Source organism: Glycine max, chromosome 20 (assembly GCF_000004515.6).
Source record: "Glycine max cultivar Williams 82 chromosome 20, Glycine_max_v4.0, whole genome shotgun sequence".
NCBI lineage: Eukaryota > Viridiplantae > Streptophyta > Magnoliopsida > Fabales > Fabaceae > Glycine > Glycine max.
The window spans coordinates 10,490,621-10,557,581 of record NC_038256.2 but is presented as its reverse complement, the minus strand read 5'-3'; the positions used below and the strand labels follow the sequence as shown (position 1 = coordinate 10,557,581).

The 66,961-nt window shown below is 39.6% G+C and overlaps 2 protein-coding genes across 2 annotated transcripts; one reads left to right on the top strand and one right to left on the bottom strand.

Moving 5' to 3' along the window:
• Window positions 1-16,838: 16,838 nt before the first annotated feature.
• LOC102664096 (agamous-like MADS-box protein AGL80) lies at window positions 16,839-17,567 on the bottom strand. The gene is made up of 2 exons (XM_041013522.1): window positions 17,489-17,567; window positions 16,839-17,341 (listed from the first exon to the last, which is right to left on the bottom strand). The coding sequence occupies exons 1-2, from the start codon at window positions 17,565-17,567 to the stop codon at window positions 16,839-16,841; spliced, it is 582 nt and encodes a 193-aa protein (XP_040869456.1).
• Window positions 17,568-29,679: 12,112 nt separating this feature from the next.
• On the top strand, window positions 29,680-31,265 carry LOC100808793 (prostaglandin reductase-3-like; the record flags this gene model as incomplete). Its single annotated transcript, XM_003556787.2, has 4 exons — window positions 29,680-29,755; window positions 30,744-30,772; window positions 30,876-30,977; window positions 31,161-31,265. Coding segments are annotated over 4 exons (312 nt in total), but the record flags the coding sequence as incomplete, so codon positions are not given.
• Window positions 31,266-66,961: the final 35,696 nt, after the last annotated feature.

Sequence of the window (66,961 nt, the reverse complement as noted above, 5' to 3'; positions counted from 1 at the left end):
GTGGCAGGGGGATATACCCAAGCGATTATCCATACAAAGACTACATCTGCTAATCCTGATCCATGCGTCAGGTGGCAGACGAATATACCCAAGTGATTATCCATACAAAGACAACATTTGTTAACCCTTACCCATGCGTCAGGTGGCAGGCGAAAATACCCCAAGTGGTTATCCGTACAAACACAACATTTGTTAATCCTGACCCATGCATCAGGTGGTAGGTTAAAATACCCCAAGTGGTTATCCGTACAAACACAACATCTATTGATCCTAACCCATGAGTCAGGTGGCAGGCGGATATACCCAGCAGTTATCCGTTCATACACAGTTCTGCTACCCCGACCTGTGAGAAGTCAGGTAGCATGCGGAGATACCCAGTGGTTATCCTTTGCTACCCCGACCTGTGAGAATCGGGTGACATGCGGAGACACCCAAGGGTTATCCGTACACACATTTATGCTACCCTGATCTGTGAGAAGTCAGGTAGCATGCGAAGACGCCCTATACGGTAATCCGCACACATTTCGAAGATAAAAATGTCTTCAGTCATTGCATGCCTTTAAAGGCGACAATGACACTCATTTACATTTCGAAGACGAGAATGTCGTTAGTCATTGCATGCCTTCAAAGGCGACAATATCCTCATCTACATTTTGAAGACAATAATGTCTTTAGTCATTGCATGCCTTCAAAAGGCGACAATGTCTTTATTTGCTTTTTGAAGACGACAATGTCTTCACCTAAAAAACTTCAATATCTTTTTCCCCTGTGCTTCGTAGGACTCAACGTCCTTTGTTTGTACGCTTTTTTTAAAAAAAAAGAGTGAAAATGAAAATGAAAATGAATTAAACGAGAAAAGAAGGAATTTCAATGTCTTCATGCCTTCATGGGTTTTACTGCTTGGATTTGAACTAGTGGTCGGTCGGGTAAAGATTCAGCTCGAATGAAATTAGTGTCTTATCTTTACTTCCCTTTTATCTCCAACAAAAGATAAGTAAATAGGGGAAACTATCATACCCTAATTTTGTCCAGGGACCATTGTTTTTCGGCATGCGACCTTCTTTTGACTACTTCAAAATGTTTAACACCCATCACCATGGAATCCATAAATTTCCAGGATGTTTCGGAGAGAAACTAGCCAAAAACACAAAAACGAGAGTGTATTTCGCAAAGTGGGGGGGTGTAAATAGACTGTTACACCCTGTCATACCCTAATTTCGTCCGGGGATTATTATTTGATGATATGCAACCTTTGATTGGCCGCTTCGAGATACTTGGCACGCTTTGTTGTACAATATGTGAAGTCTCGAGACGTGCCGGAAATCAAAAGGAAGCAGGCTTACGCGATCCGTGAAATTCCGTAATGTGACGGAAATCGAAAGGAGGTGTTTTTGTGCAATCCGTGAGTTTCCGTAACTTCTTCGAAAGCTAAAAAAGAGTATATACATAATCTGTAAGGATTCATAACCTTGTGGAAGGAAAATAAGTATCGTTACGAAATTCGTAAAGTTTCGTAACGTTACGGAAAAAGAATTACCAAAAAAAGTAAAAGGGGATGCATTTAGTAAAAAGGGGGGTACAAATAGCAATCAGGCCCACTTGGGCCTTCCAGTTTCTTCCTCCAGAAGGCGGTTGCTTCTGGAGGAAGCAACCTTGCTCGCTTGGGCAAGCTGAGCTCGCCTGGGCGAGCTGGGTGGCAAGCTCCTCCTCTATTTTGCTATAAATAGGGGGAGGAATGAAGGGGGAAGGGGTTCAGCCTTCTTGACACTTCTTATTCTCTCGAAATTGCTGAGGAAAATTGTTTCCGTGAAGAAAATCCAAGCCGAGGCGCTTCCGTAACGTTTCCGTGAGTAATTACGCGAAGATTTTCAACCATTCTTCGACATTCATCGTTCGTTCTTCATTTTCTTCAGTCTTCAACTGGTAAGTACCTCAAACCAAGCTTTTCAATTCATTTTATGTACCCGTGGTGGTCCCCATTTGTTTCATGTACTTTTATTCTCGTTTTCATTCGCTTTCTATACCCCCTTTTGACGTGCTTCAGTCATTTATTTAAGTCGTTCCTCGCCTAATCTAAAAATAAAATAAATTTCCACCGATCATTTGAATTGTATCATCCGTTAATTTTTGTTAAAATGAATTCCGACCGTTCTGTCGTGCCGTAACTACGTTGGAAATAAAAAAAGAGGTAAAATAATAATATAATAATCAAAAAATATCTTTTAGTAAAATGAAGCGAAAATCAATCGGACGTTTTCTCTTTGGGATTTCTCATTCTTAATTGAATTGACTAATAACCAAAGCGAAACTAAGGCTAAAATTAATTCGCCAAGTCAAGCTCGTCCACAAAAAAATCACTAAAAAGGGGATTTGGAAGTTTATTACCTCAGTTTTTCCTTACCAAGTAAATGGATCATTCTTAAGGTCCAACGCCTTAAAATGACCACCTTTCAAGTAAAAAGAATCGCTTGATTCACCCTTAAGAAAGAACTACGTAGGTCTGATTTCCTCTTCGATGGAGGGTATGTAGGAGCAAAAGCCCCACTTTTGTCGACCTCAAAAAAATAATAAAAAGAAATAAAAGGTAAAATAACACAATTTCACAATTCTAAAAATAGGCTGTTGTCCTTTGAGACACACGTGAGAGGTGCTAATAACTTCCTCAAACGTAAATACAACTCCCGAACTTAGGATTTTCATTTTGATCGGTTTCCTTCGATTTTTCCGACGTTTTCCACAAATAAACGTTGGTGGCGACTCCGCGCGTCTTTCCTACTTTGGAAAGCGCTCCCGTGAGCCTCGCCTTCGCTCGCCCGCAAAAGGGCATGTTGCGACACACCCTAATTTCATCCAGGGATCATTGTTGATCGCTTCGGAAGGCTTAACACCCATCGTCGTGGAATCCATACAGTTCCATGAGGTTTCGGAAGGAAAACATCCAAAAAACACAAAAACAAGGGCTGAACTTATCAAGATAGGGGTGTAAATAGCAATTTTCGAATCTATGCACTTCTAGAACATTTTGGAAGCTGGGTTGCTTTAGGAGGAAGCAACCTAGCTCGCCTTGGCGAGCTGGGTGGCAACCTCCTCCTTGATTTTGTTGAAAAATGGCTTCCAAGGCTTCTGTAATGCTTCCATTAAATTCCTGTAACCCTAAATAAGCATATTTCACTTAATATGAGTGAGAAGGAAGAGAAAAAGGAAGAAAATCAAGTCTGATATCCTCTCGTAAGGCTTCCGTAACTTTTCCATAAATTACAAAAAAAGGGGTGAACTTAGTAAAAAAGGGGGATGCCTCAAGAAGCTTCCTGAGGAAGACACCTACTTGCTTGGGCGAGCAGAGCTCACCTGGACGAGCTCGGCGGCAAGCACCACTTCTTTTTTTCAATAAATAGGCCGAGGGGGGTTGTTCCAAAGGGCCCCTGACCCCTATGCTATGCATTTCAACTATTTTGGGTGAAAAAACATGTTTCCGTCAAGAAAATCCAAGTAGAGGTGCTTCCATAATGCTTCTAAGACATTTCCGTAAGCAATTCTGTGAAGATTTTACGTCGTTCTTCATCCGTTCTTCGTGTGTTCTTCGGTCTTCAACCGGTAAGTTTTCGAATCTAAGACTTTCAATTCATTTCTTGTTTTGTTGGCTTTCATCTTCATTTCATTCACTTTCAGTTTTCTTTTCTTCCATTTTTGACGAGCTTTAACCGATAGTTTAAGCCGTTATCTCGCCTAATAAATGATAAAATGAATTTCAACCGATCATTTGTGTTGTAATGTCGTTTAATCACTGTTAAAGCAAAATCTAACCGATTGTTCACACTGTAACCTCGGTTAAATCAAAAAAAGGAAAAACAATAATAAAATAATCAAAATATCTTGAAAAATATAATAATAAAATAATCAAAATATCTTTGAATAAAATAATAAAAAAATCGGACGTTTTTCTTTGAAAGTTTTCTTTAATGAATTGACTAATAACCAAAGTGAAACTAAGGCTAAAATCAACTCACAAATCAAGTTTTGTCCTCAAAAGTCACTTAAAACCGTTTTAAGGTCCAACGCCTTAAACGGTCCTCTTTGCTTTTATCGGTTAGCATGGACCGTTCAAAAGCATAAAATCAACACACAACTTTACCGCTTTGCAAGAACTACGTAGGTCTGAGTTCCTCACCACAAATCGAGGATATGTAAGCGCAAAAGCCCCGCTTTTGTCGACCACCCTAAGAGATCGTTAATGGTCCAATGCCTTAACGTTTCTCTTCTTTCAAAACCAAGAGATCGTTTATGGTCCAACGCCTTAACGTTTCTCTCCTTTCAAAACTAAGAGATCGTTAATGGTCCAATGCCTTAACTTTTCTCTCCTTTCAAAATCAAAAGATCATTTAATGGTCCAACTCCTTAAATGACCTTTGTTCAATTAAAATCTATCTTGCAAAAAAAGATAAAAACAACTTAACCAATGTTTAGTTCTAAAAGAACTACGTAGGTATGATTTCCGCATCACAATTGAGGAATACGTAGGAGCGAGCGAAACACCCTTGTTGACCACAAAAAGATAAAAAATACAAAAAGGATTACAAAAAAGTAAAAAACATAAAAAGGCAAGAAAAAAACATAAACATAAAAGGGAAAATACATAAACTTTGAAGTCATGATTTGCACACTTGATTAGAGGCTGTCGTCCCTTGTGACAGACGCATGGAGTGCTAATACCTTCCTCGTGCGTAAAAACAACTCCCGAACCTTTCACACTTAAAGTTCGTAGACCACACGTTTTGGTTTTTCCGACGTTTTCCTCCAATAAAAGTTGGTGGCAACTGATGTGTCATTATTTTCTCCTATTTCTTACCCCTTTCTATCACCATTTTAATTACTGATTAGCCATAATTGTCAAATTAATTATGCAGTTTTATCATTTGGGCCTACTTGACTAATTCTGTGTTTTAATTTAATTTCAGGAGAATTATAAGCAATTGGGCTTGGATCTGGAATTGGGCTGATCCGGCTTGGACTTGAAGAGAGCAGACAATTTTATTTGTCGTCCAATTTTATTTTATTTCATTTTTGAGTTGTATTTTTGTAATTGGGTCACCAGACCTTATTGGGCCCAAAAATCATATTTGTAAGCTTTGGGGCCTAGTGACCTTTAGTGAGCCCAGCTGCTAGGGTTTTAAGGGTGGTCCAGTTACTGTTCACGTAGAGAGATATTGTAGGGTTTCATTTTCAGTTTTTTCATTTTACTGTTCACGCGCATGGTACTGTTCACGTAGCAACTCCATTTATGTTTTCTGCTTCAAATTCCAGTTTCGTTTTCTACTTTTAATTCTAGTTTCGTTTTCTGCCTTTGATTTCCTATTCGTTTCTGCTGTTAATGGAAGGCTGAATCTCTAGTGTTGTTTTCTCTTGAGGATTAAGCATAGCTCTCTTTGAGGTTTTGTTATTAATATTAAATTCTAATCAGTTTTTCCCATTCACCAATTATTTTGTATTTGTTGCTAATATCAATCCATGCATGCTTCATGTTGGATTAATTGTCTCTGTGCTTAATTAACGTTCATGCTTAATGGATAAGTGAGAGGGATTGATTGGTGTATGAGTTGCTTAATCACATAATGATAGCCTTGTGTTAATTTTCGCTTAGTAAATTAATTTCGGGTTGGATTAAGTGGTTGAACTGATTAGGGATAAATTCTCGTAACCTAGGATAAGAGACTTGCTTTTGAATCAAGGGGAAACAAGATTTTTAATTATGTTGTTTTCTTTTAATTCAAGTTTTCTTTCTATTTAAATTACAAAAACAAACAACCCCCCCATTTCATTACTGTTTTATTATTATATGTTATGAACGTTTGTTTGATCATTGCTCACTCGGAGACGACCTAGGATCACTTCCTAGATACTGCATTTTAATGTTTATTTGATTCGGGTACGGCTCCGATCAAATTTGGTGTCGTTGCCGGGGAGTAGTGGTCCAAAGGTTCATAATTATGTTTTTGTGTCTTTGTGTTTGTTTCTGTTTGTTTTTATAAAATCTGTGTTATGTGATTAATTTGCAGTATTTAGTTGTTTTATGTGTAGTTCTGTTGTTTAGTGTTCTGATTTTTTTTTCAGTCTTGTCCCCTGTTCAAAGGTGTCTCCTGGTGAAATTTCGTGGTTCTCCGTTGTTTAGAGGTGAAGAGTGTTGTGAATAGTGCTATGAACAGTGTCGAATTTTGCTAATTAATTGGCAATTTTTGTTTTGATAGCTAGAGTTGTTATTTTGGCTGATTTTTTGTGTGGTAGTTTCTTTTGATCCATATTTTGTGTGAAAAATACCAGAAGCACTTGGTGTGGCTGAATTTGAGAGATAAAAAAAAAAATTGGGAACTTGTTTTTAGCAAAACTCAAAATGACCATAACTTTTACTCTGGTTATCAGAATGACTATTATTATATATGAATTTGGGGTAGAAAAAAATTTCCCATGCAGCCCCAACCCACTAGTGCCAGTTGCAGTTCTCAGCGCTTAAGAAATCAGTTGTTTACTAAGTTTTTTTTTAAGTATTATTGTCCTATTTTTCTAAACTTTTCTTTGGCAGTTTTCATAGTTATACTTTGAATTTTTATCTGAAAATTTTTGTGCTATCTTTTCATGATTTTAGGGTTTTGCTCACAAATTTTCAGCTCATTTTGATATTGTTTGAGTATAGTTGTAGTTTTACCCCCTTTTTACCCCTGGTGCTTGTTTGAGAATTACATGATTTGCTGCATATAGTGCATGACTAGGGGCAATCCAGGTGATTTACAAACCTTTGATCCTGAAATAGATAGAACCTTTCATAGATTAGTTAGGCATAGTGTGCATCCTGATCATTCTGTGCATTTTGAGCATTCTGAGCATTTCGTGCATTCAGTGCATTCTGAGCATTCTGTTGCTGGTGATTCTGAACATTCTGATTTTGAGCATTCTGCTGCTAATTTTCATACTGAGAACATGACTCAATCTCCACCTCGTGAGAGGACTCTTAGGGAGATGGCTGCACCTGACTTCACTTATGAAAGCTTGTGCATTCAATATCCTGATGAGGATGTTCCATATGTTCTCAAGACTGGACTAATACATTTGCTGCCCAAGTTTCATGGTCTTGCAGGTGAAGATCCTCATAAGCATCTTAAGGAGTTCCATATTGTCTGTTCCACCATGAAGCCCCCTGATGTCCAGGAAGATCATATCTTTCTAAAGGCTTTTCTTCATTCTTTGGAGGGAGTGGCGAAAGATTGGCTGTCAAGCTTCATTCTACACCTGAAAAAGAAGATGAGCTAGCTGCACAAAAGAGAAAGTTTCTTGATCATGAGGGAGCTAACAAAAATTTTCATGCAGGTGGACCTTCTTCTAGTAGTTCTGACTTGCAGCAGCCTCCTATCCCTCTTCCATTTCCACCTAGAGCAATTCCAAACAAAAAGATGGAAGAAGTGGATAAGGAGATCTTGGAGATCTTCAGGAAAGTAGAGGTGAACATACCTCTGCTAGATGCCATCAAGAAAATTCCAAGATATGCCAAGTTTCTAAAGGAGCTGTGCACCCACAAAAGGAGGCTCAAGGGCAATGAAAGGGTTAGCATGGGCAGAAATGTGTCAGCATTGATAGGTAAATTTGTTCCTCACATTCCTGAGAAATGTAAGGACCTAGGTACTTTCTATATACCTTGCATTATTGGGAACATCAAATTTGAGAATGCCATGCTAGATCTAGGAGCATCAGTTAGTGTCATGCCTCTGTCCATTTTCAATTCTTTATCTCTTGGACCTTTGCAACCTACGGGTGTGGTGATTCAATTGGCAAATAGAAGTGTTGCTCACCCCACAGGTTTCATAGAGGATGTGTTGGTTCGGGTTGGTGAACTTATTTTTCCAGCTGATTTTTATATTCTTGATATGGAAGAGGGATTTTCCCGTGGTTCAGTTCCAATTATTTTAGGCAGACCATTTATGGAAACAGGCCGAACCAAGATAGATGCTTATGCTAGCACATTGTCTATGGAATTTGGTGATATTGTTGTTTATTTTAACATTCTTGATGCCATGAAACATCCATCTGAGGATCATTCTATTTTTCATGCTGAGATACTTGATCATATTGTTGATGATTATATGTTTGATTTTGATTCTCTTCATGGTAGGAAACATCCATTTTTATCTGATCAGCATACTTGTCATTCCTCATGCATTGAATCTGAATCTGAGTTTGAATTTGATCTTGTATCTGATTTTTATGCTGAGAGTAAATTTGAATTTGAGTCTGGTTCTGATTTTCTAGGTGTTGTACCTCTTGATGTTGATTTTTTAAAGTCAGAATGCACTAACCATGTTGCAGGAAGTACATATACTTCTGACTTGCTTGATGAGGTACAGGCTGAGGAACCCTCCTCTTCTTCTCCTACCTTGGTTCCTCCCACTGTTCAGCCACCACCCACACCAGAGTTGAAGCCCTTACTAGCAAACCTCAAGTATGCTTACTTGGAGGACAAGGAAAAATTTCCAGTGATCATCTCTGCCTCCCTTGCTGCTGAGCAAGAGGAGAAGTTGTAACAAGTGCTCAAGAAGCACAAGAAAGCCATTGGATGGACTTTAGCAGACATTCCTGGTATTAGCCCATCTACTTGCATGCATAGGATACTTTTAGAGGATGGAGCTAAGCCAGTGAGGCAGCCACAGTGGCGACTCAACCCCATCATTCTAGATGTGGTGAAAAAGGAGGTGACCAAGCTCTTGCAAGTTGGAATCATCTACCCCATTTCTGACAACCAGTGGGTGAGTCCAGTCCAAGTGGTTCCTAAGAAGGCAGGCCTCACAGTGATCAAGAATGAGAGGGATGAGCTTATCCCCACAAGAGTGCAGAACAGCTGGTGAGTTTGCATGATTATAGGAGGCTGAACCAGGCAACCAGAAAAGATCATTTTCCCCTGCCATTCATTGATCAAATGCTTGAGCGCTTGGCAGGTAAGTCTCATTACTGTTTTCTTGATGGTTTTTTTGGTTATTTACAAATTCATATTACTCCTGAGGATCAAGAAAAGACCACATTCACCTGTCCCTTTGGCACTTTTGCCTATAGGAGGATGCCCTTTGGCCTATGCAACGCCCCTGGTACCTTCCAGTGGTGTATGCTTAGAATTTTCAGTGACTTTTTAGAGAGTTGCATAAAGGTGTTTATGGATGATTTTACTATTTATGGATCCTCTTTTGATGCATGTTTAGATAGTCTGGATAGAGTTCTTAATAGATGCATTGAAACTAACCTTGTGCTGAATTTTGAAAAATGTCACTTCATGGTGGAACAAGGTATAGTTTTAGGGCATATCATTTCCAGAAGGGGCATAGAGGTAGACCCTGCAAAGATAGTTGTTATTTCACAATTTCCTTACCCCTCTTGCGTGCGAAAGGTTCGTTTTTTTCTTGGTCATGCAGGGTTTTATAGGCGCTTTATTAAGGACTTTAGCAAAGTGGCCTTTCCACTATCCAATCTGCTGCAAAAGGAGGTGCAGTTTGATTTTGATGACCGGTGCAAAGAGGCTTTTGATTGCCTCAAGCGTGCGTTGACTACCACCCCTATCATTCAGGCACCTGATTGGACCGCCCCATTTGAGCTGATGTGCGATGCATCCAATTATACATTGGCGGTTGTCCTTGCTCAAAAGATTGACAAGCTGGCTTGGGTGATCTACTACGCTTCCAGAACTTTGGATCCTGCCCATGCAAATTACACTACCACAGAGAAGGAGCTATTAGCGATAGTTTTTGCTCTTGAGAAATTTCGTTCATATTTGCTTAGTACTTGTGTTATTGTTTATACTGACCATGCAGCTCTGAAGTACCTGTTGAAGAAGGCTGAATCAAAGCCTAGATTGATCAGGTGGATGCTTGGGCTCCAAGAGTTTGATTTGGAGATCCGTGATCGAAGCGGTGCACAGAACCTCGTGGCTGACCACCTGAGTAGGATTAAGCATGCGTCTGAGGACTCACCCATTCGGGATGATTTTTCGGATGACCATTTGTACATTCTGTATAAGATTTATGATTCCTTCCCCACTCCTTGGTTTGCTAATATTATGAATTATTTGGTTGCTTCTGTTTTTCCTCCCTTATCATCTAAAGCTTAAAATGATAAAATTAAGAGCGATGCTAAGAATTATATTTGGGATTACCCCTATTTGTGGAAGTCGTGCAGTGACCAGGTTATTAGGAGAAGCATTCCAGACCATGAGATTGACTCGGTCCTGCAATTCTGTCATTCTTTTACACTAGGTGGCCATCTTGGCATACAGAGGACAGTTCGCAAGGTGCTTGATTGTGGTTTCTATTGGCCCACCATCTTCAAGGATGCGTGGAGAATCTGTAGCACTTATGAGCCTTGTCAGAGAGCAGGCGGCTCACCTTTATGGAGACAACAAATGCCTCAACAACCCATGTTATTTTGTGAGGTGTTTGATGTCTGGGGTATAGATTTTATGGGGTGTTTCCCTGTCTCTTTTGGTTTTGTTTATATTCTCCTTGTTGATTATGTTTCAAAATGGGTGGAAGCCAAACCCACCAAAACTAACGATGCTAAGGTTGTTGTGGATTTTGTTAGATCTAATCTGTTTTGCAGGTTTGAAGTCCCTAGAGCCATCATAAGTGATCAAGGCACCCATTTTGGTAACAGATCCATGTATGCCTTGCTCAAAAAGTATGGGGTCATGCATAGAATTTCCACACCTTACCACCCCCAAACTAATGGGCAGGCTGAGATTTCAAACAGGGAGATAAAAAGGATCTTAGAAAAGATTGTGCAGCCGAACAGAAAGGATTGGAGCATCGGGCTGGATGATGCTCTTTGGGCGCATAGGACTGCCTACAAAGCACCCATAGGAATGTCTCCTTATCGGGTTGTCTTTGGCAAGGCATGCCATCTTCCTGTAGAGATAGAGCACAAAGCCTACTGGGCTGTAAAGACTTGTAACTTCTCTATGGACTAGGCTGGATAGGAAAGGAAGTTGCAACTAAGTGAGCTAGATGAGATCCTTTTAGAAGCCTATGAGAATTCCAAATTCTACAAGGAGAACACCAAGAAGTTCCATGACAGCTTGATAGCTAGGAAGGACTTTGTGGTTGGACAAAAAGTTTTATTGTATAACTCTAGGCTCGGACTCATGAGTGGTAAGTTGAGGTCAAAGTGGATTGGTCCTTTTGTGGTGACTAATGTTTTTCCTTATGGTACAGTTGAGATCAAAAGTGAATCCACAGATACAAGCTTCAAAGTCAATGGACACCGGCTGAAACCATTCCTCACAAATCCCTCCTTAGTGGATGTAGTGGAGGAGGAGACCTCCTTACTTCACCCTACTTCTTTTCCGCCATGAATTAGGGAGTTTTCTTTCTTCTGTCTCTTTCTTTACTTTTATTGCACTTGTCCAAATTTTATTGATTGCTTTGATTGTTCTTGATCTCATGATTGTGCTACATTGAGGACAATGTGTTGTTTAAGTGTGAGGGGGGAGAAGATTGTTCTTTAATTTTGTTGCGTATTCTAGTTTAATTTTATTAGGTTTTCTAGTTTAAGTTTGTTAGGTTCTAGGTTAATTTTGTTATTTTGGTTTTATGTTTGTGTACAACATTGCATGTTCCTCTTTGAATTTTGGGTTATGTACAAGTAATGGGTAATTGTTTTTGAAATAGGAGTTTCTTGGCATTTTGTGAATTGAAACCCTTGTTTTTCTCTACATGTCAAGTTAGTTTTTAAGGTTCAAATTGAAAGTGATAGATTTACACATTGGTGAGAATTTGAGCCATCATCATTTATTTTATTCAGTGTGTTTTGCCCCATTGATTGCTTGCATAGTAGCCTTGGCTTGACTCTTGTTGATACTTCTTGCTTCACATGCATGTTGGGAGATGATTTAGGCATTTTATTCTTATAAGCCTCTAGCCAAATGAGCCTACCCTGAATTAATTCCTTTGATAGCCCCTTTGAGCCTATGTTCCCCTTTTTTGTTTTGAGCTCATTACAAGCCTTAAGTGAAAAACCATGATTTCACCCTACCCTTAAGGAGTTTTGGAGCTATGGAATTGTGTTTGGGAATAAGTGTGGGGGGGGCGGGGGCGGTATGTTTCATTGGATGATATGTTTTTGTTGGCCATGCTTGATGATGTATTTTGGCCATGCTTGTTGTATATACATATATTGCCTAATCGTTGCTTTATTTTTCAAATGCTTTCAAATGCTACTATTCACGTTAAAAAAAAATCAAAAAAAAAGAAGAAGAAAAAATAGAAAAAGAATGAAGTTGAATAAATGAGGTCTTGGCTTGAAGACTTGGATTGGTTGAAGGACTTGGTTGATTTTGTTTTGGGTTTACTTTTTAATTTTGGTTTCGGGGTTTACTACTTTTTCTTACTTCCCACTTATTCCTCATTGCTCCTCTATTCCTTTGGGTTTTAGCTACTATCCCATACTTTCATCTACCTTGTCCTTGCCTCATTACAACCTTAAAAGACCTTTTGATCCTCATGTGCATGTGTTTGTGATGTGGTTGTCAATTTTAAAGTCTTGCCAAGTCTATGTGGTGTTTATTTTCATGGGTGCTTTAAGAGTAAACAGTAGCCTAGACACTTGAGAGATAGAGTGCATATCTTGTGAGGCTTTATTACTTTTCATTCTTGAGCTGATTGACTATCTTTCCATGTTTGAGATGCTTGGATGATTTTCATGACAACCTTGATTCTGTAACTCTTTACGTGTTGGATGTTACCCACTCTTTTCATTCCTTGAGATTCATTGAGAAATATGTAAATGTTTTTGTGTTTGTTTGTCTCTCTTTAATTTCTCTTGATTTATGCTTTGTTTTTTTTTTTATTTTGCCCAGGAGTGCAAAAAGCTAAGTGTGAGGGAATTTGATGTGTCATCATTTTCTCCTATTTCTTAACCCTTTCTGTCACCATTTTAATTACTGATTAGCCTTAATTGTCAAATTAATTATGCAGTTTTATCATTTGGGCCTACTTGACTAATTCTGTGTTTTAATTTAATTTCAGGAGAATTATAAGCAATTGGGCTTGGATTCGAAATTGGGCTGAACCGACTTGGACTTGAAGAGAGCAGACAATTTTATTTGTCGTCCAGTTTTATTTTATTTCATTTTTGGGCTGTATTTTTATAATTGGGCCACCAGACCTTATTGGGCCCAAAAATCAGATTTGTAAGCTTTGGGGCCTAGTGACCTTTAGTGAGCCCAGCTGCTAGGGTTTTAAGGGTAGTCCGGTTACTGTTCACGTAGAGAGATATTGTAGGGTTTCGTTTTCAGTTTTTTCGTGTTACTGTTCACGCGCATGGTACTGTTTACGTAGCAACTCCATTTTCATTTTCTGCTTCAAGTTCCAATTTCGTTTGCTGCTTTTCATTCCAGTTTCATTTTCTGCCTTTGATTTCCTATTCGTTTCTGTTGTTAATGGAAGGTTGAATCTCTAGTGTTGTTTTCTCTTGAGGATTAAGCATAACTCTCTTTGAGGTTTTGTTATTAATATGAAATTCTGATCAGTTTTTCCCCTTCACCAATTATTCTGTATTTGTTGCTGATATTAATCCATGCATGCTTAATGCTTGATTAATTGTCTCCATGCTTAATTAACATTCATGCTTAATGGACAAGTGAGAGGGATTAATTGGTGTATGTGTTGCTTAATCACATAATGACTGCCTTGTGTTAATTTTGGCTTAGTAAATTAATTTCGGGTTGGATTAAGTGGTTGAACTGATTAGGGATAAATTCTCATAACCTAGGATAAGAGACTTGCTTTTGAATCAAGGGGAAACAACATGTTTTAGTTCTATTATTTTCTTTTAATTCAAGTTTGCTTGCTGTTTAAATTACAAAAACAAACAACCCCCCCCATTTCATTACTGTTTTATTATTATATGTTATGAATGTTTGTTTGATCATTGATCACTGGGAGATGACCTAGGATCACTTCTTAGATACTGCATTTTAATTTTTATTTGATTCGGGTATGTCTCCGATCAGCGACTCCGCGCGCCTTCCTCCGTTGGAAGATGCACCCGTGAGCCCCGCGTCGCCCTCCCGTCGAAGGGTAGGTTGCGACAATCACACTTATCTTGAGTTCTTTTAAATCCTAGCTTTTACCTTTTGCAAACTCCCAACAAGAAAGAACCACAACTTTGGAACCAACATGAGTCATCATTCATCTAGTGTTAATGGTGAAGGTACTAGTCATAAGAACCCTCTATCTACAATCTTAGATGAGTTGAGTTCCCTCAAGTTATGGAAAGAAAAGCTAGAAAGAAAAGAAAAAGGAAACGAGAGGGTAGAAATAAATCAAGATGAGAAGGAACAAATAAGGGAAGAAGAAAGAAAGAAAATACTAAAAGAGTTAAGAAAAAAAAATGCCTCCTATAGTAGTCATGACTCTTGCAAGAGCCCAAGTGAAGAACTTGGTGACTATTATGAAGGAAGGCATAGGTCACATTTTAGACCTCACTCCCATAGGAGAGAAAAGGAAAGAAAGCCTCAAGAGGCTAACATTAACCTCCCATAGTTCCATAGGAAGGACAATGTAGAGGCTTACTTAGATTGGGAAATAAGGGTAGAGCAATAACTTAAAAGGAAGTCTACTTCAAAATCTCATGGCTCTGACTCATATCCAAAGAAAGGCCAAGGTCAAGGCATCTTAAGGGCGGCACCTTCTATGCCCAAAGATGATAAGGGGAAGACAATAAAAAATTAACCCAACACCACTAATATATATGTTTTTATTCTTTTTATAGGTGTCGAGGGAAGGAGCCCAGAGTATCAAGAACCTCAGGATTTGAGGTCAAATCCTTTCCAAGGGGGAGGGGATGATGCAATCCTACCCCGCAAGGGTATTCGATAGAAGACTCCAAGAGGATTAGGCTAGAGCTGCTAAAGAAGGCCCTAGGGTTCTCATGAACCTCAGGGTAGATTTATGAGCCCATGGGCCAAGGTTGGGTCCACTCTTCTTTGTAAATATTAGAATAGGTCTTTCCTACTTTTGGGCCTTGTATTTTGGCCATTCTAGTAGTATAGGGTTTTACCTTTGTATTTCAGGGCATTTTGAGTAGTCTTTGTAGTAGGGACTTTTTTGTATTTTCATATATTTTGGCATGGGGTGAGCTTAGCTGTTAGAGGGGTGTGTGCAGCCAAGTTCTTGCTTCTCTAGGAATCTTCTCAAGAAAACTTCTCAAGAAAGTTTCTCAAGGGAGCTTCTCAAGGAGGTGAGCTTAGTTATTAGAGGGGTGTGTGTAGCTAAGCTCTAGCTTCTCAAGGAAGCTTCTCAAAGACGCTTCTCAAGGAAGTTTCTCAAGGAAGCTTCTCAAGAAAGTTTCTCAAGGAAGCTACCTAGGCTATAAATAGAAGCATGTGTAACACTTGTTGTAACTTTGATGAATGAGAGTCTTCTGAGACACCCTTCAAAGTTCAACTTCTCTCCCTCTTTTCCTCCTTCAATTTCATGCTCCCCCCCCCCTCTCTCTCTTTCTTTTCCTCCATTGAAGCTTCCTCTCTAAGCTTCTTATCCAAGGCACTCTCTTGGTGGAGAAGCTCCTTCTTCCATGACTTATTCCCTAGTGGATGGCGCCTCCTCTCACCTCTTCTCTTTTATCTTCCGCTGCATCTCCATGGTGGAAAATCACCATTGAAGGACCTCATTAAAGCTCAAAGATGCAGCCTCCATAGAAGCTTCCCAAGCAAGCTTCCATCAAAATGACTCTTTTTTTTTACAACTTTCTTAGAGGAACACCTTCCCTCTTTTTCCTTCTCTTTGACTTTTGGAGCTAAGGCCTTACTATCCTTTTTTTTCTTTTGTTTTTCTAACTTTAACTTAGAGCTTCGTTTGACTTCTTATTTTCTCTACCAAGAAACTCAACTATAAGTTTATTCAACTAAATAATATTGACTACGAGTAGATAAACCATTAGTAACTTTTTAGGATCAAACAAATTGAGCCTTTGGTTCAGGCTACTGAAAATTCAAATTTTTGTTTCCAATAATTCTGATAATTATTATGCCAAATAAGTGGATCCAAATTGTATCTTATAATCAGGATGCAAATTTGAATTTTACAAAGTAAATGAGCTCTCAAAACCTAACTCACCCAAACATTTGATAATCCAAAATTGACCAAATACATGTTTAGTCTTTTAAGTTTTCGAGTATATTTAGTTTGGTCCATTATCCTTTAAAAGGTTCAATTTAGTCCTTTGTCTTTTCAAAGTGAATTAAAATGGTCCTTCCAAAGCAATGATCATTTTCAAATTTGGGATGAGTTTTTGAATCTTTTTTTGTTTGATTTAAGACATGAAACTTGTTCCTTTAGATTTACATACTTGAAAACTATAGAATCCAATTTATGTTTGAACCAAAAAGGATCACAAACACAAAGAAAATCATGTGCAAGTTAATCCAGCGAGTAACTGCACAAATGAAAAATATAATACCAGATTATTTTCTAACTTATAAACATGAATGTAAATTATTTCCAATCATGGTACTGTATACTAATGAATTTTTGCATAATTGATAGTTAGTTGGATCATTTAAATATAATGGCCAAGATTCAAAAACAAAACTGGTATTATTACTATGTCTAAGCATAGACTCATTAAAAGACAAGCTATGAAAGCAAAAACATTGCATGGTTCAAACAAAAGAGACTCTTCAAACCTTGCTAAGAACAACATATTTTTTTCAAATGACATATGAGTTAAGCCAACACATTTGGAACATTATCATCTCCCAATGGTAACATCTCATCTCACGGACCATTGATGACATCCGTTGACAAATTCTCTTTCTACATGGCATCCACATTAGTCTCTGTCCCTTGGACATGATTCACAAGTGATTTCCCTCCTTGACTCATGGTTTCTCCTTCGTTGTCAACAATTGGTTTCACCTCTTGGGCTTGGCTCATATTGATTTTCCTTTTTACTTCCTCCAAGTTATGATTAATCAAGTTTGAGACATCATTCAAATCAATCATATTTGAATTTTCAAAATTGTTCTTAGCATTAAGGTTTTGAAACATGAGAAGGGTCACCTCTTTCTTCCTATTTTCATTCCTTAGTTTCCCAAGTTGTACTTGGGCTTTGTTAATCCTCTGCCTCAAAAAACTCTCTTGACTCAACTTTTTTTTGCTTTGTTCTAGTTCAGACACTTTCCTAAACCTAGAAAGCACACTTTGGGCTCCCGAATCAGATGGCCAAACCTCTGGCTGGGGATTATTGGGAGTATAAAATATAGCACATGCTTCAATCCCACAAAGAGTGCTGATTTCATCCATCTTCTTGATCAAACCTGTTGAGAAAAAAATCAAGATGCATAAAGAGAATTGAGAAGAATTGGGAAATGATTAGAAATTAAAATTTTATCAAATGGAAAATAAACATGCTACAATGCTAATAAAAATAGTTTATAAGGACTTAAGAGAAATCATTCTCAAACCATTCTTCCTTTTGCTTAATGTAGCCTTCCTCTTCCGGGCGTTGGTTATGTATGAAAGGTCCACCTTCTTCCTAGCCATGATAGTGATTAGAAAGAGAAAGAAAGAAGTAAGAAAGAACTTCTCAAAATGTTAACGCAATGTGTCTTTCTCATTCTCATTGTTGGGTATATATTAACAATTTTGAGATTGTGTCTTGATTGAATATAAGGAATGTCCTGCTAGTTAGACGCTCATTACCAAATCAGATCCTTTGCGTGTTGACTTGGCACATAAATTAGTAATTAAATCCATTTATAATAAATAATTAGAAGATTTTAAAATGAATAATTAAAAAATAATTAATGCCCTTATTTATGTTAAAATTATCATTAATTTCCTCCTACTAATTTCACTATTATTTTGAATTTTATACTTACATGAGTTCTCGAAACCTAATTCACTAAACTTTTGATAATAAGAAATTGACCAAAATAGACTTTTAGTCTTTTATGTTTTTTATTATATTCAGCTTGGTCCATTTTATTTTATAAAGTTTAATTTAGTCCTTTATGTTTTTAAAGTCAATTAAAATGTTCAATTTGAAACAATGATATTAGTTTTTGGGACACAATTTTGAACTCTTTTTTTTACTTTTTGAGATGTGAGTTGAATTAGATTTACATATATAACTAAATATTTTGAACCCGACTAATTTTGAAACCAAAAAAGATCACAAAGACAATGAAAACTGTATGAAAAATTAATCAATGAGCAATAAGAGAAAATAAAAAATTTAACATTAGATTCTTTTTCCTTGCTCGTGATACTTATTTTTATGGAATTTTCACTAGTTTGTGGCTCTTTTTGGGTTCAAACATCAGTTGAATTTCATTGTTTATGTAAATAAATCTAGTAAGCCAAACTTCACATCTCGAGTCAATAAATAAAAGGGATCAAAATTGTGTTCCAAGATCAACAACGATCATTGTTATGGAAGGTCCATATTTTGACTCACTTTAAAAATATAGAAGACTAAATTAAACTTTTTAAAAGATAAGGGATCAAATTGAGTGTATAATTGAAAACATAAAATACTAAAAATGTGTTTTAGTTATGTGTTATATTTTGCAGACTAGTTTTAATTCAATTTGTTGTAATATTACTTACATTTTAGGGCATGCATTAAAAGATTTTCTTATTTAGTTTATATAATTGTATCCAAAAATTAATAAAATGAATAATTAATATGTTATTATTTTAATTCTAATTTGACTGTGTTTCAATTCAAAAATTTAATTAATTATTTGATATAAAATAATCATTATTTAATATTTCAATCACATTTAACATCAATTTTAAAAGGCATATTACATTGGTTTCAGAATTAATGTTGTTTAGCACAAAGTTAAATAAAGGTATATTCATCATTGATTCTAAACCAATGTAGAATCCACAAATTCAACATGGGTTCCTCTAGTACCCAATGTTGGAAGTGGGGCATTCTACATGAGTCAAGCCACTCTTTACATCGATTTTGGTAATAACTTATGTAAACCGTGATTTTTTACATTATTTGTCATTGGAATTGATGTAAAGTGTAGTTTTTATTTTGGAAATTAACATTTTGTTTTACACTCATAGTCCTAATGTAACAACCCAATTTTTCCCACTTAGGAATATAAATTGTTTGATATATTTTAAGAAATTTAATTATTTCTTAAAATATATTTTGATTGATTTAAATGAATTTAACGCATGGTAAATTGTGTTTAATTTCTTAAGTAAAATAGTATTGAGATTTTAATAATTCATTTTTCGTGAAAATATTTCTTGACGTGAGATTAAATATTTCAAGCTTCAATTGGATTTTTATTTGAGTGAATTACTTATCTTGGTATTTTTTAGTGTGATGTTTGAAATTAATTAAATTAGCATGTTGATGTAATTTATTTAAAATTATTAGTTTAATTATTTAAGTTAGTATAATAATTAGACATGATTTGATATGTATAATTATGTGCCTAGAGAAATAGGACAAGTAGTTGGGTCCAGGAAGTCAACAAACAAAAATCTGCCACAGAGACTATAGTTATTAAAATAGAGGTGTATCCAATAAAAGTGACCTATTGCAAATAGACTCAAATAGCAGAATAGGAAGTGAGAGTAGAAAATGATTGAGCCTTGGTTTGTTTTGGGTTCAGTTCTTAAAGCTAGAGGGAGCAAAATCAATAACATGAAGACTAAAGCTTGAAGCTTGGGGAAAAATTTGAAGATATTTTGTCTTTTAAATGCCTAACTCCCTTGAGTGACATTTGTATTGGTTGTTATCTTGTGTGTTGCGTCTTAGTACATATCGTATCTATTATGCATCCTTCATCATCATAGGAAGTGTGAATAAAAGTTTCTATGTTAGAAAGGTTTCTTCAAGAGGCAAAACTTTTGTTTTCATCGATTACAGGGTTGTCATAATCGATTACAACAAGTTGTTTGAAGCTTGGAGAGTTGATCTTATATCGGTTTAATCGATTACAGTAGTCTCATAATCGATTACCCTGCTGTTTGAGACAATGACTGATTGATTTAGGAGTCCCTACTTTAATTGATTACCAAGTGGTTTAATTGATTACTTCTCTTTCATTTAGTAGTCCAGAAGTTAACAAGAACACTTTAATCTATTACATTGAGGATCTAATTGATTACATTGTTCTTGAGTTATTTCCAGATGTTAGGAAGAACACTTTAATCAGTTAAAGAGATGATCTAATTGATTACTTAATTGAATTAATCAATTACCTTGTAGATTTAATCGATTACAAGCGGTTATAATTGTTTTCTCTATAAATAAATAGCTTGTGTTCCCTTCAACATACATCAAGAGAATACTCAATATATTGAAAATAACAAACAAGCCTCTGAATGAGCTAAAGATCTTGAGTTGTTATTAGTGAAAAGAGAAGAGAAGAAAACTACTTTGTATAGTAACTCACAACTTCAAAATTGTTTGACTGTGAAGACTTTTTCTTAGAAGTGAGTTAGGTCACTTTCTTGAGTTCAAGAAGAACACCTCTTCAATCAAGCAAGGTTTTGCTTAAATAATTGATCAGGTTGTATCTATCTTTACTCTTGGTTTTCGTGTATGGTTTTACACATCTTTTTGTTTGTGTATGAATCACTTAAAGCATGCTAGAATAGGTGTTTCTAGTTTGGGCTAAGAGTAAGGTTCTCTTAGGCTCTTATTCACAAAGGGCCCTAGTCTTGGGTGCCTAAGTCTCTTTTTCCGGGGTGGGAATTGTAGATTGGTTGTGATTGCTTGTAAGGATTCTTGATGCATAGCGAAAATCTAATTTTGGTTTTGGATTAGATAACTAGAATAGCTTCTCTAGTAATAGAGAGTGAACTAGTATAAAAAGATTTTGTATTTATTCTCTTGATTTGATCTTTTTCTCATTCAATTATTAATCAGTTGTTTTAAAAAGGTTCAAGTTTTATCTTTATGAAAGAAAGGATGTTAATGAAGGATCGTATGTAAGGGCAGATTGATTAAGTATTAATTGAATTCAGTTTATAAAGTTTTGTGCTATGATCTATACAAAAGATGTTTTTTTTGTAACTCTTGTTTTAAAAGTACGTTTTGTTTTGAAAACCAATTCGCCCCCCTCTTAGTTTATTGAGTTCCATTATCTTTTTTTTCAATTGGTATCAGAGCTAAGTCTTGAAAGTTACTCAAGATCACAGTTTTTCTAAAAGATGGACTCAAAACAAATCACTTTCAAAGAGGATGCATCTTTGAATCGACCTCATATGTTTGAGGGTAACATTTTTCTTTTTGGCAAAAGAGAATGAAAATCATTATTAAACAATGGATCCTGGTGCATGGAATGCCATCATTAAAGGTCCTTTCATTCCTACTAAAGAACTAAATGGTGAATTAATACCTAAAGAATGGGATGAGATGAGAGATGATGAGAAAAGAAAAGTGCAAGATGATAAAAAAGCCAAACATATTTTAACTTCTGGTTTGTCTTCTAATGAATTCTTTCATACCGAAGGTGCAAAAGTGCAAAGGAAGTTTGTAATATGCTTGTAGTCACTCATGAAGGCACAACGAATGTGAGAAGAGCAAGAAAACACACCCTTGTATCCAAATATGAAGCGTTCCGAATAAAGAATGAGGAAACCATTTCAGAACTTCAAACAAGATTCACTCATATTGTGAACCACCTCCTTGGTTTAGGAAAAATGTTTGAAGATGAAGAGCTGAATATCAAGATTCTAAATTGTCTTACAAGAACTTGGGAACCAAAGATTACAACAATCAAGGAATCCAAGAATTTAGCTACAATGACGATGGAAGCTTGTTAGAACTTTTGGCAAGTGTACCAATTATCGTTGTAGGTTTCACATTTATAAAAAAGTTCGCCTCTACAGGGACTCCAGTTTACTTAATTCATTCGGATAAAGGTTATCATTTTAATATTTATGTACAAATTTAATCGAATGTCATTGGTTTTGGTTCAATTAACTTAAGATAACTTAAAGTAAAAGAATCGTAAAAATAACGAATTTACAAAAATAACGGAAATTATGGGAATATCGAAAATAACAGAATTCAGTGCGTCGGAAATACGTAAATTATGGAAACAATAATCATAACTTTAATTAATTAAAAAAAATAGGATTGGATTTCATTGTTTATACCCTTAGTATGCTAATAAGATTGACATATATAAATCATTTTCTAACATTACTGATGCACACATAGTTATCCCAAGTTGATGCCTCACACTTGGAACCTAAGAATATTTACTAAATATCGATCCCTCGCATAAGCAGTAAATACTCCAACATTAAAATTATATTCTCGTGCTTTTTGCAATCAAAATGTTATGCTCTATTCCTAGCAACGTAAAGTAAATAGTAAAATCATTTATTTCAAATTCTAAGATTACTTTGCAGTCTCACTTAAAATCCAATTTCATAAAACTAGTGATCAACTAGAATCAAGCATTATGAGTAGAATGAAATTACCAATAATGAGTAGAAAATACTCATACATATATAATATCAAAAGGGATACATAAGGGTACAAAGATTACATCCAATCCTTAAGAAAAACTAACCGATCAATGCGCAAAGCATAAGACTAACAAGAGAAATGATGAAGGAAGTGATCCACGATCATAACTCTGCAGCGCCTCAGCTCCACTTTTCATTTTCTCCTTCTTCTTCCTCTTTCTCTGTGTTTTACTCTGATTTTTGCTTCTATTGGATGATCTCCTTCTCTTTCAACATGCATGGCTATTTACAGAAAAAAGCCTAGGAGAGCAGACAAATTCACCTAAACGAGTTGCTTGCTTAAGCCTGAAGTAAGATCTTTAGCCCAGGCGAGCTGGTTGCTAGCCTAGGCGAATTTGGGGTCAAAAATCTTTGTGAAAAGACCATTTTGTCCTTCCTTATGGCTTTTTTTTATCTAACAAACAACTATCAAAACTTACAAAATCATGGATGAATCTTTCATATTTAAACAACAACATTAGTAAATGTACAATATATATAAAACAACTAGATTTAAGGGTAGTTTATAAGAAAAGTATTATAATAGAAATATAAGTGCTAACAATTTAATCCCAAAAATAACTAAAATTTGGCACTTATCAAAGCTTTCTTCGATAAATTGCTTGCTTATTAACATGAGTTGACTCAACAATTTTATGTAGAAGAAACAGAAAATAAATGGAAAAGAATTGCACTGAAAGTTGACTCCTCAAAGGAAGAATACAAGGATAGTTCTAGCAATGAGGAAGATGTAGAGGATTTCAATTTGATGGTAAGAAAATTTGGAAAATTTCTTAAGAAGTCTAAAGACAGAAAATTCTCCAAATTCTCCAAGAAGATTGAGAATAACAACAACAACAACTTCACATGCTTCGAATGTAGTAAGCAAGGTCATATCAAATCTGAATGTCCTATCTACCTTAGAAAACATGATGGTGAAAACAAAGGAAAAAAAGGAAAGAAAACAAAAGAAAGCCTACATAGCTTGGGAAGACATTACATCAACAACCTCCAACTCTTCCAGTGATGATGAAATTGCAAACGTATGCTTAATGGCAAAGTTAATGGATGACTCATCAACCATTGAAGAAAATGAGGTAAATCCTGAATTTGAAGAAGTCTTGGAAGCATTTAATGAAATGCATGAAGAATCTCAAAGGCTTGATGTTTAGAAAAAAAAGCTGAAAAGCGATCTAAAATTGCATATCACTAAATTGGCTTCAACACAAGGTGAGCTGGATAAATTGAAGGAAGAAAATGAAAAACTTATTTCAAGATATAAAGCCACTGGTTGTGATTGTACCTCTACTTCTTTTAACATGGATGATTACAAGTCTTTACAAACCAAGTTTGAAAATTTCAAAAAGGATCGCTATGTTAAACGTATGAAGTTACAAACTGAGCTTTCCTATCTTAAAGATCTATTTGGGAAATTAAACAAAGGAAAGAGTGACCTTAATCACATTCTCAGCATGCAAAAGCATACTACAGATAAGACCGACTTGGGGTATAACAAGCAAACCTCATTTTCAAAGAAAACTAAGTTTGTATCCTCAAAAGGGGTGAACCCAAGCAAGGTCTCCAAAAAGAGGAACATAGTGTATTCTAAGAGAAATGTAAAGACATGTCATTATTGCATGAAAAAAGGTCATACATCATATAAATGCTATGCAAGGGATTCACTATGGTACTTTGACAATGGCTGCTCTAGGCACATGATGGGTGACAAGTCCAAAGTCATTGACTTTGTGTCAAAAGATGGAAGATACGAAGACAACAATAAAGGAAAATAATGGAAGAAGGAAATATTGGAAATCAGTACAAAACTCAAATAAAGAATGTTTTATATGTGGATGGACTAAAGCATAACCTCCTGAGCATTATTCAGCTATGCAACAAAGGCTTCAAAATTGAATTCAACAAGAATTTTTGTCTTATAAGTGAAGGTATGTCTGGTGAGGTTGTCCACATTGTCAAGAGAATAGGTAATATCTATATGTTAAACATTGAACATGCATCATTTCATGAGCTGAGTTGTTAGGTAAGTAAAATAGATAGTTCTTGGTTGTGGCATCATAGGGTTGCACACATAAACATGCATCAGCTTAATCATCTAGTTAGGAAAAACTTAGAAGTTGGACTTCCAAAACTCAAGTTTGAGAAAAATAATCTGTGTGAAGCTTGTCAAAAAGGGAAGCAAGTTAAAAACTCTTTTCAAAGCAAGAACTTTGTTTCTACCTCGAAACCCCTTGAGCTACTTCACATTGATTTATTTGGTCCCTCTACAACTTTTAGTTTTGGTGGTAATTACTATGGCTTAGTAATAGTGGATGATTACTCAAGGTTCACATGGAATTTTTTTTTGAAAACCAAAAATCAAGCTTTTGATTCTTTTCGCAAACTTGCCAAGGTGATTCAAAATGAAAAGGTCTCAACATCGTTTCACTTAGAAGTGAACATGGAGGTGAATTTAAAAATGAGTCTTTTGAAAATTTTTGTGAAGAAAATGGAATTCACCACAAGAACACCTCAACGGAATGGCGTTGTGGAGAGGAAAAATAGATCCCTTGAAGAAGGTGAAAGAACCTTTTTAAATGAAACAAGGTTACCTAAGTACTTTTAGGTTGATGTTGTACATACTATTTGCTATACCTTACATAGAGTAATTATTAGACCTATTTTGAAGAAAACTCCTTATGAAATATACAAAGGAAAAAAAACCAAACATTTCTCACCTAAAAGTTTTTGGTTGCAAATGTTTTATTTTAAACCACGATAAAGACTCTCTTGGCAAATTTGATGCAAAAGCTGATGATGCAGCTCCATATAGAGCTTGTAGGCCTTGGATCTTCTTTATCAATGGATTCCTTTGCTTCTTGAAGTTTAATGGAAGCGGAATGAAGAAGGAAGAAAGATGATTGGAGATGCCACTTCAAGGAGAAGATGAGTCAAGAAGAAGCTCACCACCATAGGAAGCCATGAATAATTGCTTGAAGGTAGGAGAAGATGAGTGGAGAGAGAGGGAGAGAAGGAGCACGAAATTTTGTAAGTTCATCATTCAAAATTGAGTGATTATGATAGACCAACACCTTAATCCAATGTACCATACTCTAAGCTTCTTTTATAAGTTCATTTAGACTCCAAAACTCACCATTTATACTCATTTTTTCTCTTCTTCATGAGCTGGTAAAAAGGGAAGGAGACACCATTTCCACTCTTCTTCCAAGCTTTACCAAGTGTTCTTGAGTCCTTCTTCAACAATCATAGGTAATTGACCTTCATTTTCAACTCTAAGCTTGATTTTCACTTCATTTTTGTGCTCTATTCTCATCTGTAGTTTCAAAATCTTATTTTGAACTCTTGAAGGTTGGAAACTGGAATCTAAACTCCCTTATTCTTCCTTCTAAATTTCATGGAGACTACAAGAGGTAAGGGGTGTCTCTCCAATTCTTGAACCCTATGCTTGTGGTTAAACTTCATTGAACATCTTAAAATTTTGGTGATTGCTGCCCTGTTTTGGATCTGTGTTCTGAGCTATTTTCCTTGAGTTTTTTGTGCCAAAAATGAGTTCTTTGAGTGTTAAAACATAGAGTTAGCCTTATATTTCACTTAAATGAGAGTTTTCTAGAAAAAGTTATGAATAAAACAAGTTTTAGAACATTTTATCGGATAAAATCTATCATGAAAATAATCTGCTAGTGAGAACTGTATGGACTGGTTTCATTAAAGTTTTTTACCTCAAAAATGAGTTTATTAGGTGTGAAAATGTAGAGTAGCATATAAGATTAGTGAAAAACCGATTTTCGGAGCACCGAGAGCACTGAGAATAAGTTAAAAGCAAAACTTTGTAAAACTGAGCAACAAAGTGATTTTAGACAGTAGACAGCTTACCATTAGAAATCGTGTATCTGGATAAAGTTACCTTAGAACTATTTATTTTTGGAACTATTGATTTAGTTGTTATATGATGGCTGAGATAAACTTCAAACTCTGATGATTGTTGCATGCTCTAAAATTATGATGATTTTTTTGCTAATACATTTTCTGAAAGGCATGTATATTATTTTTGTTGTTGTTGTTGTTGTTGAATGATAAGACTGGTAGAGTGTGAACTCCGACACTTATATTTTTGGTGTACAAATTTATATCAAGTTATATATATTTATATATTATCTTTTTATCTACACGCGATGTGGTTTGGGTCTGTGGGTGTCCAACTCTTGGCAAATTGTTTGCTATAATTTCTGGATGATCACATTTTAGCTGTTATGTTTTCTGCCAATAGACATGTTCTTTTTAGAGATTGAGATTGTTCTATGATAGTAGTCCACATGTTTGATCCTCGCCTCAATTTCTTTTGTGGAAGCAATGCCTTCAAAGGTTATTTTGATGATGCCAAAGAATTCAAGAATCAAGAGAAAGATTCAAGAGAAGTTTCAAGTTTCAAGTTTTCAAGAATCAAGAATAATCAAGAACAAGATTCAAGACTCAAGATTCAAGAATCAAGATTCAAGAATCAAGAGAAGACTTAATCAAGATAAGTATGAAAAGGTTTTTTCAAAAACTGAGTAGCACATAGATTTTTCTCAAAACATGTTTACCAAAGAGTTTTTACTCTCTGGTAATCGATTACCAGATTGTTGTAATCGATTACCAGTAGCAAAATGGATTTGAAAAAGTTTTCAAAAGAATTTACAACGTTCCAATTGATTTCAAAAAAGTTGTAATCGATTACAATGTTTTGGTAATCGATTACCAGTGCCTTTGAACGTTGAAATTCAAATTCAAATGTGAAGAGTCACATCCTTTCACTAAAAGCTTTGTGTAATCGATTACACTAATTTGGTAATCGATTACCAGTGGTTGTTTTTGAATAAATCAAAAGATGTAACTCTTCAAATGGTTTTTGACTTTTTCAAATTGGTTTTAAGTTTTTCTAAAAGTTATAACTCTTCAAAATGGTTCTCTTGACCAGACATGAAGAGTCTATAAAAGCAAGGCTTTGTTTTGTATTTTCAATCAATCTTTCTAAGCAATCTTTCTATCAATTCATCTCAATCATTTCTTTCAATCATCTTTCAATATTTTCTTTCATCTCTTTCAACAGTTGTTCTGTTTCATCTTCTCTTCATCTTTCTAAAAGTTTTTGTTCAAAACTTTCTCTTCCAAGAAAAGTCCTTTGTTCAAAAACTTGTGCTATTCATCTTTTTCATTCCCTTCTCCCTTTGCCAAAAAGAATTCGCCAAGGACTAACCGCATGCATTCTTTTTGTGTCTCTCTTCTCCCTTTTCCAAAAGAACGAAGGACTAACCGCCTGAATTCTTTTGTGTCTCCCTTCTCCCTTGTCAAAGAATTCAAAACGACACAGTCTAAGAATTCTTTTGATTCTTCCCATTCCCTAATACAAAAGTGTTCAAAGGACTAACCGCCTGAGAATTCTTTTGTATCCCCATTCACAAAGTATCAAAGGTTTAACAGCCTGAGATCTTTGTCTTAACACATTGGGGGGTACATCCTTTGTGGTACAAGTAGAGGGAACATCTACTTGGGTTTGACTGAGAACAAGAGAACAAGGGAGGGTACATCCCTTGTGGATCTTTGCTTGTAAAAGGATTTTTACAAGGTTGAAAGAAATCTCAAGGACCGCAGGTCGCTTGGGGACTGGATGTAGGCACGGGTTGTTGTCGAACCAATATAAAAACTCTTGTGTGTTTGTTTCCTTCTTCCCTACTCTTTTACTTTCCGCTGTGCATTTAATTTCCGCTTTTACTTTTTGTTAAGTTTCTCTTCTACTCCTTATTCTCTTAACAATTTAGTAAAAGCCTTAAAAGAGTAATTTTTTAATTAGTAAAGGTTTAGGAATAATTAATTCAACCCCCTCCCCTTCTTAATTATTCTGAGGCCACTCGATCCAACACTTTTATCGGTTAACATGGATCGTTCAAAAGCATAAAATCAACACGTAACTTTACCACTTTTGCAAGAACTACATAGGTCTGATTTCCTCATCGCAATTGAGGATATGTAGGAGCAAAAGCCCTGCTTTTGTCGACCACCCCAAGAGATCATTAATGGTCCAGCGCCTTAACGTTTCTCTCCTTTCAAAAACCAAGAGATCGTTAATGGTCCAACGCTTTAACGTTTCTTTCCTTTCAAAAACAAGAGATCGTTAATGGTCCAACACCTTAACGTTTTCTCTCCTTTCAAAATCAAAAGATCGTTTAATGGTCCGACGCCTTAAATGACTTTTATTCGGTTAAAATATTTCTTGTGAAAAAAGATAAAAAAAACTTTAACCAACATTTAGTTCATAACGAACTACGTAGGTCTAATTTCCTCATCGCAATTGAGGAATACGTAGGAGCGAGGGAAACACCCTTGTCGACCACAAAAAGATAAAAAATACAAAAGGAATAAAAAGACATAAAAACATAAAAAGGGAAAATAAAACAAATCAAAGACATGATATTGCACACTTGGTTAAAGGTTGTCGTCCCTTGTGATGGACGCGTCGGGTGCTAATACCTTCCTCGTGCGTAAAAAAAACTCCCGAACCTTTCACGATTAAAGTTCGTAGACCACACCTTTCCAGTTTTTCCGACACTTTCCTCCAATAAACGTTGGTGGCGACTCCGTGCGTTCTCCTCCCTTGGAAGACGCACCCGTGAGCCCCGCATCGCCCTTCCGCCGAAGGGTAGATTGCAACAGTATGTATAAACAAAAAGAACAAGTAGTAGTGAGAAACTCCAAAACTGACACACACAACATAGAAAGATAATGCTACTTGAACAGATATATGATGAGAATTGAGAAAGGACATATTCAATACAACGAAACTCAGTTGTGTGTGTCACTATGAGTATGACAAAGAGCATTTGTTTGTATGGAAGGATTAATTAGGAAAGAAAGAGAGAAGCTATGGTCAATGTAGAACAAGTGAAACGCCTTAGGCTTGAAGGGTAAATAAGAGCAATGGATAATGCTAAATAGTGCTGGAAAGGCTCAAAACCAAACCTCGCTAGCTCCACAAATTCACGGGCTCGGGAGTAAGTGTTGGCAGCTTGTTTTTTTTTTCTTATTATGTTATTTGTTTTATAAGTGTTTAAATAATAGGCTATAGTCCTATCTAGAAAGGTAACTCTCATTTTATCATGTTTTTGTTAAGATAATTTTTGTCGGTGTCAATGCTAGTGATGTAAGTTATATCTTTCTGAATTCTGAGAGGACATGTGTATGCATATTGTTGAGATTTTTTTCAATTCTCTCTCAAACATGTCCAATCCTTAACTTCATGGCAAATAGCCTCAATTGTGGCAAAAATATACAGCCTTGATTGTTGAACTAATTGCCTAGAAGAATTACACTTTAGCTCAACAATTGCATGTTCAAATTAGAAACTGCATGGTTTCAGACATGTCCAACCCTTAACTTCATGACAAGTAGCCTCAATTGTGGCAAAAAGATACAACCTTCATTGTTGAACTAATTGCCTAGAAGAATTATGCATTAGCTCAACAATTGAATGTTCAAATTAGAAACTACATGGCTTACTATAAAATACATACTAATGTAATATGCTTGTGGCTTTTATGTATATCAAGAATAAGGCACTACACTAACTTGGAATTACTTCCTTAAAACAAGGCACTATGTGTTTATTGTTCAAGTATGTTACAACTCTTGAACTTAGATTTATGTAAGTAGGTGTTGTATGAGTAGCAAAATAAGAAGTGTTTTTCAACTCTTTCAACCTAAGATCCTAGGCTTACCATACCTTAGCCTTCTAGAGAATTTAATGTTTTCTAGTAATGTATTTTCAATTTGATTCTTCAAAGTCTAGTTTCCTAGTCAAGGCACTAACTTTTTATTCATCTCAGTTTGGTCCTAATATGCACATAAACAGTGTAAATAAACTTTATGAATACTGAATTGAATTCTCATGGAAGGATCTAGAGAAACTCTAAAACAAACAAGGATTCAGTTGATAAACATATCTTTTGGGGACCATAATAATATTTTTATAGAATATATGATAAAATGTTAATAAATGGTAAAAATGTGAGAAGCTGGATTTTTTTTACTCTTCTATTTTTCACATGTATAATTTCCTACAAGAGCATGTTTCTTCAAAAGTTTTTTATGACCAAAAAGAGGGCAAAGTTGAACCAAATAGATGTATTCTGAGACTTTCGCACACAAATTTTGATATCTGTGGCTTTTCTTGTCTTCCATTTGATGCAGGATTTGAGGTATAGATATACCCCATGTGTAGATAGCTTGATATGAAGCTTACCACTTTATGCACTAGACCCTTACTTAGACATGTATATTCTTTTAATGTTTATATTTTAGGCTGTAGGGATAATTGCAGCAGTTGGAGATTCTATCACTGACTTGAAAGTTGGTATGCCTTGTGCATTCATGACTTTTGGAGGCTATGCTGAATTCTTAATGGTAGGCAGTGCTTAATATAATGTTTTATATTTTCCTTTCATATTAATGACTTAATTATTGGAATTTCCATGTACTACTTATTTAGAAAACCATGCGTTTGGTTTTTAAGTTGATCTGATAATGTTACTATGGTGATATTTATTATGATGTAAGTTATTGAAGTTGTCTTGTTACTTGGAATAGTTTCCTTCAAAGCATGCTCTTCCGGTGCCTAGACCAGATCCTAAAGTTGTTACCATGCTTACATCGGGATTGACAATCTCAATTGCTCTAGAAAAGGTTGACTAATATAATAGTCTCCTTGCTTCAGATGTATCCTTATTTCCTAGTATTTGAAATTATACTCGTCTTTGATATCAATGTAAATCAAACCTTTTTTTATTTACTATCTTTTGTGAATCTTCCATCGGCTTGTCTTCATCAGAATTTCATTTTTTGTACACTGAAAAAGTACAATAAATGGAATCTAGAAAAGTGGTCCTTATTACTATTGTGGCATGAGAAACTGGCAAATTTGCTATTCAGGTACTTCCATCGGCAAGTTGTTTAGTTTCTAACAAACGATCCTAATTCTATTTGAACTGTTTATATTATATCTTCTATTTTGTTGAATGAATTTTCAAACTTAGTTTCCAAAATGCCCCTCATATTATTGATTATTGAGTTGAGTATTGATACCCCTCAACTTTTGTTCCTTTTATAGTCCTTTTTTTATCATACACTAACAACAATTGTTGGATCAAGTGGCCTCAGAATAATTAAGAAGGGGGGGTTGAATTAATTATTCCTAAACCTTTACTAATTAAAAATTTACTCTTCCAAGACTTTTACTATGTTGTTAAGTAAATGAAGAATAGAAAAGAAACTTAACCAAAAGTAAAAGCGAGAATTAAAGTGCACAACAGAAATTAAAAGATTAGGGAAGAAGGAAACAAACACACAAGAGTTTTTATGCTGGTTCGGCAACAACCCGTGCCTACATCCAGTCCCCAAGCGACTTGCGGTCCTTGAGATTTCTTTTCAACCTTGTAAAAATCCTTTTACAAGCAAAGATCCACAAGGGATGTACCCTCCCTTGTTCTCTTTGAACAACCTAGTGGATGTACCCTCCACTAGAACTGATCCACAAGAGATGTACCCTCTCTTGTTCCCAGTCAATAACCCAAGTAGATGTACCCTCTACTTGTACCACAAAGGATGTACCCTCCAATGTGTTAAGACAAAGTTCTCAGGCGGTTAGTCCTTTGAAACTTTGTGAAGGGGGAAACAAAAGAATTCTCAGGCGGTTAGTCCTTTGAAATCTTTTGTTTATGGGAAAGGGAAGAATCAAAAGAATTCTCAGACTGTGTCGTTTTGAATTCTTTGACAAGGGAGAAGGGAGACACAAAAGAATTCAGGCGGTTAGTCCTTTGTTCTTTTGGAAAAGGGAGAAGAGAGACACAAAAAGAATTTAGGCGGTTAGTCCTTGGCGAATTCTTTTTGGCAAAGGGAGAAGAGAATGAAAAGAATGAATAACACAAGTTTTCAAGGTTTAGAAAACCAGAAAACTCTTGGAAAGCTTTTGTCACAAAGAAGAAGAAGAAGAAGTTCAAAGAGATTCAAAGGTTGTAAAGGATTGTATTGTAAAGGTTGTTCAAGATACTTGAAATGCAAAACAAAGCCTTGCTTTTATAGACTCTTCATGTCTGGTCAAGACAACCATTAGAAGAGTTATGACTTTTAGAAAAACTTGAAAACTAATTTGAAAAAGTCAAAAACCATTTGAAGAGTTACATCTTTTGATTTATTCAGAAACAATCACTAGTAATCGATTACACAAAGCTTTTATGTGAAAGGATGTGACTCTTCACATTTGAATTTGAATTTCAACGTTCAAAGGCACTGGTAATTGATTACCAAAACATTGTAATCGAGTACAGCTTTTTGAAATCAATTGGAACTTTGTAAATTCATTTGAAAACTTTTTCAAATCCATTTTGCTACTTGTAATTGATTACAATAATCTGGTAATCGATTACCAGAGAGTAAAAACTCTTTGGTAATCATGTTTTGAGAAAAATCCATGTGCTACTCAGTTTTTGAAAAAACCTTTTCATACTTATCTTGATTAAGTCTTCTCTTGATTCTTGAATCTTGATCTTGATTCTTGGAAGCTTTATCCTTGAATCTTGATTCTTGATTCTTGAAATCAACTTTCCTCTTGAATCTTGAAGTGTTCTTCAACTTTCCTCTTGAATCTTGAAGTGTTCATGATTCTATCTTGAACATCTTGAACTCATTCTTTGATTGACCTTTGAGCTTTTTTTCATCACCTTTGTCATCATCTTTGTTATCATCAAAACATCTTTGAATCAATCTTGATTCATCATGAAGCTTTGCTTCTACAACAATCCTGTGAGCCTAAAATACAAAAAAGATCCTTCAATTCCAGGAAAAAATATTTACCTTTTGTTGAATAAAAGGAAAGCTAAAATTCATCTTAAACCCGTGTAGGAAGAAATGTCACAAGTCACAACATCTCTATTGAGCAATTTGCATGATGGAATGCCTATAAACTCTCTTTAAACAAATGTGCTCTATCAATCAGGCAAATGTTACAATATCATCTTATTACATTTGCTGAAAAAAGTTGTGAAACTCACTAGACATAGACTTACTGGTTCTAATTGCCAAAGAACAATAATACATAACTGAAAGGACAAAATATTGGTGGAGAAGTCTTTTACATACCAAAGATCAATCAAACACCACAACTTAAATCTTTAATGAATATCAATGTCAAATCATGGCTCTAATTTAAGTGCAAATTGGCATCTTACTTTGTTGATTCTGTTTTGGTTCTTGTCTTTATTGAATCAAATTATGTAAATTGTTTCGTACAAACATGATAGTTTTTTTACTTAATTCTTTAGGTTCTAAGGGAAGATTTCCCTAAAGGTATTGACATCATCCATGAGTCTTTTAGTGGTGGCATGTTAAACTTGTGCTTGATACTACTAAAAAAAAGGCTTTCTACATCGCTCAATTAACATCGGTTATTGCGAAAATCGATGTTAACGAAAGCGCGGTGACATTTTTGTAAATAAATGGAGTTACTTAACATCGGTTTTAGAAAACCCGATGTTAACTACTTCATGTTAACATCGGTTATTTAAATAACCGATGTTAACATGATGTTAAGATGAATATGTTAACTACTTCATGTTAACATCGGTTATTTAAATAACCGATGTTAACATGATGTTAAGATGAATATGTTAAGGAGTTGATCTTAACATTGGTTTTTTAAAAAAGTGATGTTACCTAGTTGATGTTAACATCGTTTTTCTAAAAACCGATGTTAACTATATTCAGTTAACATCGGATATCCTTAAAAAACTGATGTTGTTATGTTTATAAGTTAAAACGTTGAAGAAATTTCACAACCCGCACGCTCGAAACCCCTACACTTGTTCGTCTCTTTCTCCTCCGACCTGAAATCTGCTGGAAACCACTCGCTTGACACCCACATTGTCCCACGTTGTTTTCAATACTGTCGGAAACCACTCACTCGAAACCACAGAACCCCCTATCAAAGAAAACCCTACACTACTCTTGGAACTGTGGCTCGAAGAAAACCGTACATACACTCCTCCGCTAAGTACTAGGGTGCTGAAACAGTTGGTGTTTGTCACTTTTCCGTGAGGTACTAAGGTGCTGAAACACTCGTGGGTGCTCAAAGCTCAAAGCTTTCTCCACGAGGTACGTAGGTCAACTTCCTGGTTCTTTGTGGGTTGTTGTATATGTGTGCATGATGGTAGAAGTATGCTAAGTTTAGAAGGAGTGATGTGGTTATTGCACGATGGTAAAAGTATGCTAAGTTTGAGTGGGTGTTCATGTTTTATAGTTTTTTATGCTAAGTTGCTACTTTTGTTGATTTGTCTCTGCTAGCAAAGACCACATAAACCCAATGCTCAAGCTAGCAAAATTGTTGATTTCAGTTACACTTAGATGCTCCATATTCTCAATAAACTTCCCAAGCTACTCTTCTCACCAATGATGTTGGTCTAGTTCTGTTATGGCTATTCTGTGATGTATATTGCATTCTATTTGTTTTGTTTTTCTTTGAAGTCAATAATTTTCATAGAATAGAATGATGAATGTTTTGAAATCTTTGTTTTTCAACCTTGTTTGACTGATTTTTGAATGATAAAACATGTTTAATTTTATTCCACTGGCACGGGTGATAAGTGTTGAGATATGTTTCTTTATTAGGTTGAATTTAAAAAATTCTCATCTAAGATTAACTCAAATTTGTATGGATTTAAGGTTTAGAAGGAAAAAGTTAATATTCGACACATTAAGGCTAGGTTTGGACTTGAAACTAGAAGCTCGGGACCAACAACTGTTGTACTTGTTCCCCTTCTCGTTGAATCATTGTAGTCCTCAACACCTAGTATGGATGCAGTGTAGTGGATGGTAGAAGTATGCTAAGTTTGAGTCAGTGTTCATGTTTTATAGTTTATTCCCTTTGCCCCTGCACCAGCTCTGCATACACTTGCAAAGTATCTATTTTTAGCTTATTTTAGGATCCAATTGCAAGGTATAGGACTTGAGTCCCACATTGGAAGTATGGTATTCCAATATGGGATTTATAAGGCCTTGGGCTCCCCAACTACAATAGCTAGCTTTTGTGGTGTGGTTCCCTATTCAGCTTCTGGCAAGTGCACCGGATTGCACAAGTAGTATAAAACTGTAAGAACTGAGTATCAAACACTCAGGGAACTTGTGTTATTTGGTAAGCTATTTAAGCAAATAGGCGTCTAGTGTGTAAAAGTAAGTGTGAATATGAATAAGTGTATAAACTATCTGTGCAAAAAGAAAGAAAATCACGCAAGAGAAATAATGTGTAAAAACAAGTAGATAACACATTGGTCTTCCAAATAGGTGCCTAATGCTAAAAAGATATTCTCTATTTAACAATGCTCATGTGTTCTTATGGTGTCTCCTGAGATACTAAACCCCGATTCCTCATGATAGTTTATCCTAATCCTGATCAAGCATCATCTGCAGATTCCTCTTGTAAGACTAAACTCAACCAGGACCGCATTAAGACACACATACTCAACTAACCCTGATTCCTCATGAAAGCACGACAACTCAGCCCTGCACTATCGAGGACTTTAGAGTCAGACCAGTTTCCATTATTGAATGACCCTAACAAAGCATGCATCTATGTGATCAAGGTAAAGGCATACTGGAATGAAAAGCAGATAGCACAAAGAACACACAAAACATCATTAAATAGATAGAAGTATATTTACATCAGGTACCTACAGGGAAGATCCAACAGAGGATTTAGCTTTCCATACCAAGAAGCCTTCTTAACAACAAAGAGATGAACAAGATGAAAGATTGCAAAAATAAAAGCGGTGAGGATGTCTCCTTCACCTCCAGGATCTCACAATCACTCACAAACTCATCTCAAGCTCTCAAACCGGCTCCTGCTTCAAGCTCTGGTCTCTGCAGATCATCACACAACAAAATCTCTCAAAACTCTCTGGAACTTAGACCTTTCTCTCTCTAGAAACTCTAGACATGCAAAGCTCTGAATCCCAGTCCAAACTCTCTTCACAAAATCTTATTTCAGGCTTAAATAGGCGGCCTTGTTCGTGCTCGTGCGCTTAGCGCACGTATGGACCACTTAGCGCACGTTAGTGATTTTTGGCTTAGCGTGCCTTTCTCGCTTAGCGGATGAACTGAAGCGGTGCACTTAGAGAGATGAAGCGGTGCGCTAAAAGAACCTATACAACTCATCTTCTTCTAGATTCTTCCTCGCGCTTAGCCCAAGAGTGTTGCGCTTAGCGGATGCTCGCTAAGCCAGCAGATTGGCTTAGCGAGAAGGTGAAAACAACCTTTTCCAAAGCTTGCGTAATTATCCTGAAATTGAGAGAAAATGGTTATTAAACACATAAAATGAAAACACTAAGTATTTATTACCTATACTTAACAGAAAATACTTATAACATTACAAAATAACCCTAAATTGGGAGAGTTTGATACAATTTATACAAGTTTTATACACAAAAGTTAGTCGTTTTCACCTACTAACAACTCCCCCAAATTTACAGTTTTGCTTGTCCTCAAGCAAAAAGAGAACAACTCACTTGTCCTCAAGTGACAATGACATGCAGTGACTATGTACAAAGGTGTATGCTACAAAGTTACTGATTGCATGATAAGAGAATGGAGTAAAATGCCCTCATCACTTGTCTTTCACAAGGTATGCAGTTATCCAATGAGAAGAATAAAATGTAACCTGAACAGATAGATGAAGTTAGGCATAAGACAAATATCAAGGAAAGTAGCTTAAACCACAGTCTCATGGCTACTGTTTCACTCAAGCGCAAGTGTTTAAGCAATTCATTAATAACAACTAGCAAGAGGTCCAATCTTTGAATTTCATCTCATGCCATAAAGTCAGAAATGTATAAACAAAATCATAAAGACTTTCTCAGGTTTGTAGTGAGTCTTGGCTAGACAAATTCATTGGTTTTTCTAGGATTCAAAGGCTTAGATTCTAAGAGAGCACAAATCCTTGACTTATCCCAATGGTCTTGTATTATACAAGTAGCTTTCTCACTATATTTTCCTCTTAAGTTGCTTTTGACCTTATTGTAATAGCACAATTTATTCTTTTCTTTTTGTTTTTTTTTAACATACAACTTTTTTGTTGTGTGTGCTGATGCTTAACCTTTTTCTTTTCATTCTAATTGACTTCCCTCCCCCAAATTTAGAGTAAATTTGCCTTGAACCATATGCTCTCCTAAAATCTAAACAAGGTATCATGGAGATAATTATGTAAGTTCAGGGTTCAAATTTTTGACAATATCATTCAGCTCAAAAAGGGAGCAAAGGATGCAATTATCATTCAAGGTAAGCTGTTTGGTCAAAAGAGCTTGTGTGTGTACAATCATGGCCTTCATCATGTCTTCATTTATACATTTCATTCTAAAATTTAGAGATTTATGCAAAGATTATCACTCACAGCTAGTCGTTCACTCACAGAGTAAGGTCACACTCTCACCGGTTTTGGTTCAAGCTTTTCTTTCTCAATCAATCTGTCTACTTACCAACAATTCTAATTGCAAGTTCACATTCTTGTTCTTTATTTGTCTAACATACACATTTGCTCAAACTCATGAAAGGAAACATAAACTCCATCACAATCATGCACTCAATTCAAAATTAAAACATACATCCATTTTTCACAAAAAGATAAAAGTGTTTCACTGCCATGTCATAAAAAATAAGTCAAAGTGTTCAAAATGCTTCAGGATGAGAAAACTAATTACTTATAAATACAATTAGTAGTATATGTAGACATAAAGGAAATACTGTACGAAAACCAAAATTATAATAATAAATTAAAAAGCAAAAAGTATCATCAAGAATCAAAATTCTAGTGACTGGTCCTGTGTGTCCTGTGTCTTACCATCCTCCTCATCTGTTATTTGAAGCACTAGAGTAGTGGGAGGAGAAGTGTCCACAGCAAGGACTGGTGTAGTTAGGTCCTCTGGCATCTATAGAAGAGGAGTGGAGGGGTCTCCTGCAAATTGAGGTGAGGGTAGGTTTACCACTAGTGTAGAAGGCTCTGAAGTAGCCTCAAGGGATCGCTCAGGAGTGGTAGCAGCTACCTGTCTCACCTGTGTCTCCTCTGCCTTTTCTCCTATATCAAATGGCTCTAGGATGGTGGCCTCAGATGACTCCTCCTCTATATGCTGAGGTACCTGGGCTGTGGGACCTTCATCTTCCTTATGAAGAGAAGGTTGGGTCCCGGGTCAGGCTACCATCTCATTAAACTGCTCTACTATAGGAATAGAGTTTGGAGGTGCCATCATCTGTAAACTCTATAGTAAAATGATCTATCCTTGATGAATACTTTGGAGCATGGCTTCAAAGCACTGAGAATTTGTCTGAGCTGGGACAGAAGGGGCTGCTGAAGTGGATGCTAGAGTAGGAGCTGCAGAAGTAGAAGGAAGCTCAGTTGGCCTTGCCCTTGCCCTCCTAGCCCCTCGGATAGAGACTGTTAGATCCTCGGGGTTCCAACAGTTCTTCCTGATGTAGGCCAGGTTAATGACCGGGCTCAGGCGCTCGAAGGTAAGGCTGTCAGAGACAACCTCTCTGGCTTTGCATAATGCGGTGATTAGAGCAAAGAACCCAAGTCTATAGGTGTTAGACTGGGCTATAGAGGTCATCTGACAAGAGATCAGTGCTCCTATGTTCATATCCAAGTGAGAGACTAGGCCAATGATCAGCCTAGCTTTGTCAATTGTCAAATCAGAGGTATGTGATGTGGGGGCCAAGTTGGAGTATGAAAGGACACTCCACACCTGAGCTAGTGTAGTCAGATCCTTCCTGAGAATCTTCCCAGGTTGGCCCTCAGAGTTCAAAATGAACCCTCGGCCAGGTATGCATAAGGCAGCCTCTATCTCTCTGAAGTCCGTAGGCAACCTGGAGTATCTGGAGTAGGCGGGTAGAGTCTCTCCCTCAGCTAATACCACAGGTGTCTCAAGGAATGTGTTGAGACTGTCAGCAACAATTTTCACCAAATGAACTCTGACTCTGGACTGCTTTGATGGACGGTCCTCAGAACTGTATAAATTTGCATAGAACTCTTTCACCAAAGCCAGGTCTATGCTCCTATCTGCTAAATTGGTGAGGCGTTTATGGAAATTATGCCTCTCCAACTTAGCCTTAAAGTCATCTAGCTCAGTGTGATATAGCTCTACTTTCCTCTCAGGTAAAATGTTTCTTCCCAGAACATTATCAGTGTATCTGGTCCAACCATCTAATGAAGAGAATCTTCTTGTGTCATACTGAGATGTGGGCCTTGTACCAATGCTCTTTCTCTTTCTAGAAGCCATCTGTAGACAGAGGAACCAAACAATTAATCAGGACACAGTTATTCAAATTTTAAAAACTGAAAAATAAAACTCGAAAAGACACTGGCCGCTTAGCGAGACATGGTCCACTTAGCTGGCCTTTGTAAAAGAAACACTATTGCTTAGCGACATGTGGAGCCGCTTAGCGGAAGTTACAGAAATTTTAGATTCTGCAGAATTGGCTTAGCGGGAAAGTGCCCACTAAGCTGAACATGTGCCGCAAAGATTTGCACTAAGCTCCTTAAAAGCAGTGCTTAGTAGCACCAACTCTTCAAAAATTCTACTAAGTGTTGGGAGCTTAGCGAGCGAAGCTTGCTAAGCTCAGAGGATGCCGCAACCAATCGCGCTTGGCCCAGGAAAGCTCGGCTTAGCGCACGACCATCAACAAAACAATGATTTAAGTTACCTGGGCTTAGCGATTCAACCTCGCTTAGCCACAGGTAGTTCAGCAAGAGGATGAGTGTTCATCCTCAAAAGATGAACTCGCTTAGCGCGGTAAGCGCGCTTAGCGAGTTCTTCAGATAACGTTACATACAATGAGCATTGATGAACTCGCTTAGCGTAGCATGCTCGCTTAGCGAGTTCATCGCGTTTTCCAGAAAATACTGCTCATTTTCTTGCACTTTTCAAGCCTCTAAAAGGCATAACAGACATCCAATGTGTGCCTCATACTCAATTTAGTATACAAGCTTATATAGCCCTAATCTTAAACTAAATCTAACAAAACATAAAAACCCTAAAAATCTAAAGCTACAGTTGAAGTCTTCTACCCTAAAGTTAAGACAAGAAAAAGAGAAAAAGAATCATGGAACTTACTTGGATGGTGTATGGTTGATGCTTCAAAGTTGAAAATGCACAAAGAAAGCACAGATGCAAAATGTGCAATTTTTTGGAGAGAGAGAATGCAGAGACGAGGTTTCCGTAATCTCGCAAATCTAAGTGTAACTGCTGTTACACTCACTTAAGCAATTTTTTGATACTTTCGCTTAGCGGACCGCTGCGCTAAGCGAGCAAGAGAGACGTTTGGTTTCTCAACAAGGATTGCTTAGTGGACCCGTGCGCTTAGCCGACGTTTCAAATTCAAAATCAGTTTTTTTTTTTTGAACAGAAACTCGGCTTAGCGTGAGGGTACGTCAAGTTAGCGAGGTTTGCAGATGAGAAGAGTTGCAACTCTCGCTAAGCCAGGCTCTGGTCAGCTTAGCTAAAATGATGCATCTTAAGTACAGAGGAGTATGCGCTTAGCTGAGAGGGACTCGCTTAGAGCTCATATTGCCGCAATGAATCTCGCTTAGCTGCCATGATTGGCACTTAGTGTCATGGACCTCAATTATGGCCGTAAGGAATTGCACTTGGCGACAATAGGTCACGCTTAGCCATGGATAAGTTGTCACTTAGTGATCAGGCTGAAGCTTAGCTGAATTCAGATCGAATTTAAGTTAGCTTAGCTCAACCTTGGCTAGCTTAGCGTCAATAAACCTCAAATGCAAGGGTTGGGCACTAAGTGCTTGAGACTCGCAGCTTAGCGCATGAACAGAGATGCACTTAGCCCGAGGCTTGCGCTTAGCAAAAAGACTTTTTTTTCAGGAAATATTTTTCTAAGTTATTTTTCAGTCCTTTTTCCAAGAAATTGAAACCCTTATGTTAAACATCCAAAGATTGGCTGATATACTCCTATGTATAGATTTTATTGCAAGTTCCAAATGATTTAAATGCATGAAAACAAACATAACAGAATTTAAAACTGGGTTGCCTCCCAGGAAGCGCTTCTTTAACGTCATTAGCTTGACGCTTTTACCTCATTGGGTGATCTTATGTTTTGGTTCCTACTTTCAGAACATCTTGACCTCCTTCCATTACCTGTAAGCAACAATTGTGTTATGGAGCAGGCTTGTCTTCAACAAACAAATCAAAATCAATTTTCTGATCTTCGAAATCTAGCTCCAACTTCCTCTTCCCCATATCAACTATGCAGCTTGCGGTCAACATGAATGGCCTTCCCAATATTACAGGGATGTCAGTATCTTTAGAGATATCCATTACCACAAAGTCTGCCGGGAAGATAAAATGTTTTACTCTGACCAAAACATCTTCAATTACACCATATGGTCTGGTAATGGAGCGGTCAGCTAATTGTAAAGTCATTCGAGTGGGCATTATTTCCAACTCTCCCAATCTTCTGCACATGGAGAGTGGCATCAAATTGATACTGGCTCCCAGGTCAATAAGAGCTTTTCCCACATTTACTTTTCCAATTGAGCAAGGAATAGTTACTCTCCTAGGATCTTTATGCTTGGGTGGAAGGATATTCTGGATCACAGCACTGCAATTTCCTTCCACTATGATGTTTTCCTAATGGATATATTTATGCTTCCTTGTTAACATATCTTTCAAAAAATTAGAGTAGAGTGACATCTGCTGCAAAGCTTCTCTGAAGGGCATGGTTATTTCTAGTTTCCTAAAAATATCTAAAAATCTCGCCAGATGACAATCTTTTTCTTTCTTGGAAGGTACCACAGGATACGGTACTACCACACCTTCATCCACAGCTTTTTCACTCCTACTCTTCTTTGCATTCTTATTATTTTTTTCTTCTTTTTCATTTTCTATTTCTTTTTCTTTTTCTTGGTACTTCAATTCTTTATTCTTGACCATTATTTGTTCCTCTTTTTCTTGATTACTTTCACCTCTCGCCTCATTTTTCTAGCCATTAGTACTTTTCTTGTCAGCAGTTTTCTTCTCATGCACAACACTATTGTCGCAACCTACCCTTTTGCGGGCGAGCGAGGCGAGGCTCACGGGTATGTCTTCCATGGGAGGAAAATGCACGGAGTCGCCACCAATGTTTATTGAAAGGAAAACGTTAGAAAAACCAAAGGAAACCGGTCATAAAGAATATTCCAGATTCGGGAGTTATCTTTACACTTGAGGAAGGTATTAGCACCTCTCATATTTGTCCCAAAAGGACAACAGCCTTAGATTAGACTTGTGTGAAATCATGTATCTAAACTTTTTGTCTCTTTTTATTTTTGAGGTCGACAAAAGTGGGGCTTTTGCTCCTACGTACCCTCCATCGAAGAGGAAATCAGACCTACGTAATTCTTTTCGAAGGTAGTGAAGTGATGTGTTGATTTTATGCTTTCGAACAGTCCATGTTAACCGATAAAAGAAAAGAGGATCGTTTAAGGCATTGGACCTTAACACGGTTTTCAGTGATTTTTGTGGACAAAGCTTGATTTTGTGAGTTGATTTTAGCCTTATTTTCACTTTAGTTATTAGTCAATTCAATTAAGAAAGAAAAATCCCAAAGAAAAACGTCCGATTGATTTCTTTTGATTATTTTACTAAAAGATATTTTTGATTATTATATTATTATTTTGCCTCTTTTTTGGTTTTAAACGTGGTTACGGCATCACCGAACAGTTGGATTTCATTTTAACAAAAATTTAAAGATGTTACAATTCAAATGATCGGTGGAAATTTATTTTATTTTTTGATTAGGCAAGAAAATGACTTAAATAAATGACTAAAGCACGTCAAAAGGGGGTACGGAAAGTAAATGAAATGAAAATAAAAGCACACGAAACAAGTGGGGACCAGTAAGGATACATAGAATGAATTGAAAAGTTCGATTTCGGGAACTTACCGGTTGAAGTCGAAGAACAACGAAGAACGAACGAAGAATGACGAAGAACGGTGGAAAATCTTCGCGAAATCACCCACAAAAATGTCTCGGAAGGGTTACGGAAGCACCTCAGCTTGGATTTTCTTCACGGAAACAATTTTTCGCACTAATTTTAAGTGATTCTCAAATACCAGGAGGGTTGAACCTTTTTGTTCTTCCCTCCTCCCCCTATTTATAGGGAAAAGAGGGAGAAGCTTGCCACCCAGCTCGTCCAGGCGAGCTAGGTTGCTTCCTCCAGAAGGCGGTTCTGGTGGAACTTCTTGGAAGGCCCAAGTGGGCCTGGTTGCTATTTGCACCCCCATGTTTACTAAATACACCCCCTGCCTTTTTTGCTGATTCTTTTTCCGTAACGTTACGGATCTTTACGAATCACGTAACGATACTTGTTTCCTTTCCGTAATGTCACGAAACCTTTTTACGGATTACGTAATCATCCCTTTTTTGGCTTTCGGAATGTTACAGAACATCACGGATTGTGCAACAATGCTTCCTTTTGACTTCCGGCATGTCACGGAACTTCACAGATTGTGCAACAATGCTTTCTTTTGACTTCTGGCATGTCACGAAACTTCACGGATTGCCTAGCGATGGGTACCAAGTACCTCGAAGCGGTCAAGCAAAGGTTGCATGCCATCAACAATGGTTCCCGGATGAAATTAGGGTATGACAGTTGCCCCTCTTTACTTACCTTTTCTCGGAGATAGGAGGAAAGCAAAGATAAAACACTGATTTCGTCCGTTTTAGCCCTTTTCCATAATTAATCAATGATGACTCCCGGAGGCCATCCTTTGCCCATGATGGGGATTTAATTGATCTCAATCACAATAGTTCCTACCCAAAACAATTTGAAATAATTGACTCCCGTCTCTCCTTCTTCTTCCTCAACACAACTCAAAACAAAACAAACAAACAAAAGATAACATAATATATACGTATACACATGTTTTGTGAAGGAACCGATTGGAAAAATAACAAAAACCGTATTTTACCCTCACTGGAGGCTCCGCACTTGATAACAGAGGATGCATGAATAGCGCTAGGCAATCAATTCATAGGGCTCCGAATAAGATTTGATGGTGGAGGATCCACGAACAGCGCTAGGCAATCAATTCGTGGGGCTCCGGACTCGATGGCGGAGGATGCACGAATGGCAATCAATTCATAGGGCTTCGAATAAGATTTGATGGTGGAGGATGCACGAAAAGCGCTAGGTAATCAATTCGTGGGGCTCCGGACTCAATGGAGGAGGATGCATGAATGACAATCAATTCATGGGGCTCAGAATAAGATTTGATGGTGGAGGATGCACGAATAGCGCTAGGCAATCAATTCGTGGGGCCCCGGACTCGATGGTGGAGCATGCATGAATGGAAATCAATTCATGGGGCTCCGAATAAGATTTGATGGTGGTGGAAGCCAGAACAGTGCTAGGCAATCAATTCGTGGGGCTCCGGACTCGATGGTGGAGGATGCATGAATGGCAATCAATTCATGGGGCTTCGAATAAGATTTGATGGTGGAGGATGCACGAACAGCGCTAGGCAATCAATTCGTGGGGGTCCGGACTCGATGGTGGAGGATACATGAATGGCAATCAATTCATGGGGCTCCGAATAAGATTTGATGGTGGAGGATGCACGAACAGCGCAAGGCAATCAATTCGTCGGGCTCCGGACTCGATGGTGGAGGATGCATGAATGGCAATCAATTCATGGGGCTCCGAATAAGATTTGATAGTGGAGGATGCACGAAAAGCGCTAGGCAATCAATTCGTGGGGGTCCGGACTCGATGATGGAGGATGCATGAATGGCAATCAATTCATGGGGCTCTGAATAAGATTTGATTATGGAGGATGCACGAATAGCGCTAGGCAATCAATTCGTGGGGCTCCGGACTCGATGGTGGAGGATGCATGAATGGAAATCAATTCATGGGGCTCCGAATAAGATTTGATGGTGGAGGAAGCCAGAACAGCGCTAGGCAATCAATTCGTGGGGCTCCGGACTCGATGGTGGAGGATGCACGAACAAGACTAGGCAATCAATTCGTGGGGCTCTGGAATCGATGGTTGAGGATGCATGAATGGCAATCAATTCATGGGGCTTCGAATAAGATTAGATGGTGGATGATGCACGAACAGCGCTAGGCAATCAATTCGTGGGGCTCCGGACTCGATGGTGGAGGATACATGAATGGCAATCAATTCATGGGGCTCCGAATAAGATTTGATGGTGGAGGATGGATGAATGACAATTAATTCATGGGGCTCCGTATAAGATTTGATAGTGGAGGATGCACGAACAACGCTAGGCAATCAATTCGTGGGGCTCCGGACTCAATGGAGGAGGATGCATGAATGACAATCAATTCATGGGGCTCAGAATAAGATTTGATGGTGGAGGATGCACGAATAGCGCTAGGCAATCAATTCGTGGGGCCCCGGACTCGATGGTGGAGCATGCATGAATGGAAATCAATTCATGGGGCTCCGAATAAGATTTGATGGTGGTGGAAGCCAGAACAGTGCTAGGCAATCAATTCGTGGGGCTCCGGACTCGATGGTGGAGGATGCATGAATGACAATCAATTCATGGGGCTTCGAATAAGATTTGATGGTGGAGGATGCACGAACAGCGCTAGGCAATCAATTCGTGGGGCTCCGGACTCGATGGTGGAGGATACATGAATGGCAATCAATTCATGGGGCTCCGAATAAGATTTGATGGTGGAGGATGCACGAACAGCGCAAGGCAATCAATTCGTGGGGCTCCGGGACTCGATGGTGGAGGATGGCATGAATGGCAATCATTTCATGGGGCTTCCGAGTAAGATTTGATAGTGGATGATGCACGAAAAGCGCTAGGCAATCAATTCGTGGGGGTCCGGACTCGATGATGGAGGATGCATGAATGGCAATCAATTCATGGGGCTCTGAATAAGATTTGAGTATGGAGGATGCACGAATAGCGCTAGGCAATCAATTCGTGGGGCTCCGGACTCGATGGTGGAGGATGCATGAATGGAAATCAATTCATGGGGCTCCGAATAAGATTTGATGGTGGAGGAAGCCAGAACAGCGCTAGGCAATCAATTCGTGGGGCTCCGGACTCGATGGTGGAGGATGCACGAACAAGACTAGGCAATCAATTCGTGGGGCTCGGGAATCGATGGTTGAGGATGCATGAATGGCAATCAATTCATGGGGCTTCGAATAAGATTAGATGGTGGATGATGCACGAACAGCGCTAGGCAATCAATTCGTGGGGCTCCGGACTCGATGGTGGAGGATACATGAATGGCAATCAATTCATGGGGCTCCGAATAAGATTTGATGGTGGAGGATGCATGAATGACAATTAATTCATGGGGCTCCGTATAAGATTTGATAGTGGAGGATGCACGAACAACGCAAGGCAATCAATTCGTGGGGGTCCGGACTCGATGGTGGAGGATGCATGAATGGCAATCAATTCATGGGGCTCCGAATAAGATTTGATTATGGAGGATGCACGAACAGCGCTAGGCAATAAATTCGTGGGGCTCCGGACTCGATGGTGGAGGATGCATGAATGTCAATCAATTCATGGGGCTCCGAATAAGATTTGATGGTGGAGGATGCACAAACAGCGCTAGGCAATCAATTCGTGGGGCTTGGGACTCGATGGTGGAGGATGCATGAATGGCAATCAATTCATAGGGCTTCGAATAAGATTTGATGGTGGAGGATGCACGAACAGTGCTAGGCAATCAATTCGTGGGGCTCCGGACTCAATGGTGGAGGATGCATGATTGGCAATCAATTCATGGGTCTCCGAATAAGATTTGATAGTGGAGGATGCACGACCAGCGCTAGGCAATCAATTCGTGGGGCTCCGGACTCGATGGTGGAGGATGCATGAATGGAAATCAACTCATAGGGCTTCAAATAAGATTTGATGGTGGAGGATGCACGAACAGCGCTAGGCAATAAATTCGTGGGGCTCCGAATAAGATTTGATTGTGGAGGATGCACGAACAGCGCTAGGCAATCAATTCGTGGGGCTTGGGACTCGATGGTGGAGGATGCATGAATGGCAATCAATTCATAGGGCTTCGAATAAGATTTGATGGTGGAGGATGCACGAACAGCGCTAGGCAATCAATTCGTGGGGCTCCAGACTCGATGGTGGAGGATGCATGAATGACAATAAATTCATGGGGCTTCGAATAAGATTTGATGGTGGAGGATGCACGAACAGTGCTAGGCAATCAATTCTTGGGGCTCCGGACTCGATGGTGGAGGATGCATGAATGGAAATCAATTCATAGGGTTCCGAATAAGATTTGATGTTTGAGGATGCACGAACAGCGCTAGGCAATCAATTCGTGGGGCTCCGGACTCGATGGTGGAGGATGCATGATTGACAATCATTTCATGGGGCTCCGAATAAGATTTGATTTTAGGACCGAAGGGTCCACCGGGTTCTTTCACCTAAAAGGCGAACATGCTTTAGCAAGGAAAAAATAAATCATTCACGAGAGCACCATATTTTAGAGAAACAATATGCTTATGCCAAAATAGTTTTCCTTGTAACTGAAAATGAAGGGTAGGATGTCAACGTTTAGCTTTTAAATAAAAATTCAAGGGAAACGTCGGGTCAAACTGAAATTGGGAATAAAATCACTCATGGTGTATAAAAACTCACACAGATAAGTGTTTTACCCTAATTCCAAACCATAGATGCACCATTAATTTATTTTGCACATGATTTCCTATCGAACCAAAAGATTACACACGTGATCACGGATCAATAGGATTTTCTCGAGGGTAGTGTTTTTGGAGAGGAAGCTGGGTGTTTCGGTCTTTTCCTCTTTGTTTATGTGGGGCGGGACATCGCCGGTCGGGAGCGACCTTGAATGGCAATCCTAAAGGAAGAACCACTTCAAAAATGGGTTTTCCCTTTGCCGTCGGTCATTTACCTCGCCGAAAATTTATATGGTCCGAAGATCTTCTGTTCTCTTTCCTGGTTTCCTTTATTGATTGGGAATTATTCTGTTTTCCTCCGATCTTTTCCTTTTTACTTTCTTCCGATCTTCGATCGGGAATCCTTCTTTTCCTTTTCTTTTCTTTCTTTTCATTTCTTCCTTTCCATTTCTTTCTTTTCATTTCTTTCTCTCCTTTTTTTTATCTTTGATTGGGAATTCGAGTTTTAGCATTCATTATTCGCTCTCCCTTAAGGAGATTCTGCTGTCCTCTTCTTTGGGGGGAAGGATGAGGATTCTCTTCATGGGCCAAGGTGCAAGGTAGCTTAAGGTTGTGTCTCAACATGGTCTTTTCACCGCACGTGCCCGATTTTGATATTTGGGGCAAAACAAATTCATGTGCCAGAGTGTCGGTTTCGGGTTAAACTCCCATATTATTTCCACGAGGCACACGTAACAATGATGATTTGGAAACAACACGCAAAATTAGTCATGCATACAGCTAGGTGGGTACTCAAGCATCCAGCTTATGGCATTATGATACTAAGGCTTGGGATTTACACAAGTAGACCCAACGTTTCCAAATTATGTTCTTTCATTGGTTCAACGAATCCATCCATTCTTATCTCGGTTATTTTGGAAAATATACTCTTAGTGTCAATTTCTTGTTTCCAAAAGATATGTTTGCTCTCTATGAATGATTTGTGCTCCCTATGACCATAACATGCCGACCTTTGAAGTCTTTCTTTCTCTTTTCTTTTTGTTTCATTTTTTCTTATGCATGTTTGCAAAAAACTATACATCCATCGCTATCTATGAAAAAAGCTTTTTTTTTTCCCTGTACACCTACGTTCCTATACACGAAAAAAACTTTTTTCTCTATATACACACACATTGAAAAACTCTTTCTCTCTATACCGACATGGTCTATATAAAATCTCTATTCCTTTTCAAAGATTTCTTTTTCCTTTTTCAATATACACTCGTTGTTTATACAAAAAATTTCTTTATGTACACTAATTGCTCACACACAAGAATTTTTTTTCACACATTGCTTATATACAAAAAAACTTTTCACACATTTTTAATATAGAAAAACTCTTTTCACACATTGTTTATATACAAAAAAGTTCTTTTCTTTTCTTTATATACAGACATGACATTTTGTTCACAACGCCTCTTTCTTTTTCTATTCTTGGTGTTATCACGATGTTTGTTCATTTTATTTTAGGACGACATTCCTAAATGAAATCTCTACACGGTTCCAGAATTTCAACAAACATTATCGACAATAACGAAATAAGCACTAACGCAACAATCCAAACAAAATGTATGCACAAAACAAATGACAATCGAAACAACAAAAACAAACGTTAGTCCCTGAAGTCATAGAAATAAAATAACATGCAAATGATAAATGATGAAACATAAAAAAGAATATGAATATGGGGATCCCATTGTCATGTGGCTCTGCTCCCTCCCAAGAAATCAAATAGGTCAGTCATATCCTCGTCCATGCGGGGCACGTCCATCCTACCGGGGGATCCTGCAGGCTCCTCCCCTGCCTGGGCATCGGGCCAGTCTCCGGGCCATGCGACCTCAGCTGCAAACTGCTCCGGGGTAGGGCACACAAAAAGGGTGGAACTCTCCCCCTGCTGACTGCGGCTAAAATGGTAGAGACACTCGTGTATCTGCACCTATCCGCGGTGGTTGGCTGCCTGCTAGCGAACCAAGTGCTGTAGATAACGCTCCATGCCTAGTGATCAAGCGGGATCGGCCTAAAGAGGTGGTGGCGGTGCGCCTGCGCCCTGAGGTGCGTCACCCTATGCCTGCCTAGGCGTGCAATACTTCTAAATGAAGGCTCAGGTGATTGGTGGTCGGATCACTTTGCTGGGGATGACGGGAACCCCGAACGACTGGCGGAGGCCCGTGATTAATGCCGAAAACCCCAGGGCCCTATTAGACTTATCCGGGTCTAGAGGGTGCCTGGTGGGTGACATACCTGCAAACAAATAGATGGCATCAGCAATCAATTGAGCCACGTGGACGCTCATCCGTGTCAGGATGGCATACACCAGTTGACACTTCGGTAGAGGGAGATCAGAGTTATGATCACTAGGCAAGACATTGCTTAGCAGCAATGTCATCCACATCTGGGTCAAGGTGGTCATGTTGGTGCGCATGATCCGCACCCGCCTCCCTACAGCGGTCCGAGTGAAATCCTGCCCCGGTGTGCATAACAGCTGGGCAATGACCTCCTCGTCGAACCCGTCGGCCCTGTTCCTCCTTTGACTGAACTCGCACTCCTGGCCTTCCTCCAACACTAGCGGGTCACCCAGGAACTGGCCGAGGGCATCTGCATCAAAAAGGAATCCACTGACCCCTCACCCATGAACGCATGTCTCGCACTCCTTCCTCTGTGGGCCAAGCATTAGCATAAAACTTCAAGACTACCTTAGGGTCAAACTTAGCTGTGGGAGTCACCAGCGACGTCCAATGTCGGCGAGCTATCTCCCCCTGAAAATTTGTGTACCCATCCTCCCTGAGCTGGATGTGCCTCTGTCTGTGGAATGACCATCCTTTGATGGCCTCGAAGCACTGCTGGTGCACGGTGCTCCAGAAATGGTGGCTATCAAACTCGGGGGCGGCACTGGTCCCTTCAGTCACGGCCTCTTTCCTAGATCTCTTTGCGGAAAGCTTTTTCGGAGCCATTTCCTGCGAGGACAAACATTTGGAAAGTTAATTTACAAGGAAATGCTATTTTAAAGCAAAAATGACATACTAATCTTTCCGACTCAGAACAGACTTGTGCACACATTTCCCTGAAGAAAAAAATTTATGAAAGGAAATTCTACATTATATGTTCATTTTGGGAAGCATTCTCGTGCCACATTCAAACATGTGTACATTTATAAAGCGCTTGACCATCTATTCAAAATATACACGTTTTATTTGAAGGGTATTTGTCCCTTGCTACCTATTCTATATATACACGTACATGGTGAATAACATCTCAAACAAACTAGGCAAACATCATGGTGCAGCCCCAAAAATCAGCCTCTGGCCTAAAGGGAAATCCCTATCATAATGCCTTCGTTTTTATGCTTTCTTGCACTCAAAACCAAAGGCTTGGATTCCTAGGTCCAAGTCCTTAATTTGGGCACTCATTTTAACCTCTACATGCTGTCCTTATATACACAAAACAGCCCCACCACAATCCAAAGTTCACAAAACCATGCCCAAATGTCATTGAGGCATTTCACCGAGCACTTGGTGGGCGCACTTTTGGGTGCCAATAACAAGGGAATAGGGGCGATGTGGTTTGCCCCATTATTGCAAAACACAACCTAGGCCTAAGGCCATCCCCTACAACCCTCCAATTCAAAAAAACAAGCGTGAATCCAAGCATACATTGTCTCATGAAATTGGCAAAAATTGAGCAACTAAACCACTAAAATACATCAATGGAGAGCCAAAGAATAAAGGAGAAGTGCAGTTACCTGTAGGGAGCGAATCAAAATGCAAAAGGGGAAGCAAAAAACCCTGCAATGGAAGCTTGGGGGGCTGCCTCTCTTGCAATTTCCGTGAGCAATGAAGTTCTTGAGTGAGGGGGGGGGGGAGTTTTGGGTGAAGAAAACTCACCCCAACCTCCTTTTTTTATCTAATTCGTGCAGAGGGTGCTCGCCCAGGCGAGCTAATTCCCTTTTTTTTTTAAAAAAAGGGATTCTTACAGGATAAAAAAGATGCAAATGCATGCGCATGTCCTTACTTTTTGTTATTTCTTTAAATTCGGGCTCGTGGCACCTCTATGATCCAAGAAATAAAAATTTCAAAGAAAACAAAGACTAACGCTATCAGTGGTGAAAAAGAACAGATACTTGTTTTATTAGGCCCTTCTTGGTCAAGCGCTATCAACCTATACATGCGAATGAAATGGTTATTTTAGTGCCGCTCTAGGCATAATATCTTTTGACGACATCCAAGTTTACTGGCGAAAGCATTTTCTCGTCGTCCAGCGAGTATCAAGGCCCCCCCGGAGAAAACCTTCTTAACAACGAAATGCCCTTCATAATTCGGGGTCCACTTCCCTCGCTTGTCTTTAACAGCATGGGACACCTTTTTCAGCACAAGGTCCCCCTCGTTGAACTTGCGCGGGCGCACCTTTTTGTTGAACGCGTTCTTTATCCTTTGTTGATATAGGCGCCCATGGCTCATGGTCGTCAAACGCTTACCTTCAATAAGATTGAGTTGGTCGTAGCGTGTTTAAGCCCACTTTGATTCTGCTAGGCCCGATTCCGCTAATATCCTCTGGGAAGGGACCTCTACCTCAAATGGGAGCACTGCTTCCATCCCATAAACCAAGGAGTACGGTGTTGCCCCAGTAGAAGTTTGTACCGAGGTTCGGTACCCATGCAGGGAAAAAGGCAACGTCTCATGCCAATCTTTGTACGTCACTGTCATTTTCTGAATAATTTTCTTAATATTTTTGTTTGCAGCCTCGTTCATCTTCGGCCGATAGGGGGTGGAGTTATGATGCTGGATTTTGAAATCTTCGCACATTTCCTGCATCATTTTGTTATTCAGATTGGTGCCATTGTCAGTAATGATCATCCTAGGGAGTCCATACCGACAAACCAGCTCCCTCTTTATGAATCTAACCACCACGCTTCTCGTGACATTGGTGTAGGAAGCCGCTTCGACCCATTTGGTGAAATAATCTATCACCACGAGAATGAAGCGATGACCGCTCAAAGCCTTGGGTTCGATGGCCCCTATGACATCTATCCCCCACATGGAAAAAGGCCAAGGGGCGGACATGACATTCAGAGGATGTGGCGAAACATTGACATTGTTTGTGAACGCTTGACATTTATGGCATTTCCTTACATAGGTGCAGCAATCGCTTTCCATAGTGAGCCAGTAATAACCTGCTCTAAGGATTTTCTTGGCCATAGCATGCCCATTGGCATGCGTCCCAAACGAACCCTCATGGACTTCCTCGATCATGTGGTTCGCCTCTTTGGCATCTACGCATCGCAGGAGGGTCATTGACGATACCACTCACAAAGAAACTAGTAGCCAATCTCCTTAACGTTCTTTTGTCATTGTTGGAAATCCCTGGTGGATATTCTTTGTTCTCGACATACTGTTTGATGTCGAAATACCACGGTTTCCCATCTTGCTCTTCCTCTATCTCACAACAATGTGCTGGCTTGCCACGAGATCTGAATTCAATGTACGGCAGATCCCCGTGTAGGGCAAGTTGAAACATGGATGCCAAGGTGGCCAATGCATCGGCCATTTGGTTCTCTTCCCAAGGTATGTGGTGGAAAGAAATGTCCTCAAAGAATTCATCTAACTTCAAGATATAAGTTTGATAGAGTATCAATTTTTTATCCCTAGTTTCCCATTCCCCTCTCAACTAACGTATTACCAAGGCCAAGTTTCCATACACTTTGAGTAGCTTCACGTCAAAATCAATGGCAGCTTGAATCCCAAGGGTGCACGCTTCATATTCGGCCATATTGTTGGTACAATCGAAACCAGCCTGGCCGTGAAAGGGATACATTGATCATCTGGGGATACAAGGACTACCCCTACTCCATGGCCCAAAGCATTAGATGCCCCATTGAAACAAACCATCCATTTGTCTATATCCTCATGTGTCCGCTTCTCTTCGAATAGGGCCATGATGTCTTCATCCGGGAACTCAGGGTGCATTGGCCGATAATCTTGGAGGGGTTGTTGGGCCAAATAATTTGGCAAGGCGCTTCCCTTTATCATCTTTTGGGTGACATACACAATATCGAATTCAGATAGTAGTACCTGCCACCTAGCGATTCGTCCCGTGAGGGCCGGTTTCTCAAAGATGTATTTCACGGGATCCATTTTGGAAATAAGCCAAGTGGTATGACTGAGCATGTACTGCCTAAGACGATGTGATGCCCATACCAAGGCACAGCACGTCCTTTCCAACATTGAGTAATTCATCTCACAGGCAGTAAACTTCTTGCTTAAATAGTAAATGGCTTGCTCCTTCTTCCCAGAGTCATCGTGCTGACCCAACACGCACCCCATAGACCTGTTACAGGCAGCATGAGCACCGGGGGATTCGCGAGGCTCTGTTTGATTTTTTTGAAGGCCTCTTGGCAGTCGCTATTCCACAGGACCGCCTGGTTTTTACGCAAGAGTTTGTAGATGGGCTTGCAAGTAGGGGTGAGTTGCAAGATAAATCTCGCGATGTAATTCAACCTGCCTAGGAAACCTCGAACCTGCTTCTCCATGCGTGGCTCTGGCATTTCAAGAATGGCCTTCACTTTCTCGGGATCTATCTCTATCCCTTTCTGGCTCACAATAAACCCCAACAACTTCCCTGACTTTACCCCAAAGGTGCACTTGGCGGGGTTTAGTTTCAGTTGGTATTTTCGTAACCTTCCAAACAGCTTACGTAGATTGATGAGGTGTTCGTCCTCGGTCCGAGATTTGGCAATCATGTCATCTAAGGCTACCATGGCGCATTGATAGGTTGCCCCAGCATTTTTTAGCCCGAAGGCCATCACTTTGTAGCAGAATGTTCCCCATAGGGTGACGAAAGTGGTCTTCTCCACATCTTCGAGTGCCATTTTTATCTGGTTATACCCTAAGAAACCATCCATAAATGAGAAAAGGGCAAACTTAGCCGTATTATCTACTAGTATATCAATGTGTGGTAAGGGAAAATTGTCTTTAGGACTGGCTCGGTTTAAATCTTGATAGTTGTCGCAACCTACCCTTCGGCGGGAGGGTGACGCGTGACTCGCGGTATGCGTGTTCCACGAAAGGAATACGCGTGGAGTCGCCACCAACGTTTATTTGAGGAAAACGTCGGAAAAACCGGAAAAGACGCGATCTACGAACTTTTAAGTTGAAAGGTTCGAGAGTTGTATTTACGCACGGGGAAGGTATTAGCACCCCACACGTCCGTCCCAAGGGACGGCAGCCTTTAATCGAATGTGCAAACATGACTTTGATTTTTATGTTCCCTTTTATGTTCTTATATCCTTTATACCCTTTTTATATTTTTTTCTTTTTTGTGGTCGACAAGGGTGTTTCCCTTTGCTCCTACGTATTCCTCAATTTGAGATGAGAAAATCAGACCTACGTAGTTCTTTCGGAACAAAGCGTTTGGTTAAGTTGTTTTTGTCTTTTTTGCAAAATATGTTTTTATTGAACAAAAGGTCATTTAAGGTGTTGGACCATTAAACGGTCTTTTGATTTTGAAAGGGGAGAAACGTTAAGGCGTTGGACCATTAATGATCTCTTGTTTTTGAAAGGAGAGAAACGTTAAGGCATTGGACCATTAACGATCTCTTGTTTTTGAAAGGAGAGAAACGTTAAGGCATTGGACCATTAACGATCTCTTGTTTTTTGAAAGGAGAGAAACGTTAAGGCATTGGACCATTAACGATCTCTTGTTTTTGAAAGGAGAGAAACGTTAAGGCATTGGACCATTAACGATCTCTTGGGGTGGTCGACAAAAGCGGGGCTTTTGCTCCTACGTATCCTCAATGAGGAACTAAGACCTACGTAGTTCAAGTGATTCTTTTTTACTTTAAGAGGTGATCATTTTAAGGCGTTGGACCTTGAAAATGATCCATTTTACTTAATGAGAATTTGAAATGACAAACTTCAAAAACCTATTTTTGTGGACGAGCTTGACTAGGCGAGTTGATTTTAGCCTTAGTTTCACTTTAGTTATTAGTCAATTCGATTAAGAATGAGAAATCCCAAAGAGAAAACGTCCGATTGATTTTCCGCTTTATTTTACTGAAAGATGTTTTTTTGATTATTATATTATTTTTTACCTCTTTTTGATTTCCAACGTGGTTACGGCACGACCGAATGGTCGGAATTCATTTTAACCGAAGTTAACGGATAATACAATTCAAACGTTCGGTGGAAATTGATTTCGTTTTTAAGTTAAGCGAGAAATGACTTAAGTAAAATGGCTTAAGCACGTCAACAGGGGGTATAAAAAGTAAACAAAACGAGAATAAAAATGCACGAAACACAATGTGGACCACCATGGGTACATAGAATGAATCGAAAAGCTTGGTTCGAGGTACTTACCCGTTGAAGATCGAAGAACGATGAAGAACGAATGAAGAACGTCGAAGAACGGTTGAAACCTTTGCAAGATTCCTCACGGAAAACGTTACGGAAACGTTTCGGAAGCGCCTCGGCTTAGATTTTCTTCACGGAAACAATTTTTCCAAGCAAATTCGAAAGAGAGAGAAGTGCCTAAGGGGCTGAACCCTTTCCTTCTTCACTTCCTCCCCTATTTATAGCAAAATAGGGGAGGTGGTTGCCGCTCAGCTCGCCCAGGCGAGCCAGGTTGCTTCCTCCAGAAGCAACAGCCTTCTGGAGGAATATTCTGGAGGGCCCAAGTGGGCCTGGGTGCTATTTGCACCCCCATTTTTACTAAGTACACCCCCCTCTGCTGTTTTTTGGTGATTCTTTTTTCGTAAAGTTACGGAAACTTACGAATTTCGTAACGATACTTGTTTTCTTTCCGTAATGTTACGGAACCTTGCGGATTACATAATCATCCCCCTTTTGACTTACGGAATGTTACGGAACCTCACTTAATTATGCAACGATGCTTCCATTTGATTTCCGGTGTGTCACGGAAACTTACGGATTGTGCATCAATATTTTTTTGGTTTTTCGGCATGTCCTGGAATTTCACAAATTGCCTAATGATGGATGCCAAGCACCTCACAAGGACCAAAGAAAGGTCGCATGTCATCAAGCAAAGGTCCCCGGACGAAATTAGGGTATGATAGTTGCCCCTCTTTACTTGTCTTTTATTGGAGATAAAAGGAAAGTAAAGATAAGACACTAATTTCGTTCCTCTCGATTTGACGAGAGTCGCGGGTGACCATAAAATCTGCACATGCAAATGACTTGTTGTTCCCAGAATTTCTCAAATTGCCTAATGATGGGTGCCAAGCACCTCACAAGGACCAAAGAAAGGTCGCATGTCATCAAGCAAAGGTCCCCGGACGAAAATTAGGGTATGACACTAATTTCGCTCCTCTCGGTTGACGAGAGTCGCGGGTGACCATGACTTGTCGTTCCCGGAATTTCACAAATCGCCTAATGATGGGTGCCAAGCACCTCACAAGGACCAAAGAAAGGTCGCATGTCATCAAGCAAAGATCCCCGGACGAAAATTAGCGTATGACACTAATTTCGCTCCTCTCGGTTGACGAGAGTCGCGGGCGACCATGAAATTTCCGCATGTAAATGACTTGTTGTTCCCGGAGGAACAAAAGGTGCAGAAGACTATGTCAGCCTCCGCATGCTATCAAGCGTTCTGTCTTACAGATAGCAAAAGAATGTTTATACGGATAACCACTCGGGTATTTCCGCGTATCATCGGGCCCGCCGCCTCTGGATGACACAAGGGTGCAGAATGACCAAACTTGGTCTCTGCTTGTCATCGGGCCCGCCGCCTCTAGATGACAAAAGGGTGCGAATAATCGTAAGGTATCTCCGCGTATTATCGGGCCCGCCGCCTCTGGATGATACAAGGGTGCAGAATGACCAAACTTGGTCTCTGCTTGTCATCGGGCCCGCCGCCTCTGGATGACAAAAGGGTGCGGATAACCGTAAGGTATCTCCGCGTATCATCGGGCCCGCCGCCCCTGGATGATACAAGGGTGCAGAATGACCAAACTTGGTCTCTGCCTGTCATCGGGCCCGCCGCCTCTGGATGACAAAAGGGTGCGAATAACCGTAAGGTATCTCCGCGTATCATCGGGCCCGCCGCCTCTGGATGATACAAGGGTGCAGAATGACCAAACTTGGTCTCTGCTTGTCATCGGGCCCACCGCCTCTGGATGACAAAAGGGTGCGAATAACCGTAAGGTATCTCCGCGTATCATCGGGCCCGCCGCCTCTGGATGATACAAGGGTGCAGAATGACCAAACTTGGTCTCTGCTTGTCATCGGGCCCGCCGCCTCTGGATGACAAAAAGGGTGCGAATAACCGTAAGGTATCTCCGCGTATCATCGGGCCCGCCGCCTCTGGATGATACAAGGGTGCAGAATGACCAAACTTGGTCTCTGCTTGTCATCGGGCCCGCCGCCTCTGGATGACAAAAAGGGTGCGAATAACCGTAAGGTATCTCCGCGTATCATCGGGCCCGCCGCCTCTGGATGATACAAGGGTGCAGAATGACCAAACTTGGTCTCTGCTTGTCATCGGGCCCGCCGCCTCTGGATGACAAAAGGGTGCGGATAACCATAAGGTATCTCCGCGTATCATCGGGCCTGCCGCCTCTGGATGATACAAGGGTGCAGAATGACCAAACTTGGTCTCTGCTTGTCATCGGGCCCGCCGCCTCTGGATGACTAAAGGGTGCGAATAACCGTAAGGTATCTCCGCGTATCATCGGGCCCGCCGCCTCTGGATGATACAAGGGTGCAGAATGACCAAACTTGGTCTCTGCTTGTCATCGGGCCCACCGCCTCTGGATGACAAAAGGGTGCGGATAACCGTAAGGTATCTCCGCGTATCATCGGGCCCGCCGCCTCTGGATGATACAAGAGTGCACGTCACATGACCTTAGGGTCAGTATGACAAAGATTATGGGGCGGCCGACAAAAGCAAGGCTCTTGCTCCTACGTATCCTCCAATGAGGAACTCAGACCTACGTAGTTCTGGATAACTTGTGAGACTTGAAAAGTCTCCATCGGAAAATGCTGACATCTCCGGAAAGGGCGCAGATGACCACATTGGCCTCTGCTCGTCAATCACACTTGGGGTCACTGAATGACGAGGTGCGGATAACCGTAAGGTGTCTCCGCGGGCTACCAGCTCTTAAGTCATGGCAACAAAAGGCGCTGTGGTCGACAAAAGCGAGGCTCTTGCTCCTACGTATCCTCCAATGAGGAACTCAGACCTACGTAGTTCTGGATAACTTGTGAGACTTGACAAAGTCTCGGTGTTTTCTCCACTAAAAAATGCAAACATGCTTTAGCAAAGAGACAAATATTCCAACTGTTTAGAGCAGCATATGCTTTTTTGAGTGACAAACAATGCGTCTACCAGGGAAGGAGAGTCTGCTGATGGGATCCCCCATAACCATAAATGAGATTTTGGATGTTAGCATTTCGTTTCTAAATGACCATTTAGAGGAAACACTGGGTTCGACAAAAATAGAAGAAAATCACTCAAAGTGTATCAATCTCGCACAGGTAAGTGTTTCATCCTAATTCCGAACCATAGATATGTCATGACTTGACTTTGCAAATTATTTCCTATCAAATCAAAAATTACATGCGTGATCATGGATCAATAGGGCTTCCCTTGGGAATGGGTTCTTTTGGTGTTTTTTTTTTCGGCTTTTGTGTGTTTTTGGCTTTTGATTTTTCTGCCTTTTTCTTTTTCTGTTTTTTTTTGTTTAGTGCGGGGCGAGAAAAAAAAGTCGCTAGCGCACGGGATTTTGGTTGGTAATCAAAGGGAGAAGACCATTTTATGTCGTGGTTTCCTTTCCTTCTTTTTTTGTTCATTTGGTGAAAATTCTGTATTGTTCAGATATTGTCCGGTCCAAAGACCTCTCTGCACATTTCTTCTGTTTTCTTTCGATCCTTGATCAGGAGCTTTCTTTCCTTCTTTTCTCTTTTTTTCTTTCTCCCATTCTTTGATTGGGAATTTTCTTTCTTTTCTTTTTGCTTTCTCCCACTCTTTGATTGGGAATTTCCTTTCTTTTATTTTTTTGCTTTCTCTTTGATTGGAAATTTTCCTTCTTTTCCTTTTTGCTTCCGAGGGTAAGGATTATGGTGAGTCAGGATTTTGGCTCAAGGTTTGTAGAATGGCTAGACATGATACATGTCGGGGTTTGGTTTGGCTCAAGGATAAAAGGGATGCCCCACATTATTTCCATGACACAAATGCAAAAATGATGATTTGGAAACTTTATGCAAAACTGGTCATGCATGCACCTATGCGGACACTCAAGTGTCAAATTTTTATGGTCATGTGATGCTAGGGCTCAGGATTCATTTCCTCTATTTTAAATCAACCCAATGTTTCCAAAATATGTTCTTTTATCAATTTGTGCATTCATCCGAGTCCATTTTGGGCGTCCGGGGAAATTTTCACAGCATTCACCCTTCAGGTGTAGACACGTTTTTTTCTTCAAAAATCGGTTATGATCAATGAATGAATTTTTTCAAAGAAAAGTTGGAAATCGTCTCTTTTCAAAAGCATGTCGGTTTTTAGCTAGACAACTTATTTTTTCTTTTTTCTCCTTCTTTTTTTTTATCATTATCATTTGTTTATTTCTTTTTCTTGTTTGTTTTTTTTTCCCTTTTTTTTTCATGAGGTATTTTGCTACCTAAACATGTGTATATTTTTGCGAGGTATTTTTGCTATATACATGCATATCCAAGGTATCTTGCTACCTAAACATACATATATATGTTTTGTAAGGTATTTTTGCTGTATACATGCATATCCAAGGTATCTTGCTACCTAAACATACATATATATATTTTGTGAGGTGTCTTTTTGCTACATACATGCATATCCAAGGTATCTTGCTACCTAAACATACATATATATATTTTGTGAGGTATCTTTTTGCTACATACATGCATATCTAAGGTATCTTGCTGCCTAAACATACATATATATATTTTGTGAAGTGTGTTTTTGTTTACATACATGCATATCTAAGGTATCTTTCTACCTAAACATACATATATATATTTTGTGAGGTATGACTACCTTCCGAGCTTGTGCTTGTTTTATTTAAATTCCTAGGATCATGAGCAACTAGGTGTGTCTTACTATGAAAAGTGATCAAATAACAAGCATAGATTCAAAAGGTACTAGGTTGCCTCCTAGTAGCGCTTCTTTAACGTCTTTAGCTGGACGCGTTATGACTTGTCAGTCACTGACCTAGTACTTTGCTTACCTTTGGCTTTGGACTTGGTAGCCTGCTGGTCGGCCATGTGTCGTAGGCAACGCTCTAACCTTTTTGCGGATGAGCTGAGGTGAACTCTAGAGGTGGTGGCGGTGTGTCTATTGCCCGCTACCGGCCATCCCAATGCTGCTGTGGTGTTTCGCCCTGCGCCTGCCTAGGGACGCAGTACTTCTTGATGAAAGCTCGATCAGTAGGGGGCCTGATGCCCTTGCTGGAGGTTACAGGTACTCTGTAGAACTGACAGAGACCCGTAATTAGAGCTTGACAACTCCAAGACCTTGTTGGACTTCTTCGAGTCCACTAGGTGTCTTGCAGGTGCGATCCCTGCAAACAATTGATGAAATCAGAAATCAGTTGAGCGATGTGCATACTTACCTATGATGACATAACTTTGCCGGGGGGGTACGGGCACCCTGTAGGACTGATAGAGGCCCGTAACCAGAGCTGGAAACCTCAGGGCCCTGTTGGACTTTTTCGGGTCCACTGGGTGTCTTGTGGGTGCGATCCCTGCAAACAATAGATGGTATCAGAAATCAGTTGAACTATATGCATACTTACCCATGTCGGGACGACACAGACCAACTGATAATTTTGCAGGGGGAGATTGGCGTTGCGGTCGCTGGGCAGAATGTTGCTAAGTAGCAATGTCATCTATATCTGTGTAAGAGTGGTCATGTTGGTGCGCATGATCCGCACTCGTCTCTTTGCAGCGGCACGGGTGAAATATTGCCCCGATATGCATAGTAGTTGTGTGATAGCCTCCCTCTCTGGTTGTGCTCGCACAGTTGGCCCTCCTCCAATATCAGGGGGTGGCCCAGGAACCGTTAAAAGGAAACTACTGGCCCCTTAACCGGAAGTTCAAGTCTCGGTTAAGCATTTAAGGGCAGAGGACCTTAAATTCTTTTAAGGTGTGGATGTCGAGCACACTGAAAATGAGGACACGTAGCCCTCTAAAGGTGAGGGCGTGCAGCCCTCTCAAGGCGAGGAGGTGTAGTCCTCTAGAGGTGAGGGCGTGCAGCCCTCTGCTGGCAAGGACATGTAGTCCTTTCAAGGTGAGGGCGTGTAGCCCTCTGACGGTGAGGGTAACTAGTACCCAAGGTGAGGACGTGTAGCCCTCTCAAGGCGAGGACATGTAGTCCTCTAGAGGTGAGGGCGTGCAGCCCTCTGATGGTGAGGACGTGTAGTCCTCTCAAGGTGAGGGCGTGTAGCCCTCTGACGGCGAGGGTAACTAGTACCCAAGGTGAGGGCGTGTAGCCCTCTCAAGGCGAGGACATGTAGTCCTCTAGAGGTGAGGGCGTGCAGCCCTCTGATGGTGAGGACGTGTAGTCCTCTCAAGGCGAGGACGTGTAGTCCTCTCAACGGTGAGGGTAACTAGTACCCAAGATGAGGGCGTGTAGCCCTCTCAAGGCGAGGACGTGTAGTCCTCTGATGGTGAGGGCGTGCAGCCCTCTGATGGTGAGGACGTGTAGTCCTCTCAAGGCGAGGACGTGTAGTCCTCTCAACGATGAGGGTAACTAGTACCCAAGGTGAGGGCGTGTAGCCCTCTCAAGGCGAGGACATGTAGTCCTCTAGAGGTGAGGGCGTGCAGCCCTCTGATGGTGAGGACGTGTAGTCCTCTCAAGGCGAGGACGTGTAGTCCTCTCAAGGCGAGGACGTGTAGTCCTCTCAACGGTGAGGGTAACTAGTACCCAAGGTGAGGGCGTGTAGCCCTCTCAAGGCGAGGACATGTAGTCCTCTAGAGGTGAGGGCGTGCAGCCTCTGATGGTGAGGACGTGTAGGCCTCTCAAGGTGAGGGCGTGTAGCCCTCTCAAGGCGAGGACATGTAGTCCTCTAGAGGTGAGGGCATGCAGCCCTCTGATGGTGAGGACGTGTAGTCCTCTCAAGGCGAGGACGTGTAGTCCTCTCAACAGTGAGGGTAACTAGTACCCAAGGTGAGGGCGTGTAGCCCTCTCAAGGCGAGGACGTGTAGTCCTCTGATGGTGAGGGCGTGCAGCCCTCTGATGGTGAGGACGTGTAGTCCTCTCAAGGCGAGGACGTGTAGTCCTCTCAACGGTGAGGGTAACTAGTACCCAAGGTGAGGGCGTGTAGCCCTCTCAAGGCGAGGACATGTAGTCCTCTAGAGGTGAGGGCGTGCAGCCCTCTGATAATGAGGACGTGTAGTCCTCTCAAGGCGAGGACGTGTAGTCCTCTCAACGGTGAGGGTAGCTAGTACCCAAGGTGAGGGCGTGTAGCCCTCTCAAGGCGAGGACATGTATTCCTCTAGAGGTGAGGGTGTGCAGCCCTCTGATGGTGAGGACGTGTAGTCCTCTCAAGGCGAGGACGTGTAGTCCTCTCAACGGTGAGGGTAACTAGAACCCAAGGTGAGGGCGTGTAGCCCTCTCAAGGCGAGGACATGTAGTCCTCTAGAGGTGAGGGCGTGCAGCCCTCTGATGGTGAGGACGTGTAGTCCTCTCAAGGCGAGGACGTGTAGTCCTCTCAACGGTGAGGGTAACTAGTACCGAAGGTGAGGGCGTGTAGCCCTCTCAAGGCGAGGACATGTATTCCTCTAGAGGTGAGGGCGTGCAGCCCTCTGATGGTGAGGACGTGTAGTCCTCTCAAGGCGAGGACGTGTAGTCCTCTCAATGGTGAGGGTAACTAGTACCCAAGGTGAGGGCGTGGAGCCCTCTCAAGGCGAGGACATGTAGTCCTCTAGAGGTGAGGGCGTGCAGCCCTCTGATGGTGAGGACGTGTAGTCCTCTCAAGGCGAGGACGTGTAGTCCTCTCAACGGTGAGGGTAACTAGTACCCAAGATGAGGGCGTGTAGCCCTCTCAAGGCGAGGACATGTATTCCTCTAGAGGTGAGGGCGTGCAGCCCTCTGATGGTGAGGACGTGTAGTCCTCTCAACGGTGAGGGTAACTAGTACCCAAGGTGAGGGCGTGTAGCCCTCTCAAGGCGAGGACATGTAGTCCTCTAGAGGTGAGGGCGTGCAGCCCTCTGATGGTGAGGACGTGTAGTCCTCTCAAGGCGAGGACGTGTAGTCCTCTCAACGGTGAGGGTAACTAGTACCCAAGATGAGGGCGTGTAGCCCTCTCAAGGCGAGGACGTGTAGTCCTCTGATGGTGAGGACGCGTAGTCCTCTCAAGGCGAGGACGTGTAGTCCTCTCAACGATGAGGGTAACTAGTACCCAAGGTCCACCCTTATGAGAAAGCAAGAGATCGACTCATCGAGAGGGCCGGTCATCCCAAATCCACAAGATTTGGACATTAGATTTAGGAAATCTATGCAGTTAACATGATTTTTAGGGATGCAGATGCATGCAACCTTTGTCGTGAAATTTGGTAAATGCGGACTTCATTTGAAACAATGCAATGTAATGGAAAGTTGTACAATGTTCATTACATTCTTTCCCTATTTTGTGATTTTGATTTTGATTTAAATTTTTTTTTTGAAAACACAGATTGACTGTCCTTTTGAAAGAGGTGATAATTCATGCAACCTCATCCTATCTTTTTTGCAAATCTCTCCGGGAACTCCCTCAGAGTGCGTGTTCTGTTTGATTTAGTCACTTGACCATTTTGGAGTGACGGCAATGGAGTCGTTTGATGTTCGATCAATCCATTGAAATCCTAGGGTTTGTCCCCTTTTTTTTGTTAAAAACATCGATGGGTGAGAACTTTTGATCGGCCCCTATGTTCACTTGAGGCTCATGCATGGTGCCCCTCATTGCCCCAGTGTAAGGCTTTGAGGTACCAATCGTTGCCTTTCGTCATGACCTTGTAGCTGGGAACCTATTGAGTGAGAACTTCTAATCTGCCCCTAGGTTCACTTGAGGCTCATGCACGATGGCCCTCATTGCCCCAGTGTAGGGCTATGAGGTAACCATCGTCGTCTTGTTTTCACAACCTTGTAGCAAGGGAGAATGAAAGAAGCAGTTGATTCTTGCAAAAAAGAATTTTCCAAGGACGAGAAATAATTGAAGGATCTTTCAGTTGATGGATTAAGTCAAATGACTCCTATGTAGAAGCAAGATGTTTTGATGTCTTGATGATGCTAAAGGATCAAGTGCTTCTAAGTTTTATCCAAGAAAATCAAGATATATGATCAAGTTTGATCTCTTTAGAATCTTTAGGAAGAAGTTTCCAAATTGAAACAAACAAAGGTTTGACCAAAGAATTCTATCATTTCAATTTGAGATTTGCTCTCCGGTAATCGATTACCAGTAGTTAAAAATGTTTTTATTCAAATTTTTAAAACCTGTAATCGATTACGTAAGTCTTGTAATTGATTACCAGAGGGGATTTTCAGAAAATAATTTCCAAGAGACATATCTATTCAAATGTTTTATGAACGGCCATTCAAATGTTTTAAAGAGAGTTTTCATTGCCCAAACAGTTTTATCCTCTCGAAAGATCAAGAGTTTTTCTGAACTGAAATGTCTTATCCTCTCAAAAAGATTCCTTGGTCAACCACTTGCATATTCAATAATGAATTTTGATTGGTCTTCATTGTACAATATATCCCTTTTAAGAGAGATTTCTTCTTCTTATTTCTGAAAAGGGATTAAGAGACCGTGGGTCTCTTGTAGTAGAGTATTCTTGAACACAAGGGAAGGGTTGTCCCTATGTGCATTGTTAATCCGAAAAGAGAGAGTGAAAGTTTAATTGGGGAATAATATTCGTATCTTAATTCAATCCCTTCTTCTTCTCAAGGTAACTGAGGCCATTTGTCCAACATCCTATTCTTGATAACTCACTTCTCTCTAAAAAGACAAAATGAGGTCACATGAACGTCTATATTTTTACTTGAAAACACAGTCAATCAAATGCCTTTTTATTTTTTATTTTGAAACTTATTTTTTATTTTGAAACTTATTTGTTTTGAACTTTGCTCGTTGTTTTACGGCACCCCCACCAACGTGCAAGATGAGTAATCTCTGATTGAACGGTCTTGGAAGTCAACACTCAGGAGCGCAGGTTGCTTGAGCAAACAGACCAATGGCTTACACTCACATTCCGGTGGAAGTTGAATAAGCAAAGATGTGTTCGTGAGAGGATGTCCATTTTATCTATATCTTTTAACATTGTAACAGTGGTTTATGGCATAAACTTGAAAATCCTGATGAGTCATAACAACAGCTTCCAGAATTGCCCCATGTATGGTGTTGCTTGTTAATGTTAGGATTCAACAAGCGATTCTCCTCAAATTTCAGCCAGCTCGTATCAATTAGACCTTGCACCTTACGCTTCAGAGCCCTACAATGCTCAATGGAACGCCCCGGGGCTTCTCCGTGACAAGCACACGTTGCGTTCGAGTCGTATTCTCGGAGAAATGGAGGTTGATGAACCTTGGCTAGGGTTATGGCTACCATTGAATTATCAAGTAGATATGGGATCAAGTTTAGCATATGACAACGGAATTTGGGGTGAACCCTACAGGCTTTTTGCTGCAAAATTCCTT

Bases quoted from the DNA above. Each gene is read 5' to 3' on its own strand.
- LOC102664096 (XM_041013522.1), bottom strand. From the start codon at position 17,567: ATGGCTAGGAAGAAGGTGGACCTTTCATACATAACCAACGCCCGGAAG. The intron at 17,342-17,488 runs GTTTGAGAATGA...TTTTCTCAACAG, and splicing joins ATTAAGCAAAAGGAAGAATG to GTTTGATCAAGAAGATGGAT.